The 72,089-nt window shown below is 43.8% G+C and overlaps 2 protein-coding genes across 7 annotated transcripts in view; both read left to right on the top strand.

Moving 5' to 3' along the window:
- The window catches only part of rpgrip1l (RPGRIP1 like), a 28,442-nt gene extending 3,125 nt beyond the window's left edge, over nt 1-25,317 (top strand). For 3 of the 4 annotated variants that reach the window (XM_035798061.2, XM_035798060.2, XM_035798062.2), the window contains exons 7-26: nt 8,473-8,616; nt 8,876-8,981; nt 9,271-9,417; nt 9,700-9,773; nt 9,886-10,025; nt 10,105-10,211; nt 10,309-10,359; nt 11,182-11,352; nt 11,555-11,672; nt 11,823-12,275; nt 12,395-12,537; nt 13,975-14,344; nt 14,582-14,895; nt 15,093-15,269; nt 17,101-17,266; nt 18,293-18,396; nt 19,281-19,467; nt 23,531-23,615; nt 23,977-24,113; nt 24,323-25,317. In XM_035798061.2, coding sequence (XP_035653954.1) covers nt 8,473-8,616; nt 8,876-8,981; nt 9,271-9,417; nt 9,700-9,773; nt 9,886-10,025; nt 10,105-10,211; nt 10,309-10,359; nt 11,182-11,352; nt 11,555-11,672; nt 11,823-12,275; nt 12,395-12,537; nt 13,975-14,344; nt 14,582-14,895; nt 15,093-15,269; nt 17,101-17,266; nt 18,293-18,396; nt 19,281-19,467; nt 23,531-23,615; nt 23,977-24,113; nt 24,323-24,465 — 3,337 coding nt within the window. In that variant the 3' untranslated portion in view covers nt 24,466-25,317. Of the gene's footprint in view, nt 1-8,472; nt 8,617-8,875; nt 8,982-9,270; nt 9,418-9,699; nt 9,774-9,885; nt 10,026-10,104; nt 10,212-10,308; nt 10,360-11,181; nt 11,353-11,554; nt 11,673-11,822; nt 12,276-12,394; nt 12,538-13,974; nt 14,345-14,581; nt 14,896-15,092; nt 15,270-17,100; nt 17,267-18,292; nt 18,397-19,280; nt 19,468-23,530; nt 23,616-23,976; nt 24,114-24,315 lie in introns of all 4 variants that reach the window. The other variant, XM_035798064.2, reaches the window with a different exon arrangement.
- Nucleotides 25,318-30,821: 5,504 nt separating this feature from the next.
- On the top strand, nt 30,822-61,648 carry LOC118400989 (retinoblastoma-like protein 2). 3 transcript variants are annotated; one of them, XM_035798059.2, is made up of 22 exons: nt 30,823-31,252; nt 32,657-32,787; nt 34,751-34,951; nt 35,212-35,276; nt 36,714-36,842; nt 38,658-38,818; nt 39,018-39,082; nt 39,522-39,693; nt 39,873-40,036; nt 41,360-41,576; nt 47,056-47,193; nt 49,940-50,104; nt 50,300-50,411; nt 50,551-50,802; nt 50,971-51,014; nt 51,132-51,233; nt 52,384-52,560; nt 53,039-53,110; nt 57,283-57,382; nt 57,510-57,766; nt 58,090-58,269; nt 58,445-61,648. In XM_035798059.2, the coding sequence occupies exons 1-22, from the start codon at nt 31,115-31,117 to the stop codon at nt 58,610-58,612; spliced, it is 3,210 nt and encodes a 1,069-aa protein (XP_035653952.1). In that variant the 5' UTR covers nt 30,823-31,114; the 3' UTR covers nt 58,613-61,648. The 3 variants fall into 3 exon arrangements, with proteins under 3 accessions (XP_035653951.1, XP_035653952.1, XP_035653950.1); XM_035798058.2 differs by having other exon boundaries at nt 30,822-31,252; nt 50,971-51,233; nt 58,096-58,269; XM_035798057.2 differs by having other exon boundaries at nt 30,825-31,252; nt 50,971-51,233.
- The last annotated feature ends 10,441 nt before the right edge of the window (nt 61,649-72,089 follow it).

The following is a 72,089-nucleotide window of genomic DNA, read 5'->3' as shown; positions in this document are numbered from 1 at the left end:
CCCTTCCCTCTCGTTTGTCTTTTTTAAAATTCATTTTATTAATATATTTGAATACATCTATTTAAGTGATAATGCCCAAGAAGCCGGTGTTTGGAGGATATATTGGCACAGGTACTGTTAGGGTCGAAACGAAGTCTAGAGCCGGCAAACCATACCAATATATCCTAAAAACTGGCTTCGAGGGCATTTTCACTTTTACCAACATATTGAAATAATTATTGACATTTTCGTAAAAAAAATTATTTTGATGAATTTATTAATGCTATTTCATCCTTCCACAAGATATAGTCCCAACACAAATCTAGGGTTGATACCCAAGCCGGCTGGTTGTTCGTTCTATCGGTTCGGTTGCGAGACCGTCGTTCAGTCTTCTTGATCTGTATCTATGGACGCGACCCAGTCGTTCGTTATAAATGTTCCATTGCCATACTGGCTGGCAACATTCTTATCCCTTGCTTGCTAGCTAGCCAACTACTGCTAATTTACAGTCACATCAAAAAGTGCAGCCCAAATAACAACAGTAGCTGCATTTGCATTTGTTTAAGCTGTTTTCTAGTGACCTTTATTTGGACGCATCCATAACAATGAGGTAATGAGGCATGATTTCACCTGGCATAGAAAATGTCAGGACACTGTTGTTCAGAGGAGCTAGCCAACAACACAGCTAACACAATCACTTCAAACTGAAGGTGGAAAGACTGCAAACTAGCTGCACTTCATTTCTTTGGACCTTTTTTCAATTTACATTTCTTTGAATATATCCATAAAAATTAGGCCAGCTGATTCACGAGTTCGACTGGCTAAGAAACACTGCCTGTCGGTCTCGTCCTGACTCCCGACACGTTCATCACTATGGGACACACGGAGGTCAAATTTGAATATTGAAACAATGTTGCAAATGACATGAGAGACAGGCAGCAAGGTTTATAGAAATCTCCACTGTTGAAAACTAAATTTTAGTCTCAAGGAAACGTGAGATAATGTCTAAATGCTTTTTATAGTGGAGGTCAAGTTTATAAATTGTTTGGCTGAGTTAATGAGACTTTGGATTGAGCAGTCAGATGGAACAAAGTAAATAGGCATTTTAACATCATATGTTTAGCCGGTGGTAACTTGTGGAATAGACACAGGCTGGAATGTGGTTTTAACCAATCAGCATTCAGGAATAGACCCACCCGTTGTCTAAATTATAATAGAGCCCCACAGTGGTGTCATAAAACCTAGTGGTCAAACAGGACAATGGTTCCAATTGTTTTTCCAACATTTGATAAAAGTCACCTTGTCCTAGAGAGATAGATGTACATGGTTATCAGGGTAAGCCCTTATTTGAAGTGTTTCTAAAATCCCCTATGGGAAAAATCTATGGTGGAAAAACGATTGGAACCATTTCCCTGTTTGACCGCTAGGTTTTATGGGTATTTTGACTCAATTTGTAAGTCGCTCTGGATAAGAGCGTCTGCTAAATGACTTAAATGTAAATGTAATGCTGTGGATCGCCTACAATTTTACACCAATTTTCTTCATTTTTGGCTCTTACATCCTTCTGGCCACTTTTTATATTCTGCTGTGTTTTGTATTATTTACCCATAATGCTCATTGAATTGACATTCCAAATGACCATTAAATAAAGCTCTGATTGATTAGTTCTACCATGATTCATTGTGTTGGCCAAAAAAACATAAGCAAAAAAACAAAAACATCCTGCCAATACTGCTATTTTACTTTTCAAAATCCATACAGTTTAATTATTGCATCATCATTTATCCCACGATAACGTCAGTCCGCCCCCCTCCAGCCCTATAAAAGGGGACCTCGGCCCATCTAAAAGTCATTCATAGTCTTATCTATCAATCACAAAGCCCAGAAGAAGCAGATTAGCCACCCTGTCCGCAGGCAACACCGCACCAGGGTGTCCCGGCGTTGAAGGAGAGGAGGCCGCAAGCGATAGACAGGCTCGGTAACCTACCTGACTGAACCTCCCGTTTCTCCTTCCCGACAGACCCCTGGTAGTGTAGAAATGTTAGTCTGCTTAAGTTAAAGAGGGCTTTCAACTACACTGAACAAAAATATAAAGGCAACATGTAAAGTGTTGGTCCCATGTTTATGTGCTGAAATAAAAGATTCCAGGCATTTTCCATATGCACAAAAAGCTTGTTTCTCACATTTTGTGCACAAATTTGTTTACTTTCCTGTTAGTGAGCATTCTCCTTTGCCAAGATAATCCATCTACCTGACAGGTGTGGCATGATTAAACAGCATGAGCATTACACTGGTGCACCTGGTACTGGGGACAATAAAAGGCCACTCAATGTGCAGTTTTGTCACACAACACAATACCACAGATGTCTCAAGTGTTGTGGGAGCATGCAATTGGCATGATGAATACAGGAATGTCCAGCAGAGCTGTTGTCAAATAATTTAATGTTAATTTCTCTACCATAAGGCACCTGTCTTGTCGTTTTAAAGAATTTGTCAGTACGTCCAACCGGCCTCACAACCGCAGACCATGTGTAACCACACCAGCCCACATCTGGATTTTTCACCTGCCGGATGGTCTGAGACCAGCCACGCGGACAGTTGATGAATCTGTGGGTTTGCAGAACCAAAGAATTTCTGCACAAGCTGCCAGAAACCGTCTCAAGGAAGCTCATCCGTTTGCTCGTCGTCCTCACTAGGATCTTGACCTGACTGCAGTGAAGTGAATGCTGTCCCAGTTCATGTGACTAACATAAATGGAATCATGTGTCCCTGAACAAAGGAGGGGTCAAAAGTAACAGTCAGTAGTATCTGGTGTTGCCACCAGCTGCATTAAGTAGTGCAGTGCTTCTCCTCATAGACTGCACCAGATTTGCCTGTTCTTGCTGTGAGATGTTACCCCACTCTTCCACCAAGGCACCTGCAAGTTCCCAGGCAATTCTGGGGGGAATGGCCCTAGCCCTCACCCTCCGATCCAACAGGTCCCAGACGTGCTCAATGAGATTGAGATCCGCGCTCTTCGCTGGCCATGGCCGAACACTGACATTCCTGTCTTGCAGGAAATCATGCACAGAACGAGCAGTATGGCTGGTGGCATTGTCATGTCAGGATGAGCCTGCAGGAAGAGTACCACATGAGGGAGGAGGATGTCTTCCCTATAATGTACAGCGTTGAGTTTGCCTGCAATGACAACAAGCTCAGTCTGATGATGCTGTGACACACTGCCCCAGACCATGATGGACCCTCCACCTCCAAATCGATACTGCTCCAGAGTACAAGCCTCGGTGTAACGCTCATTCTTTCGACGATAAACGTGGATCCTACCAGCCCTGGTGAGACAAAACCACGACTTGTCAGTGAAGAGCACTTTTTGCCAGTCCTGTCTGGCCCAGCGATGGTGGGTTTGTGCCCATAGGCGACATTATTGCCGGTGATGTCAGGGGAGGACCTGCCTTACAACAGGCCTACAAGGCCTCACTCCAGCCTCTCTCAGCCTATTGTGGACTGTCTGAGCACTGATGGAGGGATTGTGCGTTCCTGGTGTAACTCGGGCAGTTGTTGCCATCCTGTACCAGTCCCGCAGTTGTGATGTTCAGATGTATCGATCCTGTGCAGGTGTTACACACAGTCTGCCACTGCGAGAACAATCGGCTGTCCGTCCTGTCTCCCTGTAGCGCTGTCTTAGGCGTCTCACAGTAAGGACATTGCAATTTATTGCCCTGGCCAGATCTGCAGTCCTCATGCCTCCTTGCAGCATGTCTAAGATACGTTCACGCAGATGAGCAGGGACCCTAGGCATCTTTCTTTTGGTGTTTTTCCAGAGTCAGTAGAAAGGGCTCTTTATGTCCTAAGTTTTCATAAATGTGACCTTAATTGCCTATCGTCTGTAAGCTGTTAGTGTGTTAACAACTGTTCCACTGGTCCATGTTCATTGAACAAGCATGGGAAACTGTGTTTAAACCCTTTACAATGAAGATCTGTGAAGTTATTTGGATTTTTATGAATTACCTTTGAAAGACTAGGTCCTGAAAAAGGGACGTTTCTTTTTTTGCTGAGTTTAGAATATTATATATACACTGCTCAAAAAAATAAAGGTAACACTAAAATAACACATCCTAGATCTGAATCAATGAAATATTCTTATTAAATACTTTTTTCTTTACATAGTTGAATGTGCTGACAACAAAATCACACAAATTATCAATGGAAATCAAATTTATCAACCCATGGAGGTCTGGATTTGGAGTCACTCTCAAAATTAAAGTGCGAAAACCACACTACAGGCTGATCCAACTTTGATGTAATGTCCTTAAAACAAGTGAAATGAGGCTCAGTAGTGTGTGTGGCCTCCACGTGCCTGTATGACCTCCCTACAACGCCTGGGCATGCTCCTGATGAGGTGGCGGATGGTCTCCTTGAGGGATCTCCTCCCAGACCTTGACTAAAGCATCCGCCAACTCCTGGACAGTCTGTGGTTGATGGAGCGAGACATGATGTCCCAGATGTGCTCAATTGGATTCAGGTCTGGGGAACGGGCGGGCCAGTCCATAGCATCAATGCCTTCCTCTTGCAGGAACTGCTGACACACTCCAGCCACATGATGTCTAGCATTGTCTTGCATTAGGAGGAACCCAGGGCCAACCGCACCAGCATATGGTCTCACAAGGCGTCTGAAGATCTCATCTCGGTACCTAATGGCAGTCAGGCTACCTCTGGCGAGCACCTCGAGGGCTTTGCGGTCCCCCCAAAGAAATGCCACCCCACACCATGACTGACCCACTCCCAAACCGGTCATGCTGGAGGATGTTGCAGGCAGCAGAACGTTCTCCACAGCGTCTCCAGACTCTGTCACATGTGCTCAATGTGAACCTGCTTTCAGGTTCACATTGCCAATCTTGGTGTTCTCTGGCAAATGCCAAACGTCCTGCACGGTGTTGGGCTGTAAGCACAACCCCCACCTGTGGACGTCGGGCCCTCATTACCACCCTCATGGAGTCTGTTTCTGACCGTTTGAGCAGACACATGCACATTTGTGGCCTGCTGGAGGTAATTTTGCAGGGCTCTGGCAGTGCTCCTCCTGCTCCTCCTTGCACAAAGGCGGAGGTAGCGGTCCTGCTGCTGGGTTGTTGCCCTCCTACGGCCTCCTCCACGTCTCCTGATGTACTGGCCTGTCTCCTGGTAGCGCCTCCATGCTCTGGACACTACGCTGACAGACACAGCAAACCTTCTTGCCACAGCTCGCATTGATGTTCCATCCTGGATGAGCTGCACTACCTGAGCCACTTGTGTGGGTTGTAGACTCTGTCTCATGCTACCACTAGAGTGAAAGCACCGCCAGCATTCAAAAGGGACCAAAACATCAGCCAGGAAGCATAGGGACTGAGAAGTGGTCTGTGGTCACCACCTGCAGAACCACTCCTTTATTGGGGGTGTCTTGCTAATTGCCTATAATTTCCACCTGTTGTCTATTCCATTTGCACAACAGCATGTGAAATGTATTGTCAATCAGTGTTGCTTCCTAAGTGGACAGTTTGTGTGATTGACTTGGAGTTACATTGTATTTAATTGTTCCCTTTAATTTTTTGAGCAGTGTATATATTTTTAAAATCATGCACACACTTTCCACTGGGATGTTGGGATGTTTTGTTTATGAAAATATGTATACTATATATATTGAAAATGAAATGCAGAAATATCACATTTACCTAAGTGTTTCGACCCTTCACTCAGTAATTTGTTGAAGCACCTTTGGCAGCGATTACAGCCCTAAGTGTTCTTGGGTATGACGCTACAAGATTGACACACCTGTATTTGGGGAGTTTATACCATTATTCTCTGCAGATCCTCTCAAGCTCTGTCAGGTTGGATGGGAAGTGTTGCTGCACAGCTAATGCCAGGTCTCTCCAGAGATGTTCGATTGGGTTCAAGTCCGGGCTCTGGCTGGGCAACTCAAGGACATGTCCCGAATCCACTTCTGCATTGTCTTGGCTGTGTGCTTAGGGTCGTTGTCCTGTTGGAAGGTGAACCTTTGCCCCCAGTCTGAGGTCCCTGAGCGCTCTGGAGCAGGATTTCATCAAGGATCTCTCGGTACTTTGCTCCGTTCATCTTTCCCTCGATCCTGACAAGTCTCTCAGTCCCTGCGCTGAAAAACATCCCCACAGCATGATGCTGCCGCCACCATGCTTCAACGTAGGGATGGTGCAAAGTTTCCTCCAGACATGAGGCTTGTCATTCACGCCAAAGAGTTCAATCTTGGTTTCATCAGACCGGAGAATCGTGTTTCTCATGGTCTGAGAGTCCTTTAAGTACTGTTTGGCAAACTTCAAGCGGGCTATTGTGCATTTTTCTAAGGAGTAGTTTCCATCTGGCCACTCTACCATAAAGGTCTGATTGGTGGAGTTCAGCAGAGATGGTTGTCCTTTTGGAATGTTCTCTCATCTCCACAGAGGATCTCTGGAGCTCTGTCAGAGTGACTATCTGGTTCTTGGTCACCTCCCTGACCAAGGCCTTTCCCCCCCGATTGCTCAGTCTAAGAAGAGTCTCGGTGGTTCCAAACTTCTTCCATTGAACAATGATGGAGGCAACTGTGTTCTTGGGGACCTTCAATGCTGAATAAATGTTTTGGTACCTTTCCCCAGATCTGTGCTTCGACACAATCGTGTCTCTGAGCTCTACGGACAATTCTTTCGACCTCATGGCTTGGTGTTTGCCCTGACATGCACTGTTAACTGTGGAACCTTATCTAGACAGGTGTGCCTTTCCAAATGATTTCAGATCAATTTAATTGACACCGGGGACGTTTTTATTTATTTTTAATACATTTTCAAACATTTATAAAAAATAATTATATTTTTGTCATTATGGGGTATATTGTGTAGATTGATGAGATTTTAGAATAAGGCTGTAAAGTAACAAAAATTGGGGGAAATGAACTGGTCTGAATACTTTAAGCTGGAAAATATGCACTGTAAACTGGAAAATATGCACTGTAAGCTGGAAAATATGGAGAGTTGTACTTAGTAATGTGTTGTATTGGATTTGTCCTAAACATAGCAATTTGTATTCAGGACAAAAAGTTTATTGCTTTGCCACATTTTTTGCAGTATTGATTTTGTGCCTGTTGCATTTAAAAATATATATTTTTATTCTGTACAGGCTTCCTTCTTTTCTCTCTGTCAATTAAGTAAGTATTGTGGAGTACCTACTGTGTTGTTGATCCATCCTCAGTTTTCTCCTATAACAGCCATTCAACTCTAACTATTTTAAAGTCACCATTGGCCTCATCGTCAAATCCCAGAGTGGTTTCCTTCCTCTCCGACAACTGAGTTAGGAAGGACGGCTGTATCTTTGTAGTGATTGGGTGTATTGATATTACCATCCAAAGTGTCATTTAATAACTTCACCATGTTAAAGGGATATTCAAGACTGCTTTTTTATTTTTACCCATCTACCAGTAGACGCCCTTCTTTGCGAGCCATTGGAAAAGTTTCCTGGTCTCTGTGGTTTAATCTGTGTTTGAAATTCACTGCTCGACTGAGGGACCTTACAATTATGTGTGTGTTACAGAGAAATCATTTGAAACAATATTGCACACAGCGTGAGTCCATGCAACTTATTATGTGACTTGTTAAGCACATTTTTGCTCCTGAACTTATTTAGGCTTGCCATAAGTGTTTGATTACTGATTAACTAGTTAGCTTTTTATTTTTAACTAATTTGGAAAAAATATTTTCACTTTGACATTATCGGGTATGCCAGTGACAAACAAATCTAAATTTCATCCATTTTAAATTCAGGCTTTATCACAACAAAATGTGGAAACAGTAAAGGTGTGTGAATATTTTCTGTGGCACTGTGTATATAGATAGGTTGTGTGTGTATAAACACTCAGTGGCAAGTTTATTAGGTACACCTATCTAGTACTGGGTCGGACCTCCCGTTGCCTCCAGAACAGCCTGAATTCTTTGGGATATGGACACTTTGCTCAGTTGGTATCACGGGACCTAACGTGTGCCAGGAGATGCTGTTCTCTCCACCACTGTTGTACTGCTCTGTCATTTCCCTGCTTGTGACCCGCCTGTTAGTTTGCATGATTCTTGCCATTCTCCTTCGACCTCTCATCAACGAGCTGTTTTCGCCCACAGGACTGCCGCTGATTGGATGTTTTTGTTGTTGTTTGTCTTACCATTCTCGGTAAACCCTAGACACTGTCGTGCGTGAAAGGCCCAGGAGGCAGGTAACTGACAAAATAAAGGAAACCCCAACGTGGTGTCTTAATAGGGCATTGGACCACCACGAGCCAGAACCGGAAGCACCTGCTGTCAATATAGCTCGTCATACTCTGTATCCCTTATTTATTCAATTGGTTCCATTATTTTGGCAGTTACCTGTAAAATTTATATTTTTTACTGTTGTTGTTGTCATTCTCACTTTGCTTTAGCAACAGTAGCCTTGTCATTAATTCTAATAAAACTAATCTGAATCTTTGTCTGTCAGTGAGAATGTGATTGAGACTCAACGGTCTCACATAGAGGAGATGGACAAAGCTGCAGAGCTGCTGAGGGACCAGCTGAGGAGGAAGGAGAGAAAATTTGAGGAGTCGCTCCTCCACCTGCGAGAGCAGCAGACCACTGGGCAGAGGTAACACACCATGCAGAAGTAGCTACTCTGCATCCTAACAACGCACTCCTCAATCAACCGCATTGAGCACATAAGTTGCAACTTTTGATTTTGTTTTTGGTGGAGATTCACATCAACAATAAGTGGTAGTGTTCACGTACCTGTATATCTCCAGTTGTTTTATCCAGCAACGGCATACATCACACACACACACACACACACACACACACTATGTGGGAATAGTGATCAAAACCATGCCTCTGTGTTGTGGTGTCTCCAGATCTACTATCAAGGACAATGTGGAGATGATCAGGTTGCAGAAGCAGCTTGTTGAGAAGGGCAACGCGTTCACTGTGCTCGAGGGACGATTCCTACAACTCCAAGAGGTAAAATACAACTGCATGTTCCAGGAGACACTAGTTCATTAGCAATACTCTAGCAATGTCCAGTGTGGATTATTTGGGAAATGCATGTGGCATTAGTACTGCAACAGATTGAGGTTTTAAGAAAAATATTTGAGCTGATTAGAAATAAATGTGATTCAGACTATTTGTTTGGTCTCCACCGCACATTCTAATCTATAGTCGACATGGAAACTTCAAATATCTTGTTCTTTCAGTCACATACTATTCAAACCCAGTCACCATGGTAATGACCACAGTGTTGTGATTGCAGAGTCAGAGGACCCTGAAGGTCAGTCATGAAGCTGTGATGGCCAAGGTGGATGAGTTAATGGGCCAGCTGAAAGACGAGCGACTGAGGAGTCTGGGCCTGGAGAGCCAACTACAGGCCAACTCATTCTCACAGAGAAGGACAGAGGAGGTAACCTTCCGATACATTTGGGGCTGGTTTCCCAGACCCAGATTAAGCCAAGTCCTCAACTAAAAAAAGCACTTTCAATGGAGATTCTCCATTGGGCATGCTTTATAGTCCTGGACTAAGCTTAATCTGTCTGGGAAAATGGCCCTTATGGTTTAGTCATTTAGCAGGCACTCTTATCGAGAGCAATTTGATGAGATTGAAACAATCCCATAACATTGTAGGGACACCCTTGGCTAAACTCTTGGCGAATAAACTATCCTCTTTTTTTTAAATGAAACACAGTTGCAGGAGCAAATCTTTGACCTGGAGAAGGAGAGAGTGTTGCTGAAGGAGAACTGTGATAAACTGGTGAACAGGTGAGGGGTTGGACACCACGTTTGTACGTTGCTTTGCGTGTTGAAATCCTACATGGAAAAACTCTTCTCTGTATGATCATTTTGTGGATGACATATGGCTTTGTGTTCCCAGTGCTTTCGATGTAAGCCAGGATCAGACATTTAGGATGCGGGAGCAGCAGCTGAAACTACAGATAGCCCAGCTAGAGTTGGCACTGAAGTCGGACCTGACGGACAAAAACGAGATTCTGGACAAGATCAAGGTTGAAAGAGGTAACTGTCGACCAGAACGTTTTGTGTACATTCAGAGACGTTTTTACATTGAAGTGTTTTAATTGTGTTACTATTTTAGATATGAACGAAAAATTGAGCCAAGAAAAGGAAGACATTCAGCTTCGGTTCCTGGAACAAAAGCAGCAGTTAGATGAAATAAGGGATCGAATAAAGTTTTACACCAAGGTACAGGAGCCGGTTCTCACTCCATATAAAAATGAATGTGTTTGTTAATGTGTATACCTCAACCAATAGATGTGCGTTCATGTTTTTTCTCTTCCAGGAGAGTGAGGTTGATGTGGCAGAACTCACTGAGGCACTGATGCTAATCAAGGTAATTGGTCATTTTACCTCAAATCAAATGTATTTAGAAAGCCCTTTTTACATCAGTAGATGTCACAAAGTACTTATACAGAAACACAGCCTAAAACCCCAAACAACAAGCAATGCAGATGGTAGTAGCACGGTGGCTAGGAAAATCTCCCTAGAAAGGAAGAAACCTAGAGGGGAACCAGGCTCTGCGGTGTGGCCAGTCCTCTTCTGGCTGTGCCGGGTGGCGATTAGAGTACATGGCCATTTAGGCCAGATCGGTCTCTTATCTCTACCTGAAATCATGCTCTAAGGCAGGGCTGCCCAACCCTCTTCCTGGAGATCTACTGTCCTGTAGGTTTTCAGTCAAACCCTAATTTAGCATATCTGATTCAGCTAGTTAAGGTTTTGTTGAGCAGCTAATTAGTGGAATCAGGTGTGTTAAATTAGGGTTGGAATGAAAACACACACTGAAAACCCTAGGTCTTCAGGAAGAGGGTTGGGCAGCCCAACTGTGAGGTCCACTTTGACCATATGCAGCATCACCATATGTTACCACTCCCATCCACAAGGGGGCACCGTGCATTACAGTTTGCACTGAAATGAACGCCTTTCCCGTTTGCCACAAAGTAAAAATTGTCTATATTGTACAAATGTATGAAAACAAAAAATAGCTCTTTTGGTTTTAATTTAAGGTTAGTCATAAGGTTAGCAGTGTGGTTAATGTTAGGGATCAGGTTAGGGTTAGGTTTATAATCATTGTAAATTGTAGCAATAGGTGGAGTTTAGACAAAATGATGACTTTGTTGCTGTGGTAACTAGTGACAACCATTCTTCCCTCCCTCAGGTGCGTAAGTCCCAGAGGAGTGGTGAGCTGGGCTTCCTGGAGGAGGAGGTGCGTAGCGACACGGAGCACTCCGTGAGGGAGCTGCAGGCCACGCACGCTGAGACCATCCAGGAGCTGGAGAAGACCAGGAACATGCTCATAGTCCAGCACAAGATCAACAAGGACTATCAGGTACGTGGTTATACACAGCATGAATCACTTGGACTACGGGTCTGAAAATAACTAGATATTCCATAACATTTGCAACAAGGACAATTGAATGGTGTCTTACATTACACATACTTTTAGAAATGGTCTTTATTCCTAGTATTTCACTTGAGGTGACATACTTTCTTTTTTTAATTAAAAGTTGCACCGTATTCTTGTGTCTCAGGCGGAAGTTGAAGCGGTGACGCGTAAGATGGATGACTCCAAACTGCAGTTCGAGCTAAAGTTGGAACGCCTTGCCCAGCTGCTGGACATGAGGGCTGCCAAGATCAAGAAACTAGAGGGTATGTATTTATTCTGTCACGATTATTGTGTGTTGTGGTGATTTTATTGTTATGTCTAGTTTTGTGGTGTTTGGTCGTGTCTGGTTTTGTCTTTATTGTCATTTTAACTGATTTTCTTGTTGTACTGTACTCTCTCCGTTCACCCCGCAGCCCAACTGAAAGACATTGCCTACGGCACCAAATCACACGTTTTCAAACCCGAGGTTACCGACGACGACATAGCCGACGAGTTTGACGAGACCGTACACCTAGAGCGTGGAGAGAACCTTCTGGAAATCCACATCGGCATGGCGACCCTCTCCCCAGTCGCCCTGGAGACACTGAGCGACCGCGAGCCCTCCACCTTCTGCACCTACGCCTTCTACGATTTCGAGCTGCAGGCTACACCCGTAGTCAGGGGAGCCCGGCCGGCGTACGGCTTCACGTCGCAGTACGTGGTGAGGGTGGACGATCTATTCCTGCAGTACCTCCACACAGGTTCGGTGACGCTGGAGCTGCAGCTGGCCCGGGGCATGGACTTTACGACTGTGGCTGTGGGGCAGCTCAGGCTGTCGCAGCTCCTAGAGAACGACAGCAAAGCCCATGGGATCGTACAGCTGGTTGGTGAGTGGAGGGGTGTTAATATGGACTTCTTTCTACCAGGGTATGCAACACAGATTCTCAGGTATCTACTGTATATCCAGTACCTACAGTAACTCTGCTCTCTCTTCTCTGCTCCTCAGGTGTGGCTGGCGAGGTGCAGTCATTTGGCTCTGTGGAGTACTGGGTGAGGCTGCGGGTGCCCATGGAGCAGGCCATTCGGCTGTACAAGGAGAGAGTGAAAGCCCTGGGCTACCTCAGCTCTGCTTTCAATGCGGAACAGCAGGTAGCTAGTGGATATTGTAACCAATCTAATCTTTCTTGGACAGACTATGTAAGAAATTGTACCATACATGCACTGCAAAAGTATGTGGACACCCCTTCAAATTACTAGACTAGGCTATTTCAGCCACTCCTGTTGCTGACAGGTGTATAAAATCGAGCACACCGCCATGCAATCTCCATAGACAAACATTGGCAGTAGAATGGCCTTACTGAAGAGACTTTCAACGTGGCACTGTCATAGGATGATTCCTTTCCAACAAGTCAGTTTGTCAAATTTCTAACTTGCAAGAGCTGCCCTGGTCAACTGTGAAGTGGAAACGTCTAGGTGCTATATCGGCTCAGCCGCGAAGTGGTAGGCCACACAAACTCACAGAACAGGACCCCCGAGGGCTGAAGCGCTTAAAAATTGTCTGTACTCTGTTGCAACACTCACTTCCGAGTTCCAAACTGCCTCTGGAAGTAACGTCAGCACAAGATCTGTTCGTCGGTATAGCTTCATGAAATGGGTTTCCATGGCCGAGCAGCTGTACACAAGCCTAAGATCACCATGTGCAATGCCAAGCGTCGGCTGGAGTGGTGTAAAGCTCGCCGCCATTGGACTCTTGAGCAGTGGAAACGCGTTCATTGGAGTGATGAATCACGCTTCACCATCTGACAGTCCAACGGACTAATCTAGGTTTGGCGGATGCCAGGAGAACCCTACCTGTCCCAATGCATTGTGGCAACTGTACATTTTGGAGAAATAATGGACTGAGGCTGTTTTTCATGGTTCTGGGCTAGGCCCCTTAGTTCCAGTGAAGGGAAATCTTTGCTATGGCATAGAACGACATTCTAGATGATCCTGTGCTTTCCTGTTTCAGCATGACAATGCCCCTGTGGACAAAGAAAGGTCTATACAGAAATGGTTTGTCAAGATTGGTGTAGAAGAACTTGACTGGCCTGCACAGAGCCTTGACCTCAACCCCATCGAGCCAGTCCTAATATCTCAATATCAGTGCCCGACCTCACTAATGCTCTTGTGAAAGAATGGAAGCAAGTCCCCGCAGCAATGTTCCAACATCTAGTGGAAAGCCTTCGCGGAAGAGTGGAGGCTGTTATAACAGGAAAAGGGGGACCAACTTAATATTAATGCCCATGATTTTAGAATCAGATGTTTGACGAGTATGTGTCTACATACTTTTGCATCGCATAACGAGCAGCAGTATTTCTGGTGCTTGAACCCAGAACTTAATCTGACCAAATTAGATGAGATTTTAGTTCCGGGTAAACAAGATTCATAACCATACCACGACACAGAACTAGAAAAATGTAATGTCTACCCTATTTTGGTGGTTCAGTGTTGGTGCTTCAATTTCACAAAACTTTAGTTAAAATACTTATTTAATATTTGGCCCATAAATCCTCACTAACCCTACTCTGTTTTTCTATAATACCTCAGGTGTCAACCTCAACCCTAACCCCCCATTCAGTGTCAGCCGACGGAGGCATGAACCTGAATGAGCTCAACGTCACTGTCCGATGCTGCAGCAACCTGACCTCTCGCCATGCCCACCCACCCAGCCCCTACGTGGTCTACCAGTTCTATGACTTCCCTGACCACGACACCTGCATCGTGGGCGACTGCAGCGAGCCTCAGTTTGAGGACAACATGTCCTTCCCAGTGGCCATGGAGGCAGAGCTGGACAGCTACCTGAAGGCAGGGGCTCTGCTGCTCTACGTGTTCGATGACCACGATATCCAGATTGAGATGTACCTGGGCAAGGCCAGGGTGCCCCTCCTGTCTCTGGCCCACGACAAGGCCATCACTGGTTAGTTTGGTAGTTAGTCAGGGTGGTTAGTTAGAGCAACTACACTGGTAATTATTGACTCTGAGTGTGTTTGTATGGGTTTAGGTTTGGTTTATCTGTCTCTTCAAACTGCATACATTACTTCCATGTTTTGCCTATTTTATTGAATCTTAGTCACACAAACAACTCTTTTTGTTTGAGTGGGACCAGTTGGGCCACTCCAACCATCGACATCCCCCCTGTGTGTCCACATCTCAGGTACATTTGAGCTGACTGACCCGTCCGGCCTCCCCAGTGGCCATATTGATGTGATGCTGAAGTGGAAGTTCACCTACCTGCCTCCTCCTGGCTCTACAATGACAGTTGAACAGGCCAAGTTTGTACCCAAAGAGAGACCAGTGAAGCTAACAACACGAAAGGTAGAGGAGAAGAAGGTGGAAGTGGAGGAAAAGAGGAGAGAGGAGGAGGAGGAGAAGAGGGAGGGGAAGAAAGAGGAGTTGAGGATGGTGGTGAAGGAAGAGAAAAGGGCCAAAGCTTTAATTCCTCTTCCTACTACTTCAACTGCATCCGAGGTAAGTACAGGTACTATGAGGGTAATGTTAGCTTGGTCTGGGATGGTTTGATGGATTTTGAGGTGGCTTCCAGTACAGAAATAGTATTTACTACAATGTACCGTTTGAAAGGCAGTTTGATGGGAAATGATTGCAGTATGTTTCAGTTACCTTTTTGGTTTTTGTCATGAAATTGTGTTTGATTCTTGTCTCCCAAGTTGCCGTTACCAAAACCTAGACTACGGACCTTGGTGAAAGAAAAAACGGCAAGCAAAAAAGTCTCATTCGTAGATGTCACAGCACCCAGAAATCAAGAAGCTGAAAATGTTTCATGTCCCTCTATTTTGCCTGGAACAGAGAAAAGGGAAGTCTCAAAGTTACCGTCCCTAACAAAGGTACTTTATGTCTCTGAGTTATATGTTATATGAGACACATACCTATTTCTGGGGTTTGGTGACTATGGGGTTATTTTGTTTCATGTTATAGTTGTAATTTTAGCGTGTGTGTGTATATACAGTTGAAGTCGGAAGTTAACATACACCTTAGCCAAATACATTAAACTCAGTCTTTCACAATTCCTGACATTTAATCCTTGTAAAAAAGTCCCTGTTTTAGGTCAGTTAGTATCACCACTTTATTTTAAGGATGTGAAATGTCAGAATAATAGTAGAGAGAAAGATTTATTTAATTTCTTATCACATTCCCAGTGGGTCAGAAGTTTACATACACGAAATTAGTATTTGGTAGCATTGCCTTTAAATTGTTTAACCTGGGTCAAATGTTTCAGGTAGCATTCCACAAGCTTCCCAGAATAAGTTGGGTGAATTTTGGCCCATTCCTCCTGACAGAGCTGGTGTAACTGAGTCAGGTTTGTAGGCCTCCTTGCTCGCACACGCTTTTTCAGTTCTGGCCACACATTTTCTATAGGATTGAGGTCAGGGCTTTGTGGCCACTCCAATACCTTGACTTTGATGCCCTTAAGCCATTTTGCCACAACTTTGAAGTGTGCTTGGGGTCATTGTCCATTTGGAAGACCCATTTGCGACCAAGCTTTAACTGATGTCTTGATATGTTGCGTCACTATATCCACATAATTTTCCCGCCTCATGATGCTATCTATTTTGTGAAGTGCACCAGTCCCTCCTTCAGCAAAGCACCCCCACAATATCATGCTGCCACCCCCGTGCTTCATGGTTGGGACCGTGTTCTTCGGCTTGCAAGCCTCCCCCTTTTTCCTCCAAACATAACGATGGTCAAACAGTTCTATTTTTGATTCATCAGACCAGAGGACATCTCTCCAAAAAGTACGATCTTTGTCCCCATGTGCAGTTGCAAACCGTAGTCTGGCTTTTTATGGCGGTTTTGGCGCAGTGGCTTCTTCCTTGCTGAGCGGCCTTTCAGGTTGTCGATATAGTACTTGTTTTACTGTGGATATAGATCCTTTTGTACCTGTTTCCTCCAGCATCTTCACAAGGTCCTTTGCTGTTGTTCTGTGATTCATTTTCACTTTTCGCATCAAAGTACGTTCATCTCTAGGAGACAGAACACGTCTCCTTCCTGAGAGGTATGACGGCTGCGTGGTCCCATGGTGTTTATACTTGCGTACTATTGTTTGTACAGATGAACGTGGTACCTTCAGGCGTTTGGAAATTGCTCCCAAGGATGAACCAGACTTGTGGAGGTCTTCAATTTTTTTTCTGAGGTCTTGACTGTTTTTATTTGATTTTCCCATGATGTCAAGCAAAGAGGCACTGAGTTTGAAGGTAGCCCTTGAAATACATCCACCTCCAATTGACTTAGGCTAATTGGCATAATTTATCAGAAGCTTCTAAAGCCATGACCTAATTTTCTGACATTCTCCAAGCTGTTTAAAGGCACAGTCAACATAGTGTATGTAACCTTCTGACCCACTGAAATTGTGATACAGTGAATTAAAAGTGAAATCATCTGTCTGTCAACAATTTGTTGAAAAAAATACTTGTGTCATGCGCAAAGTAGATGTCCTTATCGAATTGCCAAATCTGTAGTTTGTTTACAATACATTTGTGGAGTGGTTGGAAAATGAGTTTTAATGACTCCAACCTAAGGGTATGTAAACTTCTGACTTCAACTTTACACTGGACCTGTAATGAGGCAATTCAATGTGATGATTAAACTTTTAGAGTTGTTGTCTACTGTGAGATTAGGCAAGGGATACATGCATAAGAACGGTGATGTGCTCCACAGGTGGTCACAGGGTCAGCGGTAGCACCAGAGCCTCCTCAGAGCACCACAGAGGAAGAGGATGATGAGGAAGAGTCTCACTTCTCTGAGGGACAGGTGATCGTAGCCAGCTCTCAGTCTACCTCAGACGAATCAGACATTTCCGAGGAGATTCTCGAACAGATGGAAGGTTAGCACCTCACTGATATCAACAACAACACTAGCGGAAACATGTAACAAAAATAACAACCAGTTTCCTTGGTCCAACGATAATGCTAATCATTTGTATCGAGGTCCTATCGGAATTGGGAAGGATATGTTTGTTTTCCCTGCTCTCCCTGTCTTGTGGTTTGGAGTGCAGCTGCTACACTCTGTTTAGAATTGTTCTACTTCTTGCGTCAATCTTAATCATATTCCAGCAAGGCCTAATTTACAAACAAAACCCAAACCTGTACTGTAACTCTCTTAATTATGACTTTAGTGTACAGTACCTACTTTTTAGTCTGAGTTCGGATAGGGTTAGGGCTGCAGGGCAGCTCTGGCTCTTCAGCCTTAATAGCCAAATGTATATTCACATTTTAGTCATTCAGCAGATGCTCTTATCCAGTGCATGCATTTTTGTCCTGGTCCCCTGTGGGAATCGAACCCGCAACCCTGCCGTTGCAAGTGCCGTGCTCTACCAACTGAGCCCCACGGGGCCAAATCCCCCATGGATCCTTAGGAAACAAATACTTACTATTGTATTCTCTTTCAAGTGCAAACAGTCCATGCTATTGTTTGCTGACGTGTTTCTTCACCAGAAAACCCATAAATATTTTAGTTCTGCTGCCAATAGTCTTCAGGCTGGGGATAGCTGAGCCCATCAATGTTAATGCTGACCTTGAGTAGTACGCGAGAGAGAGACCCCCCCCCTTTCAATGTTCAGCAGTGGTACATATCACTCAGCCTGCATCAATAAAACTTGCTGTCAACATGTCAATGCCAATAAGCATAGGTGATGTCATGTCAACTGTTATCACTCTCCCCAGTTTCTTTCAAAACACGTATGCAGTGTACACGCGCTCACAGCAACACTTATGAATCCTCTCCTTCTCTATTGCTCAGTATAAACCCACCCTTGCTTCCTTCTGCAACACATCAAGCCTGAAATGCTCTTCTTGGTTATGACTGAATCTTTTTTCTCCTTCTCTCCCCCTCTCTTCCCCCCCTCCCCCAGACTTGGAGGCGGCCCCAGTGGCAGAGGACGAGGAACAGAGTGAATCTATCCTCTCAGACAGTGATGACTGCATTGTTCCTGGCCAGTCCTCCATGGGATGGAAGGTGGGTGAACCAGGGATAGAGGATAGAACCCAGCCTGTTTGCCTTGTACTCTGAGTCCATAGAGGATAGGAGTACAGTACAGTTGGATAGAAAGTACTGTATCAAGGTTATTGGGCTTGTTGTGTTTATAACAGCAGCATCCAAGTAAAAGTTTTTACCCAACAAGTCTAGTTTGCTTTAAGTTATTTGTATTGTTTATGTTGCCAACCATTGTTTGGACAAACCTCTAGTGCTGTAAGTATATTTACTGTGCCAAGGTTCTCTACTGATCATCTTTAACCAGTTTGTCAGATGGGATTATTGATTCTTTATTGGATGCACAAAATACAAGCATTCATTCATCATTAATGGTGTTGATTTGAACTGTACAGACATGATATCCAGTTCAATATTAGCTGCATTATTATTGTTGATGGATAGGAAAAAAAGATTTCTCATTGATCATCTATCTGGAAGGAGGTGGAGCGATTGTTCTGCAAGTGAGTTACTTGCACATTCCTCTCACATCTGCTAAGGATGTTATTTTAAAGTAAATGTACAATTGACTTAGCTATTTTAGATTACTCTCATTATTTTAGTAGTTTATATTTCAGTACAATTATGTCGGACCCCTTCCAAACATATTAGGAGGTATAAGAAATCATCTCCAGTATATGATCATCTAGAAATCTTCAGTCATTACTGCCCTGGTAGGTTAAGATTCTACTGTGTGTTCTTATAGACCCATCAGCCTAGTAAATGGGATCCACAGCATGAATATTAGCCAATAGACTTTCCAAAATCCCACCGCGGCTAAAGCCTAAATGATGACCCACCCTTTATTATTCCAGTGGCGTTATGTCACCGAGTCTTATTACGTTACAGCGTCCTGTTTGTCTCTGCAGCCTTCGGAGCGGGTGCGTGTGGAGATCGTGTCTCTGAGCCTGAGGCCTGAGTCGCGGGCAGCAGCAGACTGTAGTGTGGTCAGGTTGTTTGTAGAGTACTCCCTGTTGGACATGCCCTCTGAAGAGACACCACTGTCCCGGCCCAAACCCTTGCCGGGTATGACCAGCCACTACAACCACAGCAATGGTAAGGGAATACCAGAGAGCGCCTATACACACACTCACAAATGCTGAACCTTAATTGGGGAGGACGGATTTGTGGTAATGAGTGGAGCGGAATGGGTGAATTGGTATTAAAAACCATGTGTTTGATGCCGTTCCAGACATTATTATGAATCACTATCAGGAGGAACAAGGCATGGCTTACTGGAAACCATGTGTATGATGCCATTCCAGACATTATGAATAACTGTCAGGAGGAACAAGGCATGGCTTACTGGAAACCATGTGTATGATGCCATTCCAGACATTATGAATAACTGTCAGGAGAAACAAGGCATGGCTTACTGGAAACCATGTGTATGATGCCGTTCCAGACATTATGAATAACTGTCAGGAGAAACAAGGCATGGCTTACTGGAAACCATGTGTATGATGCCGTTCCAGACATTATGAATCACTGTCAGGAGAAACAAGGCTTGGCTTACTGGAAACCATGTGTATGATGCCGTTCCAGACATTATGAATAACTGTCAGGAGAAACAAGGCATGGCTTACTGGAAACCATGTGTATGATGCCGTTCCAAACATTATGAATAACTGTCAGGAGAAACAAGGCATGGCTTACTGGAAACCATGTGTTTGATGCTATTCCAGACATTATGAATCACTCAGGAGAAACAAGGATTGGCTTACTGGAAACCATGTGTTTGATGCTATTCCAGACATTATGAATCACTCAGGAGAAACAAGGCATGGCTTACTGGAAACCATGTGTTTGATGCTATTCCAGACATTATGAATCACTCAGGAGAAACAAGGCATGGCTTACTGGAAACCATGTGTATGATGCCGTTCCAGACATTATGAATAACTGTCAGGAGAAACAAGGCATGGCTTACTGGAAACCATGTGTATGATGCCGGTCCAGACATTATGAATCACTATCAGGAGGAACAAGGCATGGCTTACTGGAAACCATGTGTATGATGCCGTTCCAGACATTATGAATAACTGTCAGGAGAAACAAGGCATGGCTTACTGGAAACCATGTGTATGATGCCGTTCCATACATTATGAATAACTGTCAGGAGAAACAAGGCATGGCTTACTGGAAACCATGTGTTTGATGCTATTCCAGACATTATGAATCACTCAGGAGAAACAAGGCATGGCTTACTGGAAACCATGTGTATAATGCCGTTCCAGACATTATGAATCACTCAGGAGAAACAAGGCATGGCTTACTGGAAACCATGTGTTTGATGCTATCCCAGACATTATGAATCACTCAGGAGAAACAAGGCATGGCTTACTGGAAACCATGTGTTTGATGCTATTCCAGACATTATGAATCACTCAGGAGAAACAAGGCATGGCTTACTGGAAACCATGTATATGATGCCGTTCCAGACATTATGAATCACTCAGGAGAAACAAGGCATGGCTTACTGGAAACCAAGTGTATGATGCCGTTCCAGACATTATGAATCACTCAGGAGAAACAAGGCATGGCTTACTGGAAACCATGTGTTTGATGCTATTCCAGACATTATGAATCACTCAGGAGAAACAAGGCATGGCTTACTGGAAACCACGTGTTTGATGCTATTCCAGACATTATGAATCACTCAGGAGAAACAAGGCATGGCTTACTGGAAACCATGTGTATAATGCCGTTCCAGACATTATGAATCACTCAGGAGAAACAAGGCATGGCTTACTGGAAACCATGTGTATGATGCCGTTCCAGACATTATGAATCACTCAGGAGAAACAAGGCATGGCTTACTGGAAACCATGTGTTTGATGCTATTCCAGACATTATGAATCACTCAGGAGAAACAAGGCATGGCTTACTGGAAACCATGTGTATGATGCCGTTCCAGACATTATGAATCACTCAGGAGAAACAAGGCATGGCTTACTGGAAACCATGTGTATGATGCCGTTCCAGACATTATGAATCACTCAGGAGAAACAAGGCATGGCTTACTGGAAACCATGTGTATGATGCCGTTCCAGACATTATGAATCACTCAGGAGAAACAAGGCATGGCTTCATGGAAACCATGTGTATGATGCCGTTCCAGACATTATGAATCACTCAGGAGAAACAAGGCATGGCTTAATGGAAACCATGTGTTTGATGCCGTTCCAGACATTATGAATCACTCAGGAGAAACAAGGCATGGCTTACTGGAAACCATGTGTTTGATGCCGTTCCATTAGCTCCGTTCCAGACATTATGAATCACTCAGGAGAAACAAGGCATGGCTTCATGGAAACCATGTGTATGATGCCGTTCCAGACATTATGAATCACTCAGGAGAAACAAGGCATGGCTTAATGGAAACCATGTGTTTGATGCCGTTCCATTAGCTCCGTTCCAGATATTATGATGAGTCGTCATAATGGTGGAAAATAAGTATTTGGTCACCTACAAACAAGCAAGATTTCTGGCTCTCACAGACCTGTAACTTCTTCTTTAAGAGGCTCCTCTGTCCTCCACTCGTTACCTGTATTGATGGCACCTGTTTGAACTTGTTATCAGTATAAAAGACACCTGTCCACAACCTCAAACAGTCACACTCCAAACTCCACTATGGCCAAGCCCAAAGAGCTGTCAAAGGACACCAGAAACAAAATTGTAGTCCTGCACAAGGCTGGGAAGACTGAATCTGCAATAGGTAAGCAGCTTGGTTTGAAAAAATCAACTGTGGGAGCAATTATTAGGAAATGGAAGACATACAAGACCACTGATAATCTCCCTCTATCTGGGGCTCCACGCAAGATCTCACCCGTGGGGTCAAAATGATCACAAGAACGGTGAGCAAAATCCAAAAACCACACGGGGGGACCTAGTGAATGACCTGCAGAGAGCTGGGACCAAAGTACCAAAGCCTACCATCAGTAACACACTACGCCGCCAGGGACTCAAATCCTGCAGTGCCAGACGTGTCCCCCTGCTTAAGCCAGTACATGTCTAGGCCCGTCTGAAGTTTGCTAGAGAGCATTTGGATGATCCAGAAGAAGATTGGGAGAATGTCACTCAGATGAAACCAAAATATAACTTTTTGGTAAAAACTCAACTTGTCGTGTTTGGAGGACAAAGAATGCTGAGTTGCATCCAAAGAACACCATACCTACTGTGAAGCATGGGGGTGGAAACATCATGCTTTGGGGCTGTTTTTCTGCAAAGGGACCAGGACGACTGATCCGTGTAAAGGAAAGAATGAATGGGGCCATGTATCGTGAGATTTTGAGTGAAAACCTCCTTCATCAGCAAGGGCATTGAAGATGAAACGTGGCTGGGTCTTTCAGCATGACAATGATCCCAAACACACCGCCCGGGCAACAAAGGAGTGGCTTCGTAAGAAGCATTTCAAGGTCCTGGAGTGGCCTAGCCAGATCTCAAATCTTTGGAGGGAGTTGAAAGTCTGTGTTGCCCAGAAACTGCCCCAAAACATCACTGCTCTAGAGGAGATCTGCATGGAGGAATGGGCCAAAATACCAGCAACAGTGTGTGAAAACCTTGTGAAGATTTACAGAAAACATTTGACCTCTGTCATTGCCAAAAGGGTATATAACAAAGTATTGAGAAACTTTTGTTATTGACCAAATACTTATTTTCCACCATAATTTGCAAATAAATTCATTAAAAATCCTACAATGTGATTTTCTGGATTTTTTTTCTCTCATTTTGTCTGTCATAGTTGAAGTGTACCTATGATGAAAATTACAGGCCTCTCATGTTTTTAAGTGGGAGAACTTTCACAATTGGTGGCTGACTAAATACTTTTTTGCCCCACTGTACATACACACACACACACACACACACACACACACACACACACACACACACACACACACACACACACACACACACACACACACACAAACACCAAACACACAGTCACTCTTACTGAGCCCTTGCCAGTGTAGGATTTCAGCTACAGATGAAGTAGCTAAAGAGAAACTGACAGGCTTGATGGAGCAACTCTGAAATGTTTTGTCCATTGAGTCTGTATGTGTGTGTGCTTGGAGTGTCAGATGTGATACAGTAAGCCATGCCTTGTTTCTCCTGACAGTGATTCATGTGGACAAAGAGAACAACAAGTCCAGACGGGAGATTCTAAGGGGGGTGCTAGAGGGACGCAACCCCCAAATGGAAAGGTAAGAAAAAGATTGTTAAGAGTGTGTGTCGTTTGTCCATTGCATGCGCATGCATGCTGGTAGTAAAAAAGGAGGCGTAGCTAAGATTTCCCTTTAACATTATGCAACATTACTGTCAGCTAGAAAATAGCCTAAATGAATAGACCAGATAGTGATGAGTTATGTGCTTCTCTATGGTGTCGCTGGTCATGGAAGGCAAGAAGATGAGGACAGGACTGTTGTAGACCGAACGGTTCTACAAATAACCGTCTGTAGCTCTAGAAATGTACACACCGTTCCAGAGATTACATATTAACCTTGCCTGACCACTAACCTGCTGTGATTGGTCCCGTCTGACCTCTGGTGTGTTGTGATTGGCCAGTATCAGGTTCACGGTGGTGAGCGAGCCACCAGAGGAGGAGGAGCAGGAGAAAGAGTGTGAAGATGTAGGCGTGGCCTTCTTCAGGATCCCTGACATCCTGGAGCAACAGCAAGACCTGATTGAGACAAGCCTGAACAGTGAGTATTGTGGATGCATATTGTGTAGAAAACTGTGTCTTTATGTCAACTTGTGCAACAGGAAGTAAAACATTAGTTTTTTCTCACCCCCAACCCCCTCTTTTTATGTGTGCATCTCTCTCTATCACTCGCTCTTTCACTCCTTCTATTTGACTTTTACTTCCTCTCCCTCTACACTCCCCCCTTTGTCTCTCTTTCTGAGTGTGTAGTTGTAGATGTGCAGGACAGCAGTGTGGTGGTGGGCAGTCTGTGTGTGTCTGTAGAGGGACTGGAGGCACTACAGTCTATCATGGAGGATGCAGACCATGACTACACGCCCCTCTCCTCACTGGAACAAAAGGCAGAGGGTTAACTCGCAACGGACATTTTACTAGTGTGAACGACTTGGGTGTTTAGCCTTGCACACCACAAGACTGCGTCAGCTCATTGAGCTAAAGCCTAGGCATTAGCTAGCACAAGTCTTCTGGTCTCAGACAAGGTTACTCATCACATAAAAATGCTTCACCAAATCACAGCTGTGACACTAGAAATCAGTGGAGGCTGGTGGGCGGCGCTATAGGAGGACGGGCTCATTGTAATGGATGGAACGGAGTCAAACTTGTGGTTTCCATATATTTGATTTAATTCAATTCCAGCATCTACAGTGAGCCTGTCCTGCTATAGCTCCTCCCACCAGCCGACCGCTAGAAATACATTTTACTGCTGCTTACACAAGCATTCATCACTTCACTTATTTCTTCCCGGGAGCTACAAGAAGTCAAACTTGGAATGTGTAATGGCTAATGTGGTCTATGGACACACTTTTCTATGTTCTGATACTGTTATGTTTGCAAATGAGTCAATTGCAAATTATACTGTATTTATGTAATGTATTTAGGTAATGTATTTTATTTATATATTTTTATAGTTGAAAGGGATTATTTTTATGAGGCAGTATGGCACGCCATGTCAGTGGCGTGATGTGTGAAATTGTTGGTAAAAAACGGTGTATTTATATGGCCTTGTGACATTGGCTCTGGTTATAATTGGATAATTAGCACGAACCAGGAGTAATGTACGGACTGTGAAAACGTGTACCTCAAAAATATATTTTATATCTGAAATGAGGGTGTTCAGTAGAGTTATAGAATGTCCAAAGCATTGAGAAAGATCTTATTTTTACCTGTGTTAGAATAATAAAGAGTTTAGTTTCTAAATGACCTTATTTTGTTGTATTGATTCCTAACCATTTGTTTAGTTTTAATGATTGCCAGAACAACCTCTATTTGCAAACATCCTTTTGGCATGTAAAGTATTTTGCAGGATTTAATATGGCAGGGTTCACTGGCTCTGATAACATTTGCTCAATTTCCTGTGACATATTAAATATCTGCCCCCCAGAGGTCAAGGCAATTGAGTGTCCACTAATTTGTGTGTTATGAAGCCCTTTGAAAAGAGGATCATAGTCCTATAAGCAAAATCCTAACATTCTGCTCAACGCTTGTCGTTGTAAGCGAATTAAGTGTTGATTACACCATAGAAGAATGGTAACCAAAAGGATGTTGATTTACAATACAGTACCATCTAGTGTTCATTTGATGCATCTCATCTGAGACTATATTTTAAAAAGTAATATGCATCCACTGTGTAGAAAATGCAGTCAATGACTGTCCTTTCCCATGCCACTGATTGCATAGGAATCTAATCTAGGGGGCAGTGCTGTGTGCAGTGGCATGTTTTTCAACAAGGAGTTGCCAAAGAAATAAGATGCCATTTTGTAACAATGTAGGTTAAATTGGAGGCAATGCTGTGCAACAAAAGAAACACATATCTCTACAAGAGGATTCATTGTTTTTTTTACATTGTATTATTTCAATCTACCTAGATGCATGTTGTTACAACATAGTTGTTACAATGTGTTGACTGGCACATGGTGGTAGTTGCTACAAATGAACACTAATCTGTTTTTTTGGGCAGAAGAATTGGGAAAGTTATCGGATTTATATTTTACGCAGTGGTGACCCGTCATTCAAGGCAGCTGGGGCAGTTTGCAAACAACGGGGGAAAATAAAATAAATCATAGTTATAAAGCTACAAACATGGTCTATTTTTTTGCTTTCTTGAGTAAGGCAGCTCCAAATGCAGCTATTTTAGCCTAGCTGAGTGGTTTCTGTGGTGGCAGGGCAGCCAGCAGGTTAGTAGGGGTTGGTAATGTTGTCTGGTTGCTCCGTCATTGGCTCAGTGTTCTGTCACTCATGCGGACACTACATCACATCCAAATCTAAGGGTAGAGCCCAAAAATTCAAGCCCCTTGGGTGCTGCCATAGAGTTACATTAGAAGTGCCCATCCCAAGAAGGCTCAAGGTCATTGGCCACAGATAAAATGTCAAATCACGTTATATCTACAGTAGCTTTGATTGGACTGATCATGTCAACATCATGAATCAAATCGACAATCTACTGGCAAATCCTTGTCATATGAAGAGAAATAATGAATAGAAATTATAGATAAAACGTATCGGTGCTCATCGCCCATTGGACACAAACATTACACAAGTGGAAATCGCATATTCAACCATGAGTGGTTTGGAAGGAATCAGTGGCTAACTGCAAGCGCTGCAAAGAAATCACTAGCCTGCTATTCAATGGAGTGGGTGTGTGGTCCGAAGTCTGGGTTTAAGGGTCTCTTTCCAAGCTTAAAAGGATAAACATTCAACAACTGGGAACTCTGGAAAAAAAACTAGCTCCTACTGAGAAAATTTGTTTTGAACGGTCATCCAACTTGGAATTGCAAGTCAGGAACTCGGACCACTTTCTTTTAAAAAAATTAACAAACAAATATTAACAAACAAAATAGGAATATTTACATGCAAACAAGCATACATCAACGATTTACATTGGCAGAAATCCTAAACAAACATAATCATTAGTAATAAAGGCAGGTAGCCTAGTGGTTAGTGTGTTGGACTATTAACAGAAATGTGGAAGATGGAAATGGAAATCCCGAGCTGACAAGGTAAAAATCTGTAGTCCTGAACGAGGCAGTTAAACACACTGTTCCGAGGCCGTCTTTGAAAATAAGAGTTTGTTCTTAACTGACTTGCCTAGTTAAATAAAACTAAAATAAAAAATACAAGTTGTAGTGCCTTTTTGTTTTTCATTTTAGTTCAAGTAGTGCCATATTGTTTAAAATCATTTAAGTTAGGTTTTGAATTTGAACCATTTGCGAATATGAAATGTACCTAATACCTCCGACCTGACGATCACTGACGTCATCATGATTCGACCTTGTTCTTTTCCGAGTTTACAGTTGTCATGAAAGCATCATAAATGCAGAGAATGACAGATTTATGACAAAGTTTGATGGCAAAATTTGTCCACGAAGGTCCGCGGCACCACTTTCCTGTTCAAGTTAGCACAGCACAACAAGGTGTGTCCAAAAATGCATTGTATGAAGCTGCATAAAGGATGTAATATGCCAGGGAGATACAGTTGAAGTCGGATGTTTACATACATTTAAGTTTCAGTCATTAAAACTCGTTTTCCAACCACTCCACACATTTCTTGATAACAAACTATAGTTTTGGCAAGTCGGTTAGGACATCTACTTTGTGCATGACACAATTAATTATTTTAATAATTGTTTACAGACAGAATATTTAACTTACAATTCAAGGTATCACAATTCCAGTGGGTCAGAAGTTTACATACACTAAGTTGACTGTGCCTTTAAACAGCTTGGAAAATTCCAGAAAATGTCAGAAATTATGTCAGAAGCTTCTGATAGGCTAATTGACATCATTTGAGTCAATTGGAGGTGTACCTGTGGATGTATTTCAAGGCCTACCTTCAAACTCAGTGCCTCTTTGCTTGACATCATGGGAAAATCAAAAGAAATCAGCCAAGACTTCAGAAAAAAGTCTGGTTCAGCCTTGGGAGCAATTTCCAAACACCTGAAGGTACCACGTTAATCTGTACAAACAATAGTACGCAAGTATAAACACCATGGGACCATGCAGCTGTCATACAGTTTAGGAAGGACACGCGTTCTGTCTCCTAAATGAACGTACTTTGGTGCGGAAAGTGCAAATCAATTCCGAAACGACAGCAAAGGACCATGTGAAGATATTGGAGGAAACAGGTACAAAAGTATCTATATCCACAGTAAAATGAGTCCTATATCGACATAACCTGAAAAGCTGCTCAGCAAGAAATAAGCCACTGCTCCAAAACCACCATAAAAAGCCAGACTACGGTTTGCAACTGCAAATGGGGACAAAGATCATACTTTTTGGAGAAATGTCCTATGGTCTGATGAAAAAAAATTGTTTGGCCATAATGTCCATCGTTATGTTTGAAGGAAAAAGGGGGAGGCTTGCAAGCTGAAGAACACCATCCCAACTGTGAAGCACGGGGGTGGCAGCATCATGTTGTGGGGGTGCTTTGCTGCAGGAGGGACTGCTGCACTTCACAAAATAGATGGCTTTTGAGGCAGGACAATTATGTGGATATATTGAAGCAACATCTCAAGACATCAGTTAGGAAGTTAAAACCTGGTCGCAAATGAGTCTTCCAAATGAATAATGACCCCAAGCATACTTCCAAAGTTGTGGCAAAAATGCCTTAAGGGCAACAATGTCAATGTATTGGAGTGGCCATCACAAAGCCCTGACCTCAGTCCCATAGAAAGTTTCTGGGCAGAACTGAAAAAGCGTGTGCGAGCACGGAGGCCTACAAACCTGACTCAGTTACACCAGCTCTGTCAGGAGGAATGGGGCCAAAATTCACCCAAATTATTGTGCGAAGCTTGTGCGAAGCTTCTGACCCGCTGGGAATGTATGAAAGAAATAAAAGCTGAAATAAATAATTATCTCTACTATTATTCTGACATTTCACATTCTTAAAATAAAGTGGTGATCCTAACTGACCTAAAACAGGGAATTTTTACTAGGATTAAATGTCAGGAATTGTGAAAAACTGAGTTTAAATGTATTTGGCTAAGGTGTATGTAAACTTCCGACTTCAACTGTATCGGGCTGTCAGGCTGTATCACCGCCTGGTACGGCAACTGCTCCGCCCACAACCGTAAGGCTCTCCAGAGGGTAGTGAGGTCTGCACAACGCATCACCGGGGGCAAACTACCTGCCCTCCAGGACACCTACACCACCCGATGTCACAGGAAGGCCATAAAGATCATCAAGGAAAACAACCACCCGAGCCACTGCCTGTTCACCCCGCTATCATCCAGAAGGCGAGGTCAGTACAGGTGCATCAAAGCTGGGACCGAGAGACTGAAAAACAGCTTCTATCTCAAGGTCATCAGACTGTTAAACAGCTACCACTAACATTGAGTGGCTGCTGTCAACACACTGACTCAACTCCAGTCACTTTAATAATGGGAATTGATGGGAAATGATGTAAAATATATCACTAGCCACTTTAAACAATGCTACCTAATATAATGTTTACATACCCTACATTATTCATCTCATATGTATATGTATATACTGTACTCTATATCATCTACTGCATCTTTATGTAATACATGTATCACTAGCCACTTTAACTATGCCACTTTGTTTACATACTCATCTCATATGTATATACTGCACTCAATACCATCTACTGTATCTTGCCTATGCCGCTCTGTACCATCACTCACTCATATATCTTTATGTACATATTCTTTATCCCCTTACACTTGTGTCTGTCTATAAGGTAGTAGTTTTGGAATTGTTAGCTAGATTACTTGTTGGTTATTACTGCATTGTCGGAACTAGAAGCACAAGCATTTCACTACACTCGCATTAACATCTGCTAACCATGTGTATGTGACAAATAAAATTTGATTTGTATACTGTAGCTAAGAAAGTAATGCTAAGTGTATGTTGTGTAGTAAACTGTTCGTAGCCTCATCCTAATAATTTGGTCCTTTTCCCCTCCTAATTTTGCCTACTGTTCTGACTTGGTGGTGCACATGTAGCCTATAGCCTGTTTTAGAGAAATGTAATCATTGAATATTGTAAGAGCTTTCATTGTCTGCTTATATACCCCCTTTATTTATCCTACGGTTCTGACTTGGTGTACAGGAAGAATACTGTAAGAATGTTCCATGTTCTGAATTCTGTCACAGTTTGTTTCAAAAGTGCTTAACAAATAAATCAAATCAAATCATAAATCAAATAAATAGTTATATTTACTATGTCCGTCCTAGTATGCATTGCCTCGTCTCCTTATGCCATATTTTCTACATCTCAATTGTCAGTAGAAACCACATTTGTTTAAGCAAGTCAGCCATATCAGCTATGTTTTTAAAGGGCAGTAAATGAGGCTGAATGAACTGTTTAGCTGCCAGACAAGGCAAGGCAGTGGTAAGGTGTTGGATTGCTGTTGGGACTCTGCCGTTGGGACAGCTTTATGTAGGGCCTAACAGTCTGTGGGTACCGTTTGTCACCGTTATAGGGCAATTCATGTATTGTTTAGTGTTGTGTGGTGTAAAGGCTTTGCTGGCATGCGTCTAAAAATATATATTTTTTGCGCCAAGATGTACATGCTAAAATCGGCAGTGGTTTGGTTTACGTTGTTGAACATGGCATGAATGATTAAAAAATCTCACAAAAAACTGGTATGAATGATATAATCAGCCGGAAGTATTATTGTATTGAATGACTGGTATTCATCCATTAAAGGTTGGAAACGCATTTTTTGTGGGCGGAAACCCCCAGTACGGTTGATATCGTATTCACCAAGCAAATACCGTCAACAATGTCACGTTTTCTATCGCTCATGTACTCTACGCAAGTCTTTTCCGTAATCTGCTACGCAAGATAGTAGCTTTCACTCAAAGGACATTTAAATGGCTACACTGTATAGCACCCACTGTATATTGGATCGCACAATACGAATAGTAACATTGTTTATATGTACGTTGTAACAAACCGCGCTTGAGTCGACTCTGCTTTGCAACTGCGTTGTAATTTGGACCGGAATCTATTTGCTGTGTACCCTTTGGAACAGTCAAAATGAACGAGGAGGAAGACTTTTTGCAGAAAACAAGGCAGGGGTTTGAAGATCTCTGTCGAGCTTTGAATATGGACGAGGAGGCGAGCAACGAAGCATGGAAGAGCTACGAAAACATAAGCAAAAATTACACATTAGAGGTAAATATGTTTTGCTTTGTATATTGTACAGTAATATACATTTAGCCATTTTGGCAACCGGTTTACCACAGGCTTCACTTGCAGAATAGCATTGCCTCTACCTTTCACGACCGACATTTTACGCCGTCTCATTTCATATTTAAAGACGCAGCTTGTATTACGTTTGTAGTTTTACATAAATATTTGATATAAAACTCCATTATTTGTGATATTTTTCTGTGGAAAGGGGAGGAGTTTACCGGTCTGAATTTACTGGTCTGTGTCAGTTTTAGAGGCGGACCAATCTCATGGTTTAGAATAGGACAAGGTTAACTGGGGTCAGAGGTTCTCAACCTTTTCCCCCCCAGGGCGCCCCTTTTCACATTTAAAAAATGTCACTACAAAATGTTGTTTCTCGAGATACCTTATACTAAATACACCACCAGCTTGATTTTTTAAATTTTATTTGAGGGACCAAGGAAAAGGGTTTTGTTTTTGAAGCTAATTTCCTGCAAACTCCATAGTTTAACAAGACATCATGACATCTTTTAGGTTGGCTCTTTATTTAGGTAGGCTCTTTAACGATGCTTACTGTAAATAAACTCTAGACCCTATTTCCCCAAATTTTATTCCGCTAGCAAATATGTTTATTAAGATAATTTATATGAACCCTCTATTTAATGATGCATATCCTCTTTTACATAAAGTGAATAGATCAATTGATAGCGACAGAGTCACACATATATATAAGATTGCTTCCCATGCAAAGTCCCATTTCTTTGACTCCTTGACTTTAGAAGGTTGTTGCTCAGCTTCTGAATGTCATTGAGACAAATATATTCCCCCATGTGCATTAGAGTCAAGTCTTCCTCTCTCATTTTACCTCTTGTTTTTAGCTTAAAGTATCGTAGATGAATTATTTCTTATTTTTAGATCAGTATAAAAACAAACCAAAAATTACTCCTCAAATCAAGGAAGGTCCCGCACCTTTCAACGGAACATTGCCGCCCCATATGGGGGGCGCACCCTCTAAGTTGGCAACCCCTGGTCTAGAAAAGGGGGCGCTGCTCTTTGGTCCTAACACTGAATGATCCAGCTTACTTGATATTTTTTTAATATGGTATAGTTATGAATATCAGGGTTGTTATAATAAAGTCTGCATTGTGCATGTGCCTTATTCACAAACCTTTCCTCATAAGGGTTAGCCATCTGCTGTATCTGTGTATGGTTTATTTGGAGGTGGTTCGACAGAAAATTAGGAATAGGGATTACAGAAGAAACCACTAGAGGGGAGAATTTCTAACATGGCCTATCTCCTCTCTGGCCCCACCAGCTCTAATTAGTATCCTTAATAGTGAGATAGAGCCTTGGACAGAAAAAGTAACACCCCCCCCCTCTCTCTTTCTCCATCCCCCTTTCTTACAGGGCAGTGAGCTACACTGGTTAGCCTGTGCTCTCTATGTGGCCTGCAGGACAGCCATACCAACGGTGGGTAAGGGCACCGCGGAGGGAAACTATGTCTCTCTGACCAGGATCCTCAGCTGTTCAGAACAAAGGTGCGTATGCCCAGGCACGAATCCCTATGGTCCGGTTTCCCAGATACAGATTAAGCCTAATCCTAGACTAATAAAGCATGTTCAATGGAAATTATACATAAAACGGGCCTCTTAGTCTAGGACTAGGCTTAATCTGTGTCCAGGAAACTGGCCTTAAATGTGCCCCACTTCATATATACAGTGGGGCAAAAAAGTATTTAGTGAGCCACCAATTGTGCAAGTTCTCCCACTTAAAAATATGAGAGGCCTGTAATTTATATTATAGGTACACTTCAAATATGACAGACAAAATGAGAGAAAAATGCAGAAAATCAAATTGTAGGATTTTTAATGAATTGATTTGCAAATTATGATGGAAAATAAGTATTTGGTCACTTACAAACAAGCAAGATTTCTGGCTCTCACAGACCTGTAACTTCTTCTTTAAGAGGCTTCTCTGTCCTCCACTCGTTACCTGTATTAATGGCACCTGTTTGAACTTGTTATCAGTATAAAAGACACCTGTCCACAACCTCAAACAGTCACACTCCAAACTCCACTATGGCCAAGACCAAAGAGCTGTCAAAGGACACCAGAAACAAAATTGTAGACCTGCACCAGCCTGGGAAGACTGAATCTGCAATAGGTAAGCAGCTTGGTTTGAAGAAATCAACTGTGGGAGCAATTATTAGGAAATGGAAGACATACAAGACCACTGATAATCTCCCTCGATCTGGGGCTCCACGCAAGATCTCACCCCGTGGGGTCAAAATGATCACAAGAACGGTGAGCAAAAATCTCAGAACCACACGGGGGGACCTAGTGAATGACCTGCAGAGAGCTGGTACCAAAGTAACAAAGCCTACCATCAGTAACACACTACGCCGCCAGGGACTCAAATCCTGCAGTGCCAGACGTGTCCCCCTGCTTAAGTCAGTACATGTCTAGGCCCGTCTGAGGTTTGCTAGAGAGCATTTGGATGATCCAGAAGAAGATTGGGAGAATGTCATATGGTCAGATGAAACCAAAATATAACTTTTTGGTAAAAACTTAACTCGGCATGTTTGGAGGACAAAGAATGCTGAGTTGCATCCAAAGAACACCATACCTACTGTGAAGCATGGGGGTGGAAACATCATGCTTTGGGGCTGTTTTTCTGCTAAGGGACCAGGACGACTGATCCGTGTAAAGGAAAGAATGAATGGGGCCATGTATCGTGAGATTTTGAGTGAAAACCTCCTTCCATCAGCAAGGGCATTGAAGATGAAACGTGGCTGGGTTTTTCAGCATGATAATGATCCCAAACACACCGCCTGGGCAACGAAGGAGTGGCTTCGTAAGAAGCATTTCAAGGTCCTGGAGTGGCCTAGCCAGTCTCCAGATCTCAACCCCATAGAAAATCTTTGGAGGGACTTGAAAGTCTGTGTTGCCCAACAACAGCCCCCAAACATCACTGCTCTAGAGGAGATCTGCATGGAGGAATGGGCCAAAATACCAGCAACAGTGTGTGAAAACCTTGTGAAGACTTACAGAAAACGTATGACCTCTGTCATTGCCAACAAAGGTTATATAACAAAGTATTAATAATGTTATTGACCAAATACTTATTTTCCACCATAATTTGCAAATAAATTCATTAAAAATCCTGCAATGTGATTTTCTGGATTTTTTAAATCTAATTTTGTCTGTCATAGTTGAAGTGTACCTATGATGAAAATTACAGGCCTCTCTCATCTTTTTAAGTGGGAGAACTTGCACAATTGGTGGCTGACTAAATACTTTTTTGCCCCACTGTCACTTACTAATGGACTTTCACACAAAGTCCTCCATAGATTTGCATAGCAGTCCATATGGTTTCTTGCTTAGTTCTTGGATTCTGATTCCAACCTGGTTATTTGTGTAATAACTGTCCTATGTAATATAGAATTTATTGAACTGGAAAATACTGTCAATTCTCAAAGAGTTGCCCTGTTTCTGATTGCAGCCTCATTGAGTTCTTTAACAAGATGAAGAAATGGCAGGACATGGCAAGTCTGCCCCAAGACTTTTGCCAGAGCACGGAGAAGCTGGAGAGGAATTTCACAATTTCTGCCGTCATCTTCAAGAAATATATCCCCATATTCAAAGCCATCTTTAAGGCACCCTCTGACGACCCACCCAGAGTCCACAGGAGCCGCAAACAGAGGTGAGTTAGTTGTTGATACTGTAGCTCGCTATGAAGTTCTGACAAATCACTATTTTCTACAACAGTTTGACCACTCTTGAACAAAGCCAAGTAGATGTGTGCACTCACTACCGTAAGTTGCTCTGGATAAGATCATCTGCTAAATGGCTAGAATGTACAAATGGAATTGTTTCCATCCTGGTGCCAGCCAGATCGTGAGATCTCTGAGCACAGCGGTCAGTCTCCTTGACCAGACTGACCGCCGACTTATTCTGATTTAGGCGCCATCCCTGCACCGTCGCTGAAGTCTTCAACTTCTGCTGGATTCTGTTTGTCAACGCTAAAGGTGAGTACTTCTGTTTCGTTCATGGCAAAAGACAGGAAAAGAGGGGGAGGACAGAGGGGAAAGGACTAGGGATCAGTGGGGTCCTGAGAAAAGGATAGTTTGAAGGCTATGTGAAGTGATCACTATTTGGTTACTCACAAAGTATAACTGACAAGGGCTAGCTACTCTACATTGGGCACTGGGCATGCCAAGGACTGCACTGAGTTGTTGGCATCAGCAGGAGAACAGAGGCCAGGGCAAATAGATGTGATTTTTATAGCTCCTTAATCCTTAATAAGAACTCAAAAGACACGCACGCACACACACACACAACCAGATCAGTCCCCTCCGGTGCTCCCTGTTCACCCACGACTGCGTGGCTGCGCACGACTCCAACAACGTCATTAAGTTTGCCTGCAACACGGCGGTGGTAGGTTGCGTCACTGGTTGGTATGGCAACTGCTCGGCGTCTGACCGCAAGTTGCTACAGAGGGTAGTGCGTACGGCCCAGTATATCACTGGGGCCGAACTTCCTGCCATTCATGACCTCTATACCAGTTGGTATCAGAGGAAGGCTCTGAAACTTGTCAAAGACTGCAGGCACCCAAGTCATAGACTGTTCCCTCTTCTACCACACGTCAAGTGGGTACTGGAGCACCAAGTCTGTGACCAAAAGCCTCCTGAACAGCTTCTACCCCCAAGCCATAAGACTGCTGAACAGTTAATCAAATTGCCACCCAGACTATTTACATTGCCCCCCTTTTATTATTTATTTATTTATCTTCATTATTTTGCACTGACATCCTTGCACTTGCTCTATGCACACTCACTAGACTCTACACTCTTAGAAGAAAATGTGCTATCTAGAACCTTAAAGGGCTCTACCTGAACCAAAAAGGGTTCTGCCTGGAACCAAAAAAGGGTTATTCTATGGGGACTACCGAAGAACTCTTTTGGAACCCTTTTTTCTAAGTGTCCTCACACATACTACACTGAATTTGATTTGATTTTACTAGTTTTGTTAATTGAATTAGGTGAAAGGTGACTTTGGTAAGTATAAGGAATACCTAGGATAGGATAAAGTAATCCTTCTCACCCCCCTTAAAAGATTTAGATGCACTATTGTAAAGTGGCTGTTCCACTGGATGTCATAAGGTGAATGCACCAATTTGTAAGTCGCTCTGGATAAGAGCGTCTGCTAAATGACTTAAATGTAAATGTAAATGTATACTGTGATATCCATTGTTCTTTGGACGTAGTTGAAATAATCAAAATCAAGGTTTGAGGCTACCAGCACTACTCTGCTGTCAACACGAGATCAATTCATTTCAACAAGCTTTATTGTTAGGACCAGATCATTGTGCCAAACTATCTTTGTGTCTTAGAAAAGCAGTGTAAAATCCTACTTATTATTATTAGGATTATTTCAATGTCTCTTCTCTCTTCCTCCCCTGCCAGGAAACTTCCCTATGATCAGTGATGACCTGGTGAACTCGTACCACCTGCTGCTGTGTGCTCTGGACCTGGTTTTCTCCAACGCTCTGCTGTGTAACACCAGGAAGGAGCTGCTCAACCCCAACTTCAAAGGTGACCTCCCGGCCCAAACCGATATCCCCTCCCTATCCTCCCATCTCTCACCCTCTATGCATACAGTACATTCGGAAAGTATTCCTACCCCTTGGCCTTTTCCACATTTTGTTACGTTATCAATCTACACACAATACTCCATAATGACGAAGTGATAATAGGTTTTTAGAAAAAAAAAATGTACTTTTTTTTTTTTTTTTAATACCTTATTTACATAAGTATTCAGACCCTTTGCTATGAGACTAGAAAATGAGCTCAGGGTCATCCTGTTTCTATTGATCATCCTTAAGATGTTTCTACAACTTGATTGGAGTCCACCTGTGGTGAATTCAATTGATTGGACATGATTTGGAAAGGCACACAACTGTCTATATAAGGTCCCACAGTTGACAGTACATGTCAGAGCAATAACCAAGTCATAAGGTCGAAGGAATTGTCCGTAGAGTTCCTAGACAGGATTGTGTCGAGGCACAGATCTGGGAAGGGTACCAAAAATTTCTGCAGCATTGAACGTCCCCCAGAACACATTGGCCTCCATCATTCTTAAATTGCAGAAGTTTGGAACCACCAAGACTCTTCCTAGAGCTGGCCGCCTGGCCAAACTGCGCAATCGGGGGAGAAGGGCTTTGGTCAGGGAAGTGACCAAGAACCCATTGGTCACTCTGGCAGAGCTCCAGAGTTCCTCTGTGGAGATGGGAGAACCTTCCAGAAGGACAGCCATCACTGCAGCACTTAAATGTAAATGTAGAGTGGCCAGACAGAAGCCCCTCCTCAGTAAAAGGCACATGACAGCCCGCTTGGAGTTTGCCAAAGGGCACTTAAAGGACTCAGAACATGAGAAAAAATATGATCTGGTTTGATGAAATCTTTGGCATGAATGCCAAATGTCATGTTTGAAGAAACCTGCTACCATCCCTACAGTGAAGCATGGTGGTGGCAGCATCATGCTGTGGGGATGTTTTTCAGCGACAGGAACTGGGTGACTAGTCAGGATCAAGGGAAAGATGAACAGAGCAAAGTACAGAGAGATCCTTGATGAAAACCTGCTCCAAAGCGCTCAGGACCTCACACTGGGGCGAAGGTTAATCTTCTAACAGGACAACGACCCTAAGCACACAGCCAAGACAACACCGGAGTGGCTTCAGGACAAGTCTCTGAATGTCCTTGAGTTGCCCAGCCAGAGCCCGGACTTGAACCCAATCAAACATCTCTGGAGAGATGAGAGATCCAACCCGACAGAGTTTGAGAGGATCTGCAGAGAAGAATGGGAGAAACTCCCCAAATACATGTGTGCCAAGCTTGTAGCATCATACCCAAGAAGACTCATGGCTGTAATTGCTGCCAAAGGTGCTTCAACAAAGTGCTGAGTAAAGGGTCTGAAAACTCCTGTAAATATGATATTTCAGTTTAAAATGTATTACATTTGAAAAAATTGCAAAAAAAACTGTTTTTGTTTTGTCATTATGGGGTATTGTGTGTAGATGTATGGGGGGGGGGGGCAATGTAATCCATTGTAGAATAAGGCTGTAATGTAACAACATGTGGAAAAAGTCAAGGGGTCTGAATACTTTCCGAATGCACTGAATATACCCTCCCTATCTTCCTATAGATAACAACATTCATAGTATCCAACCAGTATCCGTGCATGTGTACGTGTGTGCAGGCATGCATGCATACATGTGTGGTTACTCACATGATCCGTACGTAGAGTATGTTCAATCTCTGGGGTCCTTTTCCGTGTTACTGCATAGTTACTGTAATACCTTATCACTTGCATCTAATGCAGGAAGCTGCTATGTCTCGTCTGATCTACAGGCCTTCCCGAGGACTTCCACAGTAAGGACTACAAGCCTACTGCAGGGCCTTACTGCTTCATAGAACAGCTGTGTGAACTGCATGATGGCCTGGTGCTGGAGGCCAAGGGGGTCAAGGAACACTTCTGGAAACCGTTCATCAAGAGGCTCTTCCATAAGAAGGTTAGACACACACACACACACACACACACACACACACACACACACACACACACACACACACACACACACACACACACACACACACACACACACACACACACACACACACACACACACCTCAGTCCTACACACACACCGTAGTCCTACACAATCTACTTGTCTGCCTTGTCTCATCATGGATTTTCTGTGTCATCAACAGATTCTCAAAGGGAAAGAAGATAGCTTGACTGGCTTCTTCGATCCTATGAATTTTGGAGACAGTTTGTAAGTCAAACCTTATCTTGTCTCTCTTCACAGAGCAGATATTGATAGTCTTCTGAGTAATATTCAACGTTTCATATACACTGAGTGTACAAAACATTAAGAACACCTGCTCTTTCCATGAAATAGACTGACCAGGTGAAAGCCATGATCCCTTATTGATGTCACTTAAATCCACTTCAATCAGTGTAGATGAAGGGAAGATAGGTTAAAGAATGAATTTTAAGCCTGGAGACAATTGAGACAAATTTAGGCTGTTCTGAGGGTCAATGTGTTCCTAGTGTTCGGTATACTCAGTGTATTTGTGTGTGTGTGTGTGTGTGTGTGTGTGTGTGTGTGTGTGTGTGTGCGTGTGTGTGTGTGTGTGTGTGTGTGTGTGTGTGTGTGTGTGTGTGTGTGTGTGTGTGTGTGTGTGTGTGTGTGTGTGTGTGTGTTTGTCTAGTGCGTCCATGGGGCGTGTGTACGAGGAGCATGTTCTAGCCACAGGGGGTCTGGATGAGAGGATCTTCCTGGGAGAGGGGGCCAATGAAGACATTGGCACACCAGGCCCCTGTCTCTGTGTGGGAGTAAAGAACCAGGACGCCTCCGCATACAGACTCTACAGCAGTCTGACTGTAAGACGCACACATTATTATACTATTATTATACATTATTGCTAGTTATATATGAAATGTGCTGCTGTTATTATGATTACTGTAACACATAAACGCACATGCACGTCTTGTGTCTGAGTTTGGATTCAATGAAAATGTACAGTAATCCCTTTGCTATGTCCCCTTGGTGTGTCCTGTAGGCCTCGGCCTTGAAGGTGTCTACTCCCCTGACGGGTCTTAAGTATGTCCAGGACAACTGTCTGGGCACGCCGGTATCTACAGCCATGCAGAGTGTTGGCCGTCTCCACAGCCTGCTCACAGGACTCAAACACCGCCCCAGTGGCAGACTCACAGACTTACTGAGGTATTGCACACAATACAAATAATAAAATATATTCTAAGCTGCACACAACCACACCAGTGGCCCAGAACATTTTTTAATGGGGTGGCCAAGGTGGAGCACAGACCCAGTTTTGTGGGGCCAAAACATTTTTAACCTTAATCGAAGCAAGGTGAAATGCTTCAGCTTAGGTTTGGTACATTTCCCTGTTCAATAAATCATAAATCAATTAAACCAAAAGCCTTGTTACAGTGTTTGTATTCAAGGTTGTGATTTTATATAAGGGTATTAGCATACCGTAGTAAATTCTCTTGAAAGTGGCATCCAAAGTGCTTATTATACCGTGACATTTAGAGGGTCTCTATTTTTTTAATTTAACAGGACCTCCTATGTGTGTACTTTGTTTTTAATGGACTTCGTGGTAAAGACATGTAATTTAACTGTAAAAATGTGTTACCTTTTAATGTGTCATGAACACAACCAGTTTTCCCCCAATTGTCTTAACAAATCACTTCAAAATGTAGGTTACCTATGCACTTTCGTCTACTCCAAAATAAGTCTAGCATCCGAACGGTGCACTGTGCACCCACCACTTGAATGGAAAGGGACATCCTATTACAAACACCATCAGTATAATGACATTCAGTGGTGTGTGTTCATGGATGCCAAAGGAAGCCAGGCGTCCCCCAAAAATGTTACAATAAAAAAATAAACCCTTTTTCTAATGCGATTTCTCATTTGTGTCTATCCATGTTTCATCATTCTCCTTCGATTTGCAAGAGGCTGAGTCTAATTCAACAGAGAAAGCATCCGAGCGAGGCAAACAGCGCCCCTCCATCTTAGCATCTGTAGCCCATGTATCTGATGCTGTCTGGTCAAAAATAATATAACATGTCATACTCTTTTTGGCCAGATGGCATCAGATACATGAGCTACACATACAAAGACAGAGGGGCGCTGTTTGCCCCTGCTCGTATTGTATTCTTTCTCCGGTGAGATTGATGAGTCTTGCTGAAGGTGTGCATCTTTGTCAAAATTATCAATATATTCAGAGACAACCTAACTCAAAATCTCTGGAGGGGCCCCTTGGGTGGCAAGTCAGATTCCACATTCTGTGTGTGTGAACCACATACAGATTGTTATTATTTAGTGTTTTATGTATTGGAAAGGCCTTACCTTTTCAAATACTCACCCATCCTTATATTGTTACCACACGGAAGAGTTCAGTTGTCTATTTTCATTTCAGGTTGTTAGTATTTGAGCCATGAAAGGTGTTATAACAGTGTAAGGGGTGTAAGTATGAGTTTGGAGGGTGATTTATCAGTAACTGTCTCTGTCTTGTTCCAGGGCGTGTGCCAGAGACCCAAGTGAGACCATCTCCACTAGGCTGAAGGACATGTGCCAGGTCTATTGTCAGCACTTTGAGGGCAAAGGGGAGGAGAACGCAGGACTGGGGAAAGACATTGCAGTGAAGTACTTCCGCCTGGCGGAGGCACTCTACTATAAAACCCTGGAGGCCGTCATTGACCAGGAGAAGGAGAGACTGGGCGACACGGACCTCTCTGTGAGTCCCACCTGCGCTGCCCTGCTAGCTCAGCTCAGTTTGCTGTAGCTAACTAGAAATTGCACACACATTTCCCATTGACGTCAAAGCATTATTTATGCAAAGGTCCAAGTTACGGTATTGTATTTTCAGAGTGTACAAAACATCGGGAACACCTGCTCTTTCAAATCAAATCAAATCAAATGTATTTATATAGGCCTTCGTACATCAGCTGATATCTCAAAGTGCTGTACAGAAACCGAGCCTAAAACCCCAAACAGCAAGCAATGCAGGTGTAGAAGCACGGTGGCTAGGAAAAACTCCCTAGAAAGGCCAAAACCTAGGAAGAAACCTAGAGAGGAACCAGGCTATGTGGGGTGGCCAGTCCTCTTCTGGCTGTGCCGGGTGGAGATTATAACAGAACATGGCCAAGATGTTCAAATGTTCATAAATGACCAGCATGGTCGAATAATAACAAGGCAGAACAGTTGAAACTGGAGCAGCAGCACAGTCAGGTGGACCGGGGACAGCAAGGAGTCATCATGTCAGGTAGTCCTGGGGCACGGTCCTAGGGCTCAGGTCCTCCGAGAGAGAGAAAGAAAGAGAGAATTAGAGAGAGCATATGTGGGGTGGCCCGTCCTCTTCTGGCTGTGCCGGGTGGAGATTATAACATAACATGGCCAAGATGTTCAAATGTTCATAAATGACCAGCATGGTCGAATAATAGTAAGGCAGAACAGTTGAAACTGGAGCAGCAGCATGGCCAGGTGGACTGGGGACAGCAAGGAGTCATCATGTCAGGTAGTCCTGGGGCATGGTCCTAGGGCTCAGGTCCTCCGAGAGAGAGAAAGAAAGAAGGAGAGAATTAGAGAACGCACACTTAGATTCACGCAGGACACCGAATAGGACAGGAGAAGTACTCCAGATATAACAAACTGACCCTAGCCCCCCGACACAAACTACTGCAGCATAAATACTGGAGGCTGAGACAGGAGGGGACAGGAGACACTGTGGCCCCATCCGAGGACACCCCGGATAGGGCCAAACAGGAAGGATATGACCCCACCCACTTTGCCAAAGCACAGCCCCCACACCACTAGAGGGATATCTTCAACCACCAACTTACCATCCTGAGACAAGGCCGAGTATAGCCCACAAAGATCTCCGCCACGGCACAGCCCTAGTGGGGGGCGCCAACCCAGACAGGATGACCACAACAGTGAATCAACCCACTCAGGTGACGCACCCCCTGCAGGGACGGCATGAGAGAGCCCCAGTAAGCCAGTGACTCAGCCCCTGTAATAGGGTTAGAGGCAGAGAATCCCAGTGGAAGAGGGGAACCGGCCAGGCAGAGACAGCAAAGGCGGTTCGTTGCTCCAGAGCCTTTCCGTTCACCTTCCCAATCCTGGGCCAGACTACACTCAATCATATGACCCACTGAAGAGATGAGTCTTCAGTAAAGACTTAAAGGTTGATACCGAGTTTGCTTCTCTGACATGGGTAGGCAGACCGTTCCATAAAAATGGAGCTCTATAGGAGAAAGCCCTGCCTCCAGCTGTTTGCTTAGAAATTCTAGGGACAATTAGGAGGCCTGCGTCTTGTGACCATAGCGTACGTGTAGGTATGTACGGCAGGACCAAATCAGAGAGATAGGTAGGAGCCATGTAATGCTTTGTAGGTTAGCAGTAAAACCTTAAAATCAGCCCTTGCTTTGACAGGAAGCCAGTGTAGAGAGGCTAGCACTGGAGTAATATGATCAAATTTTTTGGTTCTAGTCAGGATTCTAGCAGCCATATTTAGCACTAACTGAAGTTTATTTAGTGCTTTATCCGGGTAGCCGGAAAGTAGAGCATTGCAGTAGTCTAACCTAGAAGTGACAAAAGCATGGATTAATTTTTCTGCATCATTTTTGGACAGAAAGTTTCTGATTTTTGCAATATTACGTAGATGGAAAAAAGCTGTCCTCGAAATGGTCTTGATATGTTCTTCAAAAGGGAGATCAGGGTCCAGAGTAACGCGGAGGTCCTTCACAGTTTTATTTGAGACGACTGTACAACCATTAAGATTAATTGTCAGATTCAACAGAAGATCTCTTTGTTTCTTGGGACCTAGAACAAGCATCTCTGTTTTGTCCGAGTTTAATAGTAGAAAGTTTGCAGCCATCCACTTCCTTATGTCTGAAACACATGCTTCTAGCGAGGGCAATTTTGGGGCTTCACCATGTTTCATTGAAATGTACAGCTGTGTGTCATCCGCATAGCAGTGAAAATGAACATTATGTTTTCGAATAACATCCCCAAGAGGTAAAATGTATAGTGAAAACAATAGTGGTCCTAAAACGGAACCTTGAGGAACACCGAAATTTACAGTTGATTTGTCAGAGGACAAACCATTCACAGAGACAAACTGATATCTTTCCGACAGATAAGATCTGAACCAGGCCAGAACATGTCCGTGTAGATCAATTTGGGTTTCCAATCTCTCCAAAAGAATGTGATGATCGATGGTATCAAAAGCAGCACTAAGGTCTAGGAGCACGAGGACAGATGCAGAGCCTCGGTCCGATGCCATTAAAATGTCATTTACCACCTTCACAAGTGCCGTCTCAGTGCTATGATGGGGTCTAAAACCAGACTGAAGCATTTCGTATACATTGTTTGTCTTCAGGAAAGCAGTGAGTTGCTGCGCAACAGCCTTCTCTAAAATTTTTGAGAGGAATGGAAGATTCGATATAGGCCGATAGTTTTTTATATTTTCTGGGTCAAGGTTTGGCTTTTTCAAGAGAGGCTTTATTACTGCCACTTTTAGTGAGTTTGGTACACATCCAGTGGATAGAGAGACATTTATTATGTTCAACATAGGAGGGCCAAGCACAGGAAGCAGCTCTTTCAGTAGTTTAGTTGGAATAGGGTCCAGTATGCAGCTTGAAGGTTTAGAGGCCATGATTATTTTCATCATTGTGTCAAGAGATATAGTACTAAAACACTTGAGCGTCTCTCTTGATCCTAGGCCCTGGCAGAGTTGTGCAGACTCAGGACAACTGAGGTTTGGAGGAATACGCAGGTTTAAAGAGGAGTCCGTAATTTGATTTGCTTTCTAATAATCATAATCTTTTCCTCAAAGAAGTTCATGAATTTATCACTGCTAAAGTGAAAGTCATCCTCTCTTGGGGAATGCTGCTTTTTAGTTAGCTTTGCGACAGTATCAAAAAGGAATTTCGGATTGTTCTTATTTTCCTCAATTAAGTTAGAAAAATAGGATGATCGAGCAGCAGTAAGGGCTCTTCGGTACTGCACGGTACCATCTTTCCAAGCTAGTCGGAAGACTTCCAGTTTGGTGTGGCGCCATTTCCGTTCCAATTGTCTGGAAGCTTGCTTCAGAGCTCGGGTATTTTCTGTGTACCAGGGAGCTAGTTTCTTATGAGAAATGTTTTTAGTTTTTAGGGGTGCAACTGCATCTAGGGTATTGCGCAAGATTAAATTGAGTTCCTCAGTTAGGTGGTTAACTGATTTTTGTCCTCTGGCGTCCTTGGGTAGGCAGAGGGAGTCTGGAAGGGCATCAAGGAATCTTTGTGTTGTCTGTGAATTTATAGCACGACTTTTGATGGTCCTTGGTTGAGGTCTGAGCAGACTATTTGTTGCAATTGCAAACGTAATAAAATGGTGGTCCGATAGTCCAGGATTATGAGGAAAAACATTAAGATCCACAACATTTATTCCATGGGACAAAACTAGGTCCAGCGTATGACTGTGACAGTGAGTGGGTCCAGAGACATGTTGGACAAAACCCACTGAGTCGATGATGGCTCCGAAAGCCTTTTGGAGTGGGTCTGTGGACTTTTCCATGTGAATATTAAAGTCACCAAAGATTAGAATATTATCTGCTATGACTACAAGGTCCGATAGGAATTCAGGGAACTCAGTGATAAACGCTGTATATGGCCCAGGAGGCCTGTAAACAGTAGCTATAAAAATTGATTGAGTAGGCTGCATAGATTTCATGACTAGAAGCTCAAAAGACGAAAACGTCATTTTTTTTTTGTAAATTGAAATCTGCTATCGTAAATGTTAGCAACACCTCCGCCTTTGCGGGATGCACGAGGGATATGGTCACTAGTGTAGCCAGGAGGTGAGGCCTCATTTAAAACAGTAAATTCATCAGGCTTGAGCCATGTTTCAGTCAGGCCAATCACATCAAGATTATGATCAGTGATTAGTTCATTGACTATAATTGCCTTTGAAGTAAGGGATCTAACATTAAGTAGCCCTATTTTGAGATGTGAGGTATCATGATCTCTTTCAGTAATGACTGGAATGGAGGTGGTCTTTATCCTAGTGAGATTGCTAAGGCGAACACCGCCATGTTTCGTTTTGCCCAACCTAGGTCGAGGCACAGACACGGTCTCAATGGTGATAGCTGAGCTGACTACACTGACTGTGCTAGTGGCAGACTCCACTATGCTGGCAGGCTGGCTAACAGCCTGCTGCCTGGCCTGCACCCTATTTCATTGTGGAGCTAGAGGAGTTAGAGCCCTGTCTATGTTGGTAGATAAGATGAGAGCACCCCTCCAGCTAGGATGGAGTCTGTCACTCCTCAGCAGGCCAGGCTTGGTCCTGTTTGTGGGTGAGTCCCAGAAAGAGGGCCAATTATCTACAAATTCTATCTTTTGGGAGGGGCAGAAAACAGTTTTCAACCAGCGATTGAGTTGTGAGACTCTGCTGTAGAGCTCATCACTCCCCCTAACTGGGAGGGGGCCAGAGACAATTACTCGATTCCGACACATCTTTCTAGCTGATATGCACGCAGAAGCTATGTTGCGCTTGGTGATCTCTGACTGTTTCATCCTAACATCCATGACAGACTGACCAGGTGAATCCAGGGGAAAGCTATGATCCCTTATTGATGTCACTTGTTAAATCCACTTCATTCAGTGTAGATGAAGGTGAGGAGACGGGTAAAAGAAGGATTTTTAAGCCTTGAGACAATTGAGACATGGATTGTGTATGTGTGTCATTCAGAGGGGGAATGAGCAAGACAAAATATTTAAGTGCCCTTGAATGGGGTGTAGTAGTAGGTGCCAGGCGCACCGGTATGAGTGTGTCAAGAACTGCAACGCTGCTGAGTTTTTCACGCTCAACAGTTTCCCGAGTGTATCATGAATGGTCCACCACCCAAAGGACAACCAGCCAACTTGACACCACTTTTAGGAAGCATTGGAGACAACATGGGCCAGCATCCCTGAGGCACGCTTTAGCCACCTTGTAGAGTCCACACCCAGACGAATTGAGGCTGTTCACAAGGCAAAACGGGGTGCAACTCAATATTTGGAAGGTGTTTCCTAATGTTTTGTACACAGTATATGTTTAAATTGGGCTCTATGTTGAGATATTGCATGTTATGACACTTTCATCCCTGCCAGTCCTGCTTGTAAAATATGGAAAATAATTAGTTATCTGTGGTGGATGAGCAATAAACCCTTTGTTCTGTTGTGTGTCCTTAGGGTATTCTGGAGCAGGATGTGTTCCAGCGCTCTCTGCTGGCCTGCTGTCTAGAGATTGTCATCTTCTCCTACCGACCCCCAGGGGACTTCCCACGAGTCATACACATCTTCCAGCTCCCCGCATACCACTTCTACAAGGTACATGCTTGTACTTATATCTGCATTGTGTGTTTGTATCTGTGATTGTCCTAGTCACGAGTGTGTGTGTTAGTCATGAGTGTGTTTTATTTATTTGATTTATTTCACCTTTATTTAACCAGTTAGGCTAGTTGAGAACAAGTTCTCATTTGCAATTGCTACCTGGCCAAGATAAAGCATAGCACTTCGACACGTTACATCCACACAGAGTTAAATATGGGATAAACAAAACATAGTCAATAATACAGTAGAACAAAAGAACCAATAGTATATATACAGTGAGTGCAAATGAGGTAAGATAAGGGAGTTAAGGCAATAAATAGGCCATGGTGGCGAAGTAATTACAATATAGCAATTACACACTGGAATGGTAGATGTGCAGAAGATGAATGTGCAAGTAGAGATACTGGGGTGCAAAGGAGCAAGATAAATACAGTATGGGGATGAGGTAGGTAGATAGATGGGCTATGTACAGGTGCAGTGATCTGTGAGCTGCTCTGACAGCTGGTGCTTAAAGCTAGTGAGGGAGATATGAGTCTCCAGCTTCAGAGATTTTTGCAGTTCGTTCCAGTCATTGGCAGCAGAGAACTGGAAGGAAAGACGACCAAAGGAGGAATTGGCTTTGGGGGTGACCAGTGAGATATACCTGCTGGAGCTCGTGCTAAGAGTTATGCTATGGTGACCAGTGAGCTGAGAATAGGTGGGGCTTTACCTAGCAGAGACTTGTAGATAACCTGCAGCCAGTGGGTTTGGCGATGAGTATGAAGCGAGGGCCAACCAACGAGAGCGAACAGGTCGCAATGGTGGATAGTGTATGGGGCTTTGGTGACAAAACTGATGGCACTGGGATAGACTGCATCCAGTTTGTTGAGTAGAGTGTTGGAGGCTATTTTATAGATGACATCACCGAAGTCAAGGATTGGTAGGATGGTCAGTTTTACGAGGGTAAGTTTGGCAGAAAGAGTGAAGGATGCTTTGTTGTGATATAGGAACCGATTCTAGATTTAATTTTGGATTGGAGATGCTTAATGTGAGTCTAGAAGGAGAGTTTACAGTCTAACCAGACACCTAGGTATTTGTAGTTGTCCACGTATTCTAAGTCAGAGCTGTCCAGAGTAGTGATGCTGGACGGGCGAGCAGGTGCGGGCAGTGATCGGTTGAATAGCATGCATTTAGTTTTACTTGTATGTAAGAGCAGTTGGAGGCCACGGAAGGAGAGTTGTATGGCATTGAAGCTTGCCTGGAGGTTAGTTAACACCGTGTCCAAAGAAGGGCCAGAAGTATACAGAATGGTGTCGTCTGCGTAGAGATGGATCAGAGAATCACCAGCAGCAAGAGCAACAGCATTGATGTATACAGAGAAGAGAGTCGGCTCGAGGATTGAACCCTGTGGCACCCCCATAGAGACTGCCAGAGGTCTGGACAACAGGTCCTCCGATTTGACACACTGAACTCTGTCTGAGAAGTCGTTGGTAAACCAGGCGAGGCAATCATTTGAGAAACCAAAGCTGTCGAGTCTGCCAATAAGAATGTGGTGATTGACAAAGTCGAAAGCCTTGGCCAGGTCGATGAATACGGCTGCACATTCATGTCTCTTATCGATGGCGGTTATGATGTCGTTTAGAACCTTGAGCGTGGCTGAGGTGCACCCATGACCAGCTCTGAAACCAGATTGCATAGTGGAGAAGGTATGGTGGGATTCGAAATGGTCGGTAATCTGTTTGTTAACTTGGCTTTCGAAGACCTTATAAAGACAGGGTAGGATAGATATAGGTCTGTAGCAGTTTGGGTTTAGTGTGTCACCCCCTTTGAAGAGGGGGATGACCGCGGCAGCTTTCCAATCTTTAGGAATCTCAGACGATACGAAAGAGAGGTTGAACAGGCTAGTAATAGGGGTTGCAACAATTTCGGCAGATAATTTTAGAAAGAGAGGGTCTAGCCCAGCTGATTTGTAGGGGTCCAGATTTTCTTTCAGAACATCAGCTATCTGGATTTGGGTGAAGGAGAAATGGTGGGGGCTTTGGCGGACTGCTGTGGAGGGTGCCGGGCAGTTGACCGGGGTAGGGGTAGCCAGGTGGAAAGTATGGCCAGCCGTAGAGAAATGTTTATTGAAATTCTCAATTTTAGTGGATTTATCGGTGGTGACAGTGTTTCCTTGCCTCAGAGCAGTGGGCAGCTGGGAGGAGGTATTCTTATTCTCCATGGACTTTGCAGTGTCCCAGAACTTTTTTGAGTTAGTACTACAGGAAGCAAATTTCTGTTTGAAAAAGCTAGCCTTAGCTTTCCTAACTGCCTGTGTATAATTGTTCCTAAATTCCCTGAAAAGTTGCATATCACGGGGGCTGTTCGATGCTAATGCAGAACGCCACAGGATGTTTTTGTGCTGGTCAAGGGCAGACAGGTCTGGAGTGAACCAAGGACTATATCTATTTCAAGTTCTAAATGTTTTGAACAGGGCATGCTTATTTAAGATGGTGAGGAAGGCACTTTTAAAGAATAGCCAGGGATGAGGTCAATGTCATTCTAGGATATCCCGGCCTGGTCGATTAGAAAGGCCTGCTCGCAGAAGTGTTTTAGGGAGCGTTTGACAGTGATGAGGGGTGGTCGTTTGGTCGCAGACCCATTATGGATGCAGGCTATGTGTGTGACTAGACAGTATGTAACTTTCTCCCCTTTTTGTCTGTGTGTGTTTGTGCATGTGTGCTTCCGTGCGTGCGTTCATGCATATCTGTGTAATATACCTCAGGTGATTGAGGTGCTGGTACGGGCAGAGCAGGGCTTGTTCAGAGAGGTAGTGAAGCATCTCAACCAGGTGGAGGAGCAGGTCCTGGAGAGCCTGGCCTGGAGGGGGGGATCCCCGCTGTGGGACAGCGTCAGGGAGGCCAAGAACCAGCCACCAGCTTGCCAGGAGGTAGGACATCCACAGCACCCCTCCTTATCCCCACCCTACTCATCACGTGCACAGCTAAGAAAATGGTGCCACGTTTCACTTCTCGCACACATGCCGAATCATTTGGCCCCAAAGTAACTCTGAAATCAATGTCTTGAAAAAGGTGGACTGGATGGAAATCAGAACAAATTAACAATCTTTCTCATTGATGTTCAGGTGATGCCACCGCAGCACCTGGAGGATGGGAACGGAGACAGCAGTGCTGGCAGTGCCCCTCTCTTCCCTAACAACCATGGCACTGACCTAAGCACCAACAGTGGTGGGAAAGGTTAGTCATTTAGCTTGTTAGCTAGTCAGGAGGTCAATTTGTCTGTCAGTTGTGCAATAACTCATTCAAATAGTCAGTCAGTCAACAGGTTGTAGTCAGTTGGTTACCTCCTCCCTCTGCTCTCCCCACTTCGCCCCAGGTGTTTCTCCCTCTCCCACCACCCTGTTGGACCGCTACAGCTCCCCGCCCACGGGCTCAGCCAGGAGACGGCTGTTTGTGGACGCTTCCTTCGATACCCCATCGGACCCCTCCTCCACCACCACCACCACCACCGTCAGGACCTCCCAGGCCATCGTCACCACCACCATCCCTGCCGGACAGACAGTGGTCACTATGGCAACGGCCACGGTTACCGCTAACAACGGACAGACGGTCACCATACCTGTGCAAGGTGACGTTTGCAGATTAATTACTGTACAGTATGACATTATAGTTTTCTGTACACCTTTGCCCCTACTGCCAAATGATACTGTATATGACTCCTATATGCATTGTATAGTGGGGTTTCTGACTGATGCAGGTTATTAATGAGAAATCTCATGCCCTCTGACCTCTGCAGGAATAGCCAATGAGAATGGGGGCATCACCTTCATCCCTGTCCAGGTGAGTGTGACGGGACAAGGCACGGCCATGCTCCAGCCCCTGTCTGCCCAGTCCCTGACTGGCACTTTGACCAGCCAACCACAGACCACCACCACCCTGAACAGTCCTGCCCCACAGGGCAGCCCCGCCACCAGTAAACCAATCAAGAAGCTGGCAGCCCAGGTCCTGTCCACTAACAAGCCTCAGAAAAAGGGTTCCCTCTCGCTGTTCTTCCGCAAGGTAAGGGCACACAAACATATTCTCCATTTGTCACTGAATTTAAAGGGATAGTTCAGGCACGTTAGAAATATAACTAATCTCATCATTTGGATAGGGAGGAAGTATACTGAACAAAAATATAAACGCAACATGTAAAATGTTGGTCCCATGTTTCAAGAGCTGGAATAAAAGGTCCCAGAAATGTTCCATATGCACAGAAAGCTTATTTCTCTCAAATTTTGTGCACATATTTGTTTAAATCCCTGTTAGTGAGCGTTTCTCCTTTGCCAAGATAATCCATTCACCTGACAGGTGTGGCATATCAAGAAGCTGATTAAACAGCATGATCGTTACACATGTGCACCTTGTACTGAGTTTTGTCACAACACAATGCCACAGATGTCTCAAGTTGAGGGAGCATGCAACTGACATGCTGACTGCAGGAATGTCCACCAGAGCTGTTGCCAGAAAATTGAATGTTCATTTCTCTACCACAAGCCGCCTCCAACAGTGTTTTAGAGAATTTGGCAGTACGTCCAACTGACCTCACAACTGCAGACCACATGTAACCACGCCAGCCCAGGACCTCTACGTCCGGCTTCTTCATCTGCAGGATCGTCGACAGCTGATGATACTGAGGAGTATTTCTGTCTGTAATAAAACCCTTTTGTGGGTTAAAACTTATTCTGATTGGCTGGGCCTGGCTCCCAAGTGGGTGTACCTATGGCTGAACCCCTTTCCAGTCATGTGAAATCCATATATCAGGGCCCAATTAATTTATTTCAATTGACTGATTTCCTTATGTGAACTGTAACTCAGTAAAATCTTTGAAATTGTTGCATGTTGCGTTTCATTTTTTTGGTTCAGAATAGTTTAAATCCATCCTAGTATTCTGTTTCTGCTCTCTGTGCCATATGCAACTTTTAAGAACCCCACAACTGTAGCATTTATTACCATGAATGATGGATTTTTGTAGCTCAGTTGGTAGAGCATGGCGCTTGTAACGCCAGGGTAGTGGGTTCGATTCCCGGGACCACCCATACGTAGAATGTATGCACACATGACTGTAAGTCGCTTTGGATAAAAGCGTCTGCTAAATGGCATATATTATTATTATTATATATTACTTAAACCCTGGTACTGTTTTGTGCCTGCTCTGTACCACCAACAGGTGTACCACATGGCCAGTGTGCGTCTGAGAGACTTGTGTGCCAAGCTGGACATCTCTAGTGAGCTGAGGAGGAAGATCTGGACGTGTTTTGAGTATTCCCTGGTGCAATGCACAGAGCTCATGATGGACCGACACCTAGACCAGCTCCTCATGTGTGCAGTTTATGTCATGACCAAGGTAGGGTTAGAGTGTGTGTGGGGGGGGGGTGATGTCAGTCCCTCCAGGGTGTCATCGAACTTTGTTTGTGATCGTTGCGGGCCAAAATGCTTGATTTTGCTGCGGCAATGTGAAAGGTTTTTGTCACGAAAATGCACTGACGAGGGAAACATTTCATTTGTTGACGTGTTGCTTGATTGAACCATTTATGCGGTAACAGTGTTGTGATTGGTTAAAATTGCGAGCCTTCTTTTTGTAGTGTGGTGATCCGACAGTTATATGCGATAATATTGCGATGATTTGACTGTTTTATGTAGTAATAGTTTGGCGATTGGTCAAAATTGAGCAGAATCGCAAAATCCTGGACGGATTGGGATTGTTTCTGTGGGAAGCGGGATATGGATGTGCGTGCGTGCATGGTGTGTATAAACTGTGGGTGTGTAAGGTCGCAGGAAGTGTGTGTAGCATGCTGTGTATATGTGTTTCTACTGTTGTGCAGGTGACCAAAGAGGACAAGTCTTTCCAGAACATCATGAAGTGCTACCGCTCTCAGCCCCAGGCCAGCAGCAGCGTGAGTACTGTTAGTAGGGCCTTATGCAATGATGTACAGTGCATTTGGAAAGTATTCAGACATGTATGTGTGTATATATACGTACCAGTCAAAAGGTTGGACACACCTACTCATTCATCCCCTCCGACGAATAATGGCGCCGGAGGGAATGGCTGCCTAACTAACTGTGCTATTTTTTTAAATGTTCTTGTTGTCTTGTTTGTAACTTTTTTTAAATTATTATTTTGTACATAATGTTGCTGCTACCGTCTTCTATGACCGAAATGAGCTTCTGGACATCAGAACAGCGATTACTCACCTCGAACTGGACAAAGATTTTTTCTTTAATGAGTCCGACGTGAAGGATATACTGCTTTCTCGAGACCAGACCCAAACTCCCGACATTTGCGTGAAGAAAAGATGGAGAAAAGGGGGGTGGAGGTCGGGCTGCCTTCTGATAATTCGTAGGCAAATGAGTAAACTTCTGCTACCGTCCGTACTTTTGGCCAACATGCAATCGCTGGGGAAAAAAATGGATGATCTACGATTTAAGAATATCCTACCAACTATAAACTGTAATATCTTATGTTTCACCGGGTTGTGGCTGAACGATGACACAGATACTATAGAGCTGGCTGGGTATTCCTAACAGCGGCAGGACTGAGAAGCTACGTCTATTAAGACGAGGGGCAGGGGTGTGTGTCTGTTTGTGAATAACAGCTGGTGTGCGATTTCTAATATTAAAGAAGTCTCAAGGTATTACACGCCTGAGGTAGAGTACCTCATGATAAGCTGTAGACCACACTAGCAAGAGACTTCTCATCTATATTATTCATAGCTGTCTATTTACCACCACAAACCGATGCTGGCACTAAGACCGCACTCAACGAGCTGTATAAGGCCATAAGCAAACAGGCGCTCCTAGTGGCTGTGGACCTTAATGCTGGCAAACTTATCAAATTTACAACATTTCTACCAGCATGTCACGTGCAACCAGAGGGGGAAAAAAACTCTAAACCACCATTATTCCACACACAGAGACGCATACAAAGCTCTCCCTCACCCTCCTTTTGCCAAATCTGAACATAATTGTATCCTTCTGATTCCTGCTTACAAGCAAAAACTAAAACAGGAAGTACCAGTGACTCTCTCAATACAGCCCTCAGACAAGGAACGGGACACTAATCAGGGCGCTTATAAGAAATCCCGTTACGCCCTCAGACGAACTATCAAACAGGCAAATCACCAATACATTGAATCCTACTACACCGGCTCTGACGCTCGTCGGATGTGGCAGGGCTTGAAAACTATTACAGACCACAATGGGAAACCCAGCCACGAGCTGCCCAGTGACAGAAGTCTACCAGATGAGCTAAATTGCCTTTTTAGCTCGCTTTGAGGCAAGCAACACTGAACCATACATGAGAGCACCAGCCGTTCCGGACAATTGTGTGATCACGCTCTCGATAGTCGATGAGAGCAAGACGTTTAAAAAGGCTCCTTAACAGATTCTACCCCAAGGCATTAGACCGCTGAACAATTAATTACTCAAATGGCCACCCGGACTATTCACATTGACCCCCCTTTGTTTTTACACTGCTGCTACTTGTTGTTTATTATCTATGCATAGTCACTTTACCCCTACCCACATGTACAAAATAACTTGACTAACCTGTACCCCCGCACATTGACTCGGTACCGGTACCCCCTGTATATCGCCTCGTTATTTTGTAGTACTTTTTATTTTTACTTTATTTAGTAAATATTTTCTTAACTTTTTCTTGAACTGCATTGTTGGTTAAGGGATTGCAAGTAAGCATTTCACTGTTTTATTTGGAGCATGTGACAAATAACATGGGATTTGATTTGACGTGTTCTTTATTATGACTATTTTCTACATTGTAGAATAGTAGTGAAGACATCAAAACTATTAAATAACACACATGGAATCATGTAGTAACCAAAAAAATGAAATATATTTTCTATTTTAGATCCTTCAAAGTAGTCACCCTTTGCCTTGATGACAGCTTTGCACACTCTTGGCATTCTCTCAACCGGCATCATGAGGTAGTCACTTGGATTGCATTTCAATTAACAGGTGTGCCTTGTTAAAAGTTAATTTGTGGAATTTCTTTCCTTCTTAATGCATTTGAGCCAATCAGTTGTTGACAAGGTATGGGTGGTATACAGAAGATGGTCTTTTACCAAATAGGGCTAAGTCCATATTATGGCAAGAACAGTTCAACAACATGTTTTTGGTTACTACATGATTCAATGTGTTATTTCATGGTTTTGATGTGTTTACTATTATTCTACAATGTAGAACACAGTAAAAGTAAAGTAAAAAACCCTTGAATGAGTAGGTGTCTAAACTTACATACATGTATGTATGTATGTATGTATGTATGTATGTATGTATGTATGTATGTATGTATGTATGTATGTATGTATGTATGTATGTGTGTGTGTGTGTGTGTGTGCGTTTACCTCACATATAATTTAAAAGTATGTATTAAGGTGTCTGTAATAGAATGAACTTGGCAAAAACAAATGTAGACATTTAATAAAGGCAGTTCTATAGCTTCCAAAATATTTTTGACAATGGTGTGGGAGTGGCAAGATGGAGGTGTGTCATAAGGTGAATGCACCAATTTGTAAGTCGCTCTGGATAAGAGCGTCTGCTAAATGACTTAAATGTAAATGTAAATGTGTGTTGGCATCAATACAGCGCCCCCTATCAGTCATCTAGTGTATAGCTCTTATGGCTAGGGCCAGGAGATTTTCCTGACCTGACCAGGAAAAACGTCAAGCCCTAGTCTGAGGCAAAAGTACTGTGACAGCGTCACTGTTTCTTCCCCCTTTGGACACAGGATTATGTTCACAAATAGTGCTAATGCTGTCAAGGAACCACAGGTCCCAGAGTGGTGTGGCATTTTTTTTGTTATATTTGGGGCCCTTGATTTTTCCTGATCTGGTAACCTAACCAGGTAGAACTCTGGACCTACACGGTATGACGTGATTAATCTGTTGTAAAAATGGTTTAATACGGGCTATTATGGATCAGAGTTTTTCTATTAAGGTCACATGGTTTTAAAAATACTCCTGGAACAACTCCTGGCCTCGGAGTGGATAAAAACCCTGTCAAACTGCAGCAACCTTGAACCTGTTCATATGAATTATATTTTAAAGAAGGACAGGGTGGGGGTGGGGGGGTTCTTGTGCTGAGCTTGCTTTATGCAGGTTTGCATCGTAAATCCTGCCCTATGCAACTGTAGGCCAAGTAAGAAATGTTCTCAGACTGTCATAGTAGGCTAGGCTATAGACCATTTTCCAGTACACGACACACTGACGTCCCAAACTCCTGCACACAACTCTTGGTGGCAGTGAGAAAGCCATCGCCATCTGTGCCCATTCAACGTAGCCTAGATTTAAGTTTTTATCACTTCTCATACACTTACAATGATGTTTTGATTCTTGCTTGAACAGTCGCTAAGATTATAGTTGTTTGTGATCTTTGCAAAATAACTAGTTTTGATGCAGCAGTTGAAAGCTAGAATGCTAATGCTAATCCAATTATGATCCAAAAGTAGTGTGAAATGCACTCATAATCAACACGTAAATAGAGGCTTCTTTTGCTGGCGTTCTATTAGAACTCCCCCTTGTTCTGCCACCATCTTGCGCGCATCGCCCTCATGCTGGAATGTTTGCAAAAACCGAAAGGGGTCTATGCAGCTGCTGTTGTTAGTAGCCTACAGTTGATTAGACTGAAAAATGGTCTCCTTTCTATGTATTACAGAGTGTAAGATCGCTAATGTTTAGGTGTATAGGCTGCTACATTTATGTAAGAGTTTCTGCTTGTGTCTGTCAGGGGTGATGCTTGCTAAATAAATACCGGAGGAAAGTGGAGAGAGCGCCTTGAGTGTTGTTCCCGGCCCGGCGTGACCTGCGTTTTCCATGAATCTGATTGGTCAAGACACGCAAAGAGCCTACAGCAGCACTCCGATGTGAAGGACAGATAAATTGTGGTCAAATTTACAAATCATGAGGCAAATCGGTCCAAAAAACAGCACTTTTCCTCCATCTTTAATGCTTTGCGTCAATGTATTAAACTGATTGAAAAGTGCAAATTACACCTCACCACACCTTTTCCGGCAGCCCTGGAACCACTGGTTGTGTGTGATTTTCTTTACCAGGTATACCGGAGTGTGTTGATCTCTGGGAAGAAGAAACGTCTCTCGGGCAGCAGTGTGGGAAACACACAGAGCTCTCCCACAGACAACAGCCAGAAGCAGGGTAAGAACACACACACACATACACTGTGTTAGATCTGGGTTACATGTTGAGACGCAAACTCTTTCCTGGACCTCTTCTCCCCTCCCTCTGTCTATTTCCCCCCTCCCTCACTCTTTACCCCCTTCAGGGAGTGGAGACAGCAGCCCGGTGCCCATGTGTTCCACCAGCACCCTACCTGCCTCGCAGCCTGGCAACATTCCATCCACCCCCACCCTGGCCCCCTCCACCTCCTCATCCTTCCCTCCCTCCCAGGAGCAGGATAAGGAGGGGGGAGTGGTGGGGGAGGAGGAGCGAGGAGACCTCATCCACTTCTACAACCGGGTCTACATCAAACAGATGCGTCACTTTGCCCTCCGCTACTCGCCCAGCTCGCCCTCTGCAGGGGTGAGTGAGTGAGAGGGAGGGAGTGGGTGGGGGGAGCTTGGAACAGGGGTTGCAAGGGAGGAAATGAGAGAAAGATAGGAAAGGGAGAGATGAAAGAGGAGAAAAAGTAGGAGTTTTGTTTACAAACTTAGAAGAAAAGAGAATCCCGCACACTGCTCTTGCTAGTATCTTTACAAACTTCACTCTATTCTGCAAACCTATTTGTTAAAAGCAAGAGAGGATAGAGGTAGAGAGTGAGGGATGGAGAGGAAAATGACATTAACAAATGTAATGTATGTTTTGAATAGGTATCTGCCTATGCTCTTATAATGTTTTTGTGACAGGTGCAGTCTCCTCCCCTGTGCCCGTACCCCTCCCTGAGGACCAGCTCCCCTCGCAGGGTCCTTCTGTCCCACAACCACTCGATCTACATCTCCCCCCACAAGACTACTGGAAGCCCCCCCACCCCCTCCACTACCGCACGGGACAAGATCTTCTACTACATCTGCAGCAGCCCATCCAACGTGAGTCACAAGTACATACACATACTCATGCACACAATGTATGCTGGTTAATGTTGATTCAGCACAGTACTTTTCAAACCCTGACAGTGAGTCTTTAATCATACCATACCTGACGTGTGATGATGATGAACCCCCCCCTGACCTGTGTCTATGATTTCTATCTCTGTCTGTGCAGCGCCTGGCGGAGATCAACAGTATGATCCGCACCGGGGAGACGCCCACCAAGAAGCGCAGCATGCAGCTTGAGGAAGAGCCATCGCCCAAGAGGGTGTGTCCGGACAGCCAGACGGCCCTGCTCCGCAGATTACAGGACGTGGCCAACGACCGTAGCTCCTCCCACTGAGGCAGGACACAACCCCTTCAGACCACACCACAGGTTGAAGTCGCTAGTCACTAGATGGTCATGATAGAAAGGAACATTTTGGCAAGATAATAAATATCAACATTTTATGAGCATATTTTTGTTTTTCATTTAGGGGTAAGGACAGGTGTAAGGTTAGGGGGAGGGTTCAGTTGTTAGTGTTCATGGTCAGTGGTTGGTAGTTCTTATGATTTGTGTCTAGAAAGTACCATACTTCTGTCCATGGCCAGACTGTGATGAACGACTCAATTATTTTATCACCATGGCAATAAGACTAGTTGGTTGTTTTAGCAACAAAACCGATGCGTGCGCGATTATGGTGCAGAACAGACGGGGTTGGCTTAATTGTTGACATGTCAACTATATTTCGTCTCCAATGTTTATTGAAAACATATATACAATTGAAGTCGGAAGTTTACATAAACTTAGGTTGGGAGTCATTAGAACTCGTTTTTCAACCACTCCACAAATTTATTGTTAACCAACTATAGTTTTGGCAAGTCGGTTAGGACATTTACTTTGTGCATGACACAAGTAATTTTTACAAAAATCATTTATAGACAGATTATTTCACTTATATTTCACTGTATCACAATTCCAGTGGGTCAGAAGTTTACATACACTAAGTTGACTGTGCCTTTAAACAGCTTGCAAAATTCCAGAAAATGATGTCATGGCTTTAGAAGCTTCCGATAGGCTAATTGACATCATTTGAGTCAATTGGAGGTGTACCTGTGGATGTATTTCAAGGCCTACCTTCAAACAGTGCCTCTTTGCTTGACATCATGGGAAAATCAAAAGAAATCAGTCAAGACCTCAGATAATAAATTGTAGACCTCCATAACTCTGGTTCATCCTTGGGAGTAATTTCCAAATGCCTGAAGGTACCACGTTCATCTGTACAAGCTATAGTACGCAAGTATAAACACCATGGGACCACGCAGCCGTCAAACCGCTCAGGAAGGAGATGCGTTCTGTCTCCTAGAGATGAACGTACTTTGGTGCGAAAAGTGCAAATCAATCCCAGAACAACAGCAAAAGACCTTGTGAAGATGCTGGAGGAAACGGGTACAAAAGGATCTAAATCCACAGTAAAACGAGTCCTTTATCGACAACCTGAAAGGCCACTCAGCAAGGAAGAAGCCACTGCTCCAAAACTGCCATTAAAAAAAAGACTACGGTTTGCAACTGCACATGGGGACAAAGATCGTACTTTTTGGAGAAATGTCCTCTGGTCTGATGACACAAAAATATAACTGTTTGGCCATAATGACCATTGTTATGTTTGGAGGAAAAAGGGGGAGGCTTGCAAGCCAAAGATCACCATCCCAACTGTGAAGCACGGGGGTGACAGCATCATGCTGTGGGGGTGCTTTGCTGCAGGAGGCACTGGTGCACTTCACAAAATAGATGGCATCATGAGGTAGGAAAATTATGTATATATATTGAAGCAACATCTCAAGACATCAGTCAGGAAGTTAAAACTTGGTCACAAATGGGTCTTCCAAATGGACAATGATCCCAAGCATACTTCCAAAGTTGTGGCAAAATGGCTTAATGTCAACAAATTCAACAAATATTGGAGTGGCCATCACCGAGCCCTGACCTCAATCCTATAGAAAATTTGTGGGCAGAACTGAAAAAGCGTGTGCGAGCAAGGAAGCCTACAAACCTGACGTTACACCAGCTCTGTCAGGAGGAATGGGCCAAAATTCACTCAACTTGCTTGTGGAAGGGTAAACACTAATTGAGTATATGTAAACTTCTGACCCACTGGGAATGTGATGAAATAAATAAAAGCTGAAATAAATCATTCTCTCTACTATTATTCTGACATTTCACATTCTTAAAATAAAGTGGTGATCCTAACTGACCTAAGACATGGAATCTTTACTAGGATTAAATGTCAGGAATGATGAAAAACAGAGTTTTTAAATGTATTTGGTTAAGGAGTATGTAAACTTCCGACTTCAACTGCACATTTGCACAATGAGCACTTGTTGTCTCTCAAATGCATTGTTAGTTGTTGGTTACCTAGCTAGTACATTTTAGCCATGACCCCTCAAAACAAGACATCAAGAACAAATGAAAAGTAGCTGATACAAGCCACCTATGATTCCCCACACGGCAGCTTCCTGTCATTGTTGCTCTCTATCTATCCAGAATCACAGCACCACACAGACATTTTCTTGATATCAGCTAACCCATCTATATATTTCTACACATATCCAGAGTCAAAGGAATGTATTTTGTCTAAATACACAGCAAATACAGAATGGACTGTCAGTGTTGTGGTGCTTTGCAAATTTGCATATATGGTGGAGTATGCTTCAAAATCACATGCATTTTAAGGTCTATTCTAATAAATAATGTTACTAACTTGCTCATGCCTACAATTTAGCTGTTCAATATGCTATGCATGAATGCCTTTCGTTGTTTTGAGGTTATTCTGGAGACAAAACACATCATTACATCATCTGTCATGTAGAAATGTATTTTGGATTTTATATGTCAGAAGTTTGAGTTTTTTTTTTTTTTTTTTGAGCCAGAAGAGAAAGCACTTGACAATGACCATGTTCTTAAAATACTTTGTACACCGTTTCAAAAATAAGTATTTTAATAAGCTTTTGTAATACCGGAAAAGATGACATGATGTCATCAAGTCTCCCGGGTTTCTTTTCCAAAGTCAGAAAAACATTGTCTTTTTTAAACAGTTGAGCTTTTATATACTTCATTTTATGCTCTTATTTGTTGTTTGTGTGAAATCTGCCAGATATTTATGCTACTTTTTTAAACTTGAGATATGTTAGCAAGCAACTATAACTATCCCTTAACAATGACGAGTAGTAGAATCACTGACAACAATATTTATTTTCAGTCTCATGTAGCTACCATTAATTCTAATGTAATCCTTTAGTATCCAATCTATTTGATATTTGTGTTAGTCACAATGGTATGTTATCGTTTTGTTAATCACCAATTTAGGGAGAAAAAAAAAGAAAGCATATTTTATCGTGAGATTCTGTTTCTGAATCGTTTCATTTAAGCTATACAATACATGTACATGTCTTTGTTTAACAAGTCTAGCTGGTAAAAACAACAACAAAAAACATCCTTGGAAATAAAAAATATATATTTAGGAGTCATACAATTTTTTCATTCACCTTTTTAAAGGCAACTTCTGTGGACCTCAAAAGTGTCATCAGAAGATTTATGTTTATGATTTTTAGTAAGTTATATTTTCACCACTAGATGGTGCTGCAAGAATGACAGGTCTTTACAAAGTACAGCATCACTATGTCGACACCATAGTTTAGTGGCCCATGCCAAATTGGCCATACTGTATTGTATGTAATTGTAGACTTCTAATATGTGTGAGAAGTATACAGGATGACAGGGATTGTGCTTCTGTGAATGTGTCTTTGTTGTTAGTTTTTCAATGAGGCATTCAACAGTCTCAACATTTACATATGCCAATGTTTTCACTTGTCTTGTGGTGCTACTGCTTTTGTCTAGCAATTTCATGAGCCAATTATGTGTAATCAGATCCTAGTAATAAGCATTTTCTCTACAAAGCATTCAATTTGTATGGGGCCAATCTGACCACCGCTGGAAAGAATAGCCAGGGTTGTAGCAGCTTTCAGCAGGACCCTGGCCAGGTCATAAGCAATATACCATCTTTTAACTTCAATGGCACAGAACGGAAAACAACCCGTTTGTGCTCTTGAACGGAAGCATGTCAAGGTTACGATAACCCAAACATAATAAAGCTTGTTTGGAGGTTTGTTAACACAGTGTTCAAAGAAGGGCCAGATGTATACAGAACGGTGTCGTCTGTGTAGAGGTGGATCAAAGAATCACCCGCAGCAAGAGCAACATCACTGATATTTACAGAGAAAAGAGTCGGCTCGAGAATTGAACCCTGTGGCACCCCCATAGAGACTGCCAGAGGTTCCTGACAACAGGTCCTCCGATTTGACACACTGAACTCTATCTGAGAAGTAGTTAGTGAACCAGGCGAGTCATTTGAGAAACCAAGGCTGTTGAGTCTGCCAATAACAATACGGTGAATGACAGAGTCGAAAGCCTTGGCCAGGTCGATGAAGACGGCTGCTCAGTACTGTCTTTTATCGATGGCGGTTATGATGTTGTTTAGGACGTTGAGCATGGCTGAGGTGCTGCGGGGGGTGCAGAGCTGTTGGCCGTTGTTGGAGTAGCCAGTTCAACCTCTCTTTCATATCGTCTGAGATCCCCAAGGATTGGAAAGCTGCCGCAGTCATCCCCCTCTTCAAAGGGGGAGACACCCTGGACCCAAACTGTTACAGACCTATATCCATCCTGCCCTGCCTATCTAAGGTCTTCGAAAGCCAAGTCAACAAACAGGTCACTGACCATCTCGAATCCCACCGTACCTTCTCCGCTGTGCAATCTGGTTTCCGAGCCGATCACGGGTGCACCTCAGCCACACTCAAGGTACTAAACGATATCATAACCGCTTTCGATAAAAGACAGTACTGTGCAGCCGTCTTCATCGACCTTGCCAAGGCTTTCGACTCTGTCAATCACCATATTCTTATCGGTAGACCCAGTAGCCTCGGTTTTTCAGATGACTGCCTTGCCTGGTTCACCAATTACTTTGCAGACAGAGTTCAGTGTGTCAAATCGGAGGGCATGCTGTCCAGTCCTCTGGCAGTCTCTATGGGGGTGCCACAGGGTTCAATTCTCGGGCCGACTCTTTTCTCTGTATATATCAATGATGTTGCTCTTGCTGCGGGCGATTCCCTGATCCACCTCTACGCAGACGACACCATTCTATATACTTTCGGCCCGTCATTGGACACTGTGCTATCTAACCTCCAAACGAGCTTCAATGCCATACAACACAACTTCCGTGGCCTCCAACTGCTCTTAAACGCTAGTAAAACCAAATGCATGCTTTTCAACCGATCGCTGCCTGCACCTGCACGCCCGACTAGCATCACCACCCTGAATGGTTCCGACCTTGAATATGTGGACATCTATAAGTACCTAGGTGTCTGGCTAGACTGCAAACTCTCCCTCCAGACTCATATCAAACATCTCCAATCGAAAATCAAATCAAGAGTCTGCTTTCTATTCTGCAACAAAGCCTCCTTCACTCACGCTGCCAAGCTTACCCTAGTAAAACTGACTATCCTACCGATCCTCGACTTTGGCGATGTCATCTACAAAATTGCTTCCAACACTCTACTCAGCAAACTGGATGCAGTTTATCACAGTGCCATCCGTTTTGTCACTAAAGCACCTTATACCACCCACCACTGCGACTTGTATGCTCTAGTCGGCTGGCCCTCGCTACATATTCGTCGCCAGACCCACTGGCTCCAGGTCATCTACAAGTCCATGCTAGGTAAAGCTCCGCCTTATCTCAGTTCACTGGTCACGATGGCAACACCCATCCGTAGCACGCGCTCCAGCAGGTGTATCTCACTGATCATCCCTAAAGCCAACACCTCATTTGGCCGCCTTTCGTTCCAGTACTCTGCTGCCTGTGACTGGAACGAATTGCAAAAATCGCTGAAGTTGGAGACTTTCATCTCCCTCACCAACTTCAAACATCAGCTATCTGAGCAGCTAACCGATCGCTGCAGCTGTACATAGTCTATTGGTAAATAGCCCACCCATTTTCACCTACCTCATCCCCACACTGTTTTTATTTATTTACTTTTCTGCTCTTTTGAACACCAATATCTCTACCTGTACATGACCATCTGATCACTCCAGTGTTAATCTGCAAAATTGTAATTATTCGCCTACCTCCTCATGCCTTTTGCACACATTGTATATAGACTCCCCTTTTTTTCTACTGTGTTATTGACTTGTTAATTGTTTACTCCATGTGTAACTCTGTGTTGTCTGTTCACACTGCTATGCTTTATCTTGGCCAGGTCGCAGTTGCAAATGAGAACTTGTTCTCAACTAGCCTACCTGGTTAAATAAAGGTGAAATATATATATATTTTTTAAATGACAATCACTAATGAAAAGGGTAAAACCATATGTAAACATTATTAAAGTGACCTGTGTTCCATGTCTATGTACATAGCACAGCAGCCTCTGAGGTGCAGAGTTGAGTATCCGAGTGGTAGTGGCTGAGGACCTTGATGATCTTCTGATGCAGCCCGACAGGATGCTCTCTATGGCGCATCTGTAAAAGTTTGTGAGGTTCTTAGGCACCTGATCAATTTCTTCAGCCTCCTTCTTCACCAAACAGTTTGTGTGGTTGAACTATTTCAGAATGTCAGTGATGTGTACGCTGACAGAGATGGCCGCCTCGCTTCGCGTTCCTAGGAAACTAAGCAGTATTTCGATTTTTTTATGTGTTATTTCTTACAATGTTACCCCAGGAAATCTTAGGTTTTGTTACATACAGTCGGGAGGAACTATTGGATAAGAGCAACGTCAACTCACCAACATTACGACCAGGAATACGAGTTTCCCGAAGCAGATCCTCTGTTTGGCCCACCACCCAGGACAATGGATCAGATCCCAGCCGGTGACCCAAAACAATGGTGCCGTAGAAGGGGCAGACGGAGCGGTCTTCTGGTCAGGCTCCGTAGACGGGCACATCGCGCACCGCTCCCAAGCATAATACTCGCCAATGGCCAGTCTCTTGACAACAAGGTAGACGAAATCCGAGCAATGAAGACATCCAGAGAGACATCAGAGACTGTAACGTTCTTTGTTTCACAGAAACATGGCTCACTCGAGACACGCTATCGGAGTCGGTACAGCCACCTGGTTTCTTCACGCATCGCGCCGACAGAAACAAGCATCTCTCTAGTAAGAAGAAGGGCGGGGGTGTATGCCTTATGATTAACGACACGTGGTGTGATCATAACAACATACAGGAACTCAAGTCCTTTTGTTCACCTGACTTAGAATTCCTCACAATCAAATGCCGACCGCGTTATCTACCAAGAGAATTCTCTTCGATCATAATCACAGTCATGTATATTCCTATATTCCCCCCCAAGCAGACACATCGACAGCCCTGAAAGAACTTCACTCGACTCTATGTAAACTGGAAACCACATATCCTGAGGCTGCATTTATTGTAGCTGGGGATTTTAACAAGGCTAATCTGAAAACAAGGCTCCCTAAATTCTATCAGCATATCAATTGCGCAACCCGGGCTGGCAAAACCCTGAATCATTGTTATTCTAACTTCCGCGATGCAGACAGTGAGGAAAAAAAGTATTTGATCCCCTGCTGATTTTGTACGTTTGCCCACTGACAAAGAAATTATCAGTCTATAATTGTAATTGTAGGTTTATTTGAACAGTGAGAGACAGAATAACAACAACAAAATCCAGAAAAACACATGTCAAAAATGTTAGAAATTGATTTGCATTTTAATGAGGGAAATAAGTATTTGACCCCTCTGCAAAACATGACTTGGTACTTGGTGGCAAAACCCTTGTTGGCAATCACAGAGGTCAGACGGTTCTTGTAGTTGGCCACCAGGTTTGCACACATCTCAGGAGGGATTTTGTCCCACTCCTCTTTGCAGATCTTCTCCAAGTCATTAAGGTTTCGAGGCTGACGTTTGGCAACTCGAACCTTCAGCTCCCTCCAGATTTTCTATGGGATTAAGGTCTGGAGACTGGCTAGGCCACTCCAGTACCTTAATGTGCTTCTTCTTGAGCCTCTCCTTTGTTGCCTTGGCCGTGTGTTTTGCGTCATTGTCATGCTGGAATACCCATCCACGAGCCATTTTCAATGCCCTGGCTGAGGGAAGGAGGTTCTCACCCAAGATTTGACGGTACATGGCCCCGTCCATCGTCCCTTTGATGCGGTGAAGTTGTCCTGTCCCTTTGATGCGGTGGGGATGTTGTTCTTGGGGTCATAGGCAGCATTCCTCCTCCTCCAAACACGGCGAGTTGAGTTGATGCCAAAGAGCTCAATTTTGGTCTCATCTGACCACAACACTTTCACCCAGTTGTCCTCTGATTCATTCAGATGTTCGTTGGCAAACGTCAGACGGGCATGAATATGTGCTTTCTTGAGCAGAGGGAACTTGCGGGCGCTGCAAGATTTCAGTCCTTCACAGCGTAGTGTGTTACCAATTGTTTTCTTGGTGACTATGGTCCCAGCTGCCTTGAGGTCATTGACAAGAACCTCCCGTGTAGTTCTGGGCTGATTCCTCACCGTTCTCATGATCATTGCAACTCCACAAGGTTCGATCTTGCATGGAGCCCCAGGCCGAGGGACATTGACAGTTCTTTTGTGTTTCTTCCATTCTCACCAACTCTTGTCACCTTCTCACCAAGCTGTTTGGCGATGGTCTTGTAGCTCATTCCAGCCTTGTGTAGGTCTACAATCTTGTCCCTGACATCCTTGGAGAGCACTTTGGTCTTGGCCATGGTGGAGAGTTTGGAATCTGATTGATTGCTTCTGTGGACAGGTGTTTTTTATACAGGTAACAAACTGAGATTAGGAGCACTCCCTTTGCTCCTAATCTCAGCTCGTTACCTGTATAAAAGACACCTGGGAGTCGTAAATCTTTCTGATTGAGAGGGGGTCAAATACTTATTTCCCTCATTAAAATGCAAATCAATTTATAACATTTTTCTGGACATGTGTTTTTCTGGATTTTTTTGTTGTTATTCTGTCTCTCACTGTTAAAATAAAATACAATAATAGACTGATCATTTCTTTGTCAGTGGGCAAATGTACAAAATCAGCAGGGGATCAATACTTTTTCCCCTCACTGTATAAGGCCCTCCCCCGCCCTCCTTTCGGAAAATCTGACCACGACTCCATTTTGTTGCTCCCAACCTATAGACAGAGACTAAAACAGGAAGCACCCGTGCTCAGGTCTGTTCAACGCTGGTACGACCAATCGGATTCCACGCTTCAAGATTGCTTCGATCACGTGGACTCGGATATGTTCCGCATAACATTGAAAAACAACATTGATGAATACGCTGATTCGGTGAGCGAGTTTATTAGCAAGTGCATCGGTGATGTTGTACCCACAGCGTCTATTAAAAATATATATAATAATAATATATGCCATTTAGCAGACGCTTTTATCCAAAGCGACTTACAGTCATGTGTGCATACATTCTACGTATGGGTGGTCCCGGGGATCGAACCCACTACCCTGGCGTTACAAGCGCCATGCTCTACCAACTGAGCTACAGAAGGACCAACCAGAATCTATGTATTGATGGCAGCATACATGCAAAACTGAAAGCTCGAACCACTGCTTTTAATCAGGGCAAGGTGACCGGAAACATGACCGAATACAAACAGTGTAGCTATTCCCTCTGCAAGGCAATCAAACAAGCTGAGTGTCAGTATAGAGACAAAGTGGAGTCGCAATTCAACGGCTCTGATACGAGAGGTACAGTGGTGATGGAGGGCGACCGCATTAGGGCCGTGCGTAATTGGCCGACTCCGACCACGGTAAAAGAGGTGCAGCGGTTTTTGGGTTTTGCCAACTACTACTCCTTTCTCATCTGGACCGACCACCAGAATCTGGAGTATATTCGGGCAGCTAGGAGACTTAACCCACGTCAGGCAAGGTGGGCCATATTCTTCACCCGGTTCCGGTATCCATTGTCGTATAGACCGGGCTCCCAGAACGTAAAGGCTGACGCACTGTCCTGTCTTTACGACACGGAGGATGGGTCCACCGAACCTACTCCCATCCTTCCCGCCTCTAAACTGGTAGCACCAGTGGAATGGGAGGTGGACTCGGACATCGAGCGGGCGTTACGGGCAGAACCCGCACCTCCTCAGTGTCCGGCGGGGGCGTAAGTACGTGCCGTTTGGTGTTCGGGACAAACTGATTCGGTGGGCTCACGTCCTACCCTCCTCGGGTCACCCTGGGGTGACGAGGACAGCGGGGAGCCTTCGGGGGATGTATTGGTGGCCTACTTTGGCAAAGGACGTTAAGGGTTATGTTTCCTCCTGTTCGTTGTGCGCCCAGAGTAAGGCTCCTAGGCACCTTCCTAGAGGGAAGTTTACAACCCCTCCCCGTTCCACAACGGCCATGGTCACATCTATCCGTAGATGTCCTGACCGATCTTCCACCGTCTCAGGGGAACACCACGGTTCTGGTGATTGTGGATCGGTTCTCTAAGTCCTGCCATCTCCTCCCGTTGCCCGGTATCCCTACAGCCCTACAGACTGCGGAGGCATTATTCACCCATGTCTTTCGGCACTACGGGGTGCCGGAGGACATCGTTTCTGATCGGGTCTCGACGGTCGTCGTCACCGGCCTATTAGCTGCCACTGATTGTCTTTCCTCGCCATCCTTGTATGTTTATTGGTAGCACCTGTTTGTGATGATTAGTTGGGCTTCTTTAGACACCTGTTTGTTGTGCGGGATTATTCATTGTAACCTTCGGCTCTGTAGTAGAGGAACGTGTTAGTTCCTGGTCGTGCATTTTTCAGTAGTCATTTTTCATTCCCTGTGTTTTGGGGCCGTTATTATTGTGAGCACCCTGTGGTGCGTTGGTGCAATTAACCTCTTACCTCCACCCGACACGCAGGCGTCCCATCTAGACATCTGGAAATGCAAATGCGCTACGCTAAATGCTAATAGCACTCGTTAAAACTCAAACGTTCATTAAAACACACATGCAGGGTCCTGAATTAAAGCTACACTCGTTGTGAATCCAGCCAACAAGTCAGATTTTTAAAATGCTTTTCGGCGAAATCATGAGAAGCTATTATCTGATAGCATGCAACACCCCTAAAGACCCGCAGGGGACGTAAACAAAATAATTAGCATAGTCGGCGCTACACAAAATGCAGAAATAAAATATAAAACATTCATTACCTTTGACGATCTTCTTTGTTGTCCCATAAACATCACTATTGGGTCTTTTTTTTCTTCGATTAAATCGGTCCATATATAGCCTAGATATCGATCTATGAAAACTGTGTGATCAAGGAAAAAAACTGCGTTTTATAACGCAACGTCATTTTTTTAAATTAAAAAAGTTGACGATAAACTTTCACAAAACACTTCAAAATACTTTTGTAATGCAACTTTAGGTATTAGTAAACGTTAATAATAGATCAATTGATCACGGGGCGATGTATATTCTATAGCTCTACGTCTTCAAATAATGTCCGGATAAATCTCAACCAAAATATCCTGTTGGAGACCGGAAGAAATGGGCTGTCTCTTGTTCGTTTGACCAAGAAACAAATCGTAGGCAAATGACAAGACTGTTGACATCGTGTGGAAGCTGTAGGTATTGCAACCTCGGCTCCAGGTAATGTGGTTTCTGTTCAACAATACATTCAAGTGGCGCATTGATATATTTTCCAGTTTTCAGTGATCAGATTTTCCTCCGCTTTTCGATGAAACGCACGTTCTGTTATAGTTACAGCCGTGATTTAACCAGTTAGAAACGTCTGAGTGTTTTCTATCCACACATACTAATCATATGCATATACTATATTCCTGGCATGAGTAGCAGGGGATCTGAAATGTTGCGCGATTTTTAACAGAATGTTCGAAAAAGTAGGGGGTAGGATCAACAGGTTAAAGAGCACAGCATTGCACTCTCTGTCTCCTGCGTTTGACTCCACACCCACGACACCCGGAGCATTACAACCGCCCTGTAGCACTCACTTCCGTCATCATGAAGTGCTTTGAGAGACTAGTCAAGGACCATATCACCTGACACCCTAGACACACTCCAATTTGCTTACCGCCCCAATAGGTCCAGAGACAACGCAATCGCAATCTTGATGTAATTAAATGTATCACTAGCCACTTTAATCAATGCCACTTTATATAATGTTTTCATACCCTACATTACTCATCTCATATGTATATACTGTACTCTATAGCATCTACTGCATCTTGACTATGCCGTTCGGCCATCACTCATTGATATATTTTTATGTACATATTCTTATCAATTCCTTTACACTTGTACGTAGTTGTTGTGAAATTGTTAGGTTAGATTACTTGTTGGATATTACTGCATGATCGGAACTAGAAGCACAAGTATTTCGCTACACTCATTTCGCTATTTCGCTACACTCATGGTTCGCTACATAACCATGTGTATGTGACAAATAACATTTGATTTGATTTGAGGATGTGGATAGGAGCGTGCTACCTCTGCTATCTCCTGAAGTACACAATCAGCTCCTTCGTTTTGTTGAGGTTGAGGGAGTGGGTAATTTCCTGGCACCACTCCGCCAGGTCCCTCACCTCCTCCTTGTAGGCTGTCTCGTCATTGTCTTGTCATTGTTGGCAATGTTCTGTCATCTGCAAACTTGATGATTGGGTTGGTGGCGTGCGTGGCCACAAAGTCATGGGTGAACAGGGTGTACAGGAGGGGGCTGAGCATGCACCCTTGAGGGGCCTTGTGTTGAGGATCAGCGTAGTGGAGGTGTTGTTGCCTATCTTCACCACCTGGTAGCCTCCGGTCAGGAAGTCCAGGACCCAGTTGCAAAGGGCGGGGTTCAGACCCAGGGCCCCGAGCTTAATGATGAGCTTGGAAGTTACTATGGTGTTGAAGGCTGAGCTGTAAAAATGAACAGCATTCTTACATAGGTATTCCTCTTGTCCAGATGGGAAAGGGCAGTGTGCAGTGCAATTGCATCATCCATGGATCTATTGGGGCGGTATACCAATTGCAGTGGGTCTAGGGTTTTGGGTAAGGTGGAGGTGATATGAGCCTTAACTAGCCTCTTTAATCACTTCATGATGACAGAAGTGAGTGCTACGGGGCGATAGTCATTTAGTTTAGTTACCTTCACTTTCTTCGGTACAGGAACAATGGTGGACATCTGAAAGAAATTGGGGGGACAACAGACTGGGATAGGGAGAGATTAAATATGTCCATAAACACTCCAGCCACCTGGTCTGCGCATGCTCTGAGGACGCGACTAGGGATGCCGTCTGGGCCGCCAGCCCTGCAAGGATTAACACGCTTAACTGTCTTACTCACGTCGGCCATGGAGAACGAAAGCCCACAATCCTTGGGGCGGCCCGAGTTGGCTGTAAAGTTAAGCCCTGAAATTTGGGGAATTTTGCTAAAATTCATCAAAAAGGTTTACTCATAACAGTGAAGCTTTTTTGTGGGATACACATAAGGCAATTCTAGATTTTGTGGGATATGTTGGTTAATCTATCCCCAACCCTCTGCATGCACAGTGCATTCTTCCATCACATGTACAGCTGATTCTCAAGATCTTGCACACTAATGAGATGCTATTGAGCCCACACTACTACACTGTCTGAGCCAAGGACTACATGCTTTCTGGTAAGTTTTAATTTCAATACTGGGTGGGGTGAATATATTTGACATGACATACATGATGTTTTTGTTAACTAGTAAATAGTAGCCTACAGCAAAGTGTGTTTAAATCATTTCTAACTTTGTTAACATTTTCTGCTCGTTAGGTTTTGCTACCATGTTGGTTTTAGCTTGCTTGAG

This window comes from Oncorhynchus keta, chromosome 22 (assembly GCF_023373465.1).
Source record: "Oncorhynchus keta strain PuntledgeMale-10-30-2019 chromosome 22, Oket_V2, whole genome shotgun sequence".
Taxonomy (NCBI): Eukaryota; Metazoa; Chordata; class Actinopteri; order Salmoniformes; family Salmonidae; genus Oncorhynchus; species Oncorhynchus keta.
Note: the sequence above shows the minus strand (reverse complement) of the source record. Positions and strands in the feature narration are given on the sequence as shown.

Bases quoted from the DNA above. Each gene is read 5' to 3' on its own strand.
- LOC118400989 (XM_035798057.2), top strand. From the start codon at position 31,115: ATGAACGAGGAGGAAGACTTTTTGCAGAAAACAAGGCAGGGGTTTGAA. The intron at 34,952-35,211 runs GTGAGTTAGTTG...ATTCTGATTTAG, and splicing joins CACAGGAGCCGCAAACAGAG to GCGCCATCCCTGCACCGTCG. The intron at 50,412-50,550 runs GTTAGTCATTTA...ACTTCGCCCCAG, and splicing joins CACCAACAGTGGTGGGAAAG to GTGTTTCTCCCTCTCCCACC.